Raw genomic sequence first — 60,948 nt, 5'->3', positions numbered from 1 at the left:
ACGTTTTCTCACATTTATCCTAAAATGTGTGGCTGTAATATGAAATGTTCATGCTTTGTTTTTGGGATATAAAAGCAGTTTTACAGAAGAGTCTTGTCTTAGCCTATTTTCTGAGAAATGTTGGTGCATTTCCTTTTTTTTAGTGTAGATGGTGTAAATATTGATTAAAAATGATGATCATCATTGATTTGATGATAAAAAAAAATAAAAAATCGGTAAATAAAAAGCCTCATTTACCCCTAAGGCAAAGATTGCATTTATGGGGAGATGGGGTTCAATATATTAATATTTGATATAGGCCGATCGGCCAACCTGTTAAATATATATGTGTATATATATATATATATATATATATATCAAGTATAAGGGTGACATCTGCTCATGTCCACTCAATCATTTGAGCAGTCATGATATGTGAGGAAAGTACAGGTTCGTGGATTGCATTGCTTTTCAAATGAGTCTCAGACTCACTTTTCAAGCCAATCATCAACCTGCACATGAATAACTAATAATTTCAGTTGTCTGGTATTGTCATGATTCCAGATGAACTGATAACAAGCAAGTGTGGACATTTAACGGGCTGGGGCTATCTGTGAGAGGGGTGGTGCCTTCAAAACTTGGCTAGGCATGTTTTCTTTAAAAATCGCCATAATTACACCATTTCTCATTGGCAGAAAGTGTAAAAACAGGAAATTTTAATTTATAATTATGTTTTATGAAAAAATGTACACACTTCTTTTTCTTATTTCAGGTAAGTTTCTCGTAACTTCTCTGTATTTCTTGCGAAATTTTGGCCCATGTCTCATTAAGTTGCTCATTGCCGATTCTCCATGCTTTAGAGAGAAATCAAATCAGTTTGCTCAGGTTTCAAAGGGTTAAACCATAGATGTATTATTTGACTCGCTACTACGCATGCCTGACGCCTCTAAACGAATTAAGTCTCACAATATGTCTCAATTAAGTTAAATATTAGAGCTTCCCAATGTCATTAGGAATAAAACAATAGAAAGCCGTACGGTATCTCTGAGCGGCCCAGGGAGTGCAAGCGAAGAAGGAAGTAGCCCCAGGTTACTCTCTGATGGTTTTTCATCTTTGTTTTGTAGTTGGCAAACGGCCGAGCCGGCAGACAGCACGTCACTTCCTCAAGTTATTTCCATTTGTTTGTGGCAAGCGCCAGCAGTTACCTAGTACCTTATACACCAAAGAAAACGTTACTATTTTTTTTACTTACAGTATGCCTCGGTGGAAACCTTTACTTTCTGTAAACAGCTGTGAAATTATACAAGAAGTATAGCACGTTAGCTATCAAACGTGTTAGCGCAAGCAAAGACAGGAAAACGTGCGAGCAGAAGTAGTTGGTCAGCTAACGTTAGCTAGCTGGTGTAGGTTAATTGGCTAACTATTGTTATCTGCTGTGTTCCTGGGACCGTGCGGTGTTTTGCCTAACATTAGCTGACTTAGTAGCAAATTGTGAACTGATGGAGTGCCCCCATCTGAACTCAAGCGTGAGCTGTCCGACTGATACCTCCAGGTTCCCTAACGGTACCCCGTCCTCCTGGTGCTGCAACGGTAAGAGAAGTGACTGTCACCCTTTCATTTACCGACACTACACTCGACGTTAATGGGTACATACATTTCTGGTAGATCCAAGTCTTTTCTGGCACTGATAATGCTACATTTATGTCAGCTAACATCAGAAAGATAATGTAGCCACAAGTCAACAGATCAGCTATCATAAGGGCAGATCACACAGGAACACATGAAGGAATGGCCCATTCAAAAGAAAATCACAGCAATACATCGTGTCATCAAATTGTGCACCTTTAAATGAAGGCTTCATCTTTTATCTCCAGTTTGCAGGTCCAATAAAAGTCCATGGATTTGCCTTACCTGTCTGATGGTGCATTGTGGAAGGTGAGTTGGTTTTTTGGCAGCTAAAGCTTTGCTCAAAGCAGCAAACACAAGTAACTTGGTAATACTCCTATTCGTTTTGCTTTTGGTGATCAATTTGACTCTGGAACAGATACACCTACATAAAGGCTGCACTACTGTAATTTAAGATTTTAAGTCAGTCAGTGGTCACTGAGATGTATTTAGATGTGACCTTTAAGACCTGAGATTAACAAAATATATGTTCAGTATTTGGCTCAAGCATTCTCTCAGAGCTGTTTTTGTATTAGGACAGCTCTGACTAGCCCCAATTTCTGCCTTTTGTGTACCTTATTTTCATCCAAGGCACAGAGCTACGCATCTATTTTGTCTTAAAAAATCTTATTTTTTTTATGATCAAATTTTTATGTAATTTTGTGCAGAGTATAATATTAAGTCATATATACATAGCCACATTTCACATATGAGCTAGGGGTCGACCAATATTGTTTTTTAGGGCCGACACCAGTACCGATTATTAGTAGTTGATTACACTGATAACCAATATCTGGAACCAGTATGCATTTACAATAAAAACTAAAATCTTTCTGTTAATATTTAGGATTTAGAATATAACTCCAACACAAAACTTTGTTTCTATGCCTTTCACAAAAGTTTAAACAAAACTTAAACTTTCAACATCATATACAGCACGTTTTCAGCAACTTTTTTTTATATAGTCAAGTGAACATTTTAATGAAAAATTAATAAATAATAATAGCTCCCTGAGGTTTTACAAAGCAAAAGTTCTTCCCATGCTGACACTTTCTTTGCACTTGTTAATAAATTAATTTGATCAGCAGTCATTAAAATAAAATTATTAATTATCTGATACAGATAAAAGAAAAATGACAAATATAGGCCCCGATAATTGGCCAGGCCGATAATCTGTTGACCCCTAATATGTGCCCATATGTTTTACAAATTTTGTGGGTATGGATTCTCCAGAAGGAAAGTTAACCTTTTGTCTAACTCTCCCCTCCTTTCCCCATCTCAGCTGGCTTAGACTGACCTGTGATGTCTAAGTTGTAAAAAAAAAAACAAAAACAAAACAAAACAGAAATAAGTGGGACAATAAGATGAATTAATACAAAAAAATCCTACTCATCTTACCCAGATAATAATAGTCATAGGATTATCACTGTATATATGTATACACATGCCTACACATATTCATATAAAGCAGAAACAGATACATCAACACATATGTTGAAACACTGTATAGAAAACACTGTATCCAGTATAATTGTCTATTATTGGTTTGTATGTTATGAAATGCTCCTTGTATAATTTATATGTTGTTCTGTGGATGTATTAGAAGGAGCTACGCGACTATCTTTGTATCCTTTTTGTATTGCTATCGTCAGTGTATTATAAGCCCATGTGGGCTGGGCACGATTAAGCACATGACACTTACATAAGCTAATCAATCAATCAAAAATGCACATATCCCCCATATATAAAAAAACAAAACACAGAAATAATCTACTGAATCAAAGAATAATGAAAAACCTGATTCATCACGCCAAATTTCACCTGACCTTCATCATTTCCTTAGCCAAAGCTTTAGTGTTATTTACTATGGCCTTAATTTACTGGGCAATAGAGATTTCCAGAGATATTATGTTGTACAGTAGAGTAACCCATAGAGTGATGTGTATTTGGGGGGTTTCCACATCTGTGTTAGCATTTTCTTTACAGCAGTTAAACTTAAAAAACACAGTCTTCTCTTAGAAATATTAAGACATAAGGTGGAGTCATCATTTAGAAGTAAAATTGTCTTTAACAAACTTTTCACAACACTAAGCACTATTTTGGCAGTATATTGAGATTCCTCAAAGACTCTAATCTAATTGAACAGCAAAATATGTCATTTTCAGCTACCATCTTTGTTTTCTGGACTAGTGGATGTAGTTCAACCCTGGCAAATGGCTAAAAATAGTTTTTTATTGTGCAGTAAAGAGACAATTTTTTTGTTGAGAACAATCCTTAAGGATTCTAGGAATATTGTCAAAACATTGACATGTGGTGTATAACAACTCTCAGGGGGTGTCTTTAAGAAAAAATAGATGCTCTCGTCGATAAGGAGTCGTCATTTTATAGATCAAAATTGCAATATATTTATTTTGGCAGATTCTTTGATATGATTTCTGAGCGTAATAATAATCGTTTCTATTTATACTTGATTATTTTCTGGTAGATCCAGATGTTTTATGTTATAAAGTAACGTCTCCTTGTACAGATATGTCAATGGACATGCAAAGAAACACTTTGAAGACAGCCAAGTGGTTGGCGTGAGTCAAAAGAAGGGAGAGAAACAGGAGAAAGAGAAATCCCATCATTCTGTCTGCATGGACTGCAGCAACTACAGCGTATTTTGGTGAGTGTCCTTCATGACCAACATATCTGTGTCCACAATCTGTGACTCACTGTGGGGCCTTGCTAAAGTACAGTCATAGTCATAAAACAGTCACAGGATTGTTATGGTGTTGTAATATGGACCAACTGGTTCTTAATATCATCATCATTCATTTATTGAAGTTAATCAGTAACCTTGTAAGTGATCCAACATTCTTCCTGTTACAAATGATCACCTGTTAACACAAGCACACCAAAGTGATATAAATTGTATGAACTAACTTCGTAAGTATTCAATGAAAATCACCTTTGTCACATGTTGCATGCTACCACAGTGAAACAGAGTGCTGTATATTTACCGTACCGTGTTTGTTATGCAAAGTTTTAATGGTTCCAAATTTCAGTGCGCTTATTGTGTTTTCTCATATGTATGCGCTTTGACTAATGTGGTTTTTATAGTTACAGATGTGATGACTTTGTTGTCAATGACACCAAACTTGGGCAGGTACAGAAGGTGAGGGAACATCTGCAGAGTTTAGAAAAGTAAGTACAAATCTCAATAATTAGTCTTTAAACTAATTGTTTTGTATCATTTTTTAAAATTCTGTCAAAACTATATCTGTTAAATTATGTAAATATCTAATTAAAATGTAATGCTAGTTTTTTACTCATAGAAAATGTTTCATAGCATGCTCAATACAACAAATGTTTTTCTTTGTTGCAGCTCAGCACTGATAGGTGACAGACAGAGAAAGAGAAAACTTCAGGACAGCCCGGCCCCAGACAGCAAGTTGTTGAAAGACAATGTAAGTGGTTAAAATTCTTCGAATTTATTCATTTATTTTAAGAAGAAGCTGTAAGTTGCAGCCATTCCCACAGTTGTGTGCCTGCACAAAAGATTGAACTAATGCTCAAACGTAGCTCAAATGATTTTACAGGTCTGTATTCACACTGTGGAGAGTGCTCCAATTAAATTAGTCACGGCAGCTTTTATAGAGCTGCACACCAGCCATTCTGAGAGTGCCAGTTGGCCACAGAGGTACAGCCAAATGGTTAGATTAAATACTTAAATACTTTTTTTCAATTTGCAAAGCTAGATATTTGTAAAACCGAATGTGTTCAATAATTTAAATAAATTAAAAATGTCAATGTATAATTTCAAAGATAAGTTCCGTTTGAATATCACACACGAGTCAGGTAGAGACAAACGTGTTTTGCCACCGAGCTGGTTGATGTTCCCTCAAATGCAGTGACACCAAAATGGATCTTTTTTAAAACTAAAAAATAATTTAAAAAAGAGACAACTCTGCACCAGTAAAAGCACCAAATCTTCAGATCCTTTTGTCATTTATTGCTGACCCTATTGTATATTGCTTGCATCACAGTATTGTAATTTATAGTATTACCTTGAGTGAGGTGTTTCAATAAGCCCATTTGGGTTTCTAATCTCTGGCACTTGTTTTTCTGTATTTTTTTTACCTGTTTTCTGTTACTGTTTTTAATGGTGCAAAATAAAATAAATAATGCAAAATAAATAAATGCAAAAAAACAATAACAACTAAAAAATAATGTGGGAGACAACTCTGCACCAGTAAAAGCTCCAAAAAGTGTGGTGAGGAAATATGAATCCTAAATACATTAAATTTTGATCGATAATGGCAGGCAGTGATGCCGAGCCAAAAGCAAAGTGTGTCCAAAGTGGTAAAATCCTGTCAAATGAGGTGCTAATACCATCGAAGCTCCAGAGGCACTTAAACACAAAGCACCCGGGAAATGTTGGGAAGCCAAAAGAGTATTTCCTAAGGAAAATAGACAGATGACAATAAGCCATCACAACATTGACAGCTGATAGCGGCACAGCACATATTTACAAACCAGTTTATTGTTTTCTCCTTTTTTTCATGTTTTTTTTTCTCATTGATTTGGAAAGGATTTTTTGTTTCTCAAGAAAAAGTGTCCCTTAAAAGGACACACTATTTTTGAACCGGAGGCCGTATGTTCCCATGTTTTTATGTCTAATTGACTAATGGAGTCACGGATTTTTGAAATTGGTGCAGAAACTGGCTCCTTACAGGCAATTGTGCACTGTGAATTCACGTCCATTAAGAGTGCTTGTTTTTGCCTCTGACAACATAACAGATAAGACTCTTCAGAGAAATTAAATGTTCTGTTTTTTTCATCTCTTGTTCTTTCGTCTCTTTGTTAGTGTTTTTACCAACTCTCTCTCAAGAAGAAGTCTAATTCTGAAATCTGGCTGGCTTTTTCACATTGTCAAAATCATCTAAATATTCAGATTTCTCCTTCAGCAAGATCTGGTCACAACAAACAGAGCAGTAAAATGCAAGAAAAAACTGTTTCATTCCTCTTTGGGACATAATGTTTTCAGACACAACAATCTGAGCCTGTCAGTGGGAGGGTTTCCATCACAGATTTACGCAAAACTTAAGCGATATTTTCAAAATTTCGACAAAACACAATTGTGAGATGATTGTGTTTCCACTGAGTGATGTTATGTGACTTATTTGACAGAAGAGTGGCAAAGGATGTTCAAAACATTAGCAGGTCTATTTCTATTACAGCCACCACGGTAACGGTCATTATTTTCAATCAAAGATGACGTAGGCGTGATATGTGATAGAAAGGCAAGCCCCTTATATCTGGGAGCGACCATGTATGAGGGGATTCTGGGAGGTGATAGTCCACGATTTCACAGAGGAATTGTGGATTCAAAACTTCCAGATGATCCTCTCAACTTCTGAAGAGTTATGAGATGCAAAAAAACCTCTTGTAACTTATGTAAAAAAAAAAATTCTCCATTTGTCATTTGGACACAAAACACGGGAAAATACTGGCCATACTGGAAAAATACTAAATCCTCATTTTTTTTAAGTCACAAAAGGTTGGAAATTCCTGCTTTACATTATGTGACTATCACAATATCTTTTAGATGTAAACCAAAACCTGATTGTTAATCATAATTTTTTAAGGCTTTTTTTGAAAAACACACATACACACACACATAGTCGCACACACACACTGTATATTCACACATCTTTGTGCATTTCATTTATCTTTGTCAGGATGGGGCGGCTTCAGGTGCTACAGGCCTTCGGAATTTAGGCAACACGTGCTTCATGAATGCCATCCTGCAGTCCCTCAGGTAAGGCTCTGCACTGAAGACGAGGTATGTGGGTGGTAAAATGGGTCTGCAGCACGGTTCAGTAGCTCTGCCCCTGCAGACCCAGGGCCCCACGACCAGTCATCCTTTATTAATACAGTCTGGGGCACAGACGGGGGAATTACACAGGCTGCTTGGAAACGAGACACAGTCAACGAACAGATTTCCCAGCGAACATTCATTTCTCCCGATTCCTAAAGGACTGCTGTGTTTTGACATTTACTTAATATGTAGTATATTTCATACCGCACACCTATTTCTTACCACTGACCATTTAAGCACGCATGCCATAGATTTTTTAAATAAACATAATCTGTTTTCCTTCTTTCCAGGCAGCCATGGGTTTCCACTCAATTCAATTCAAAACTTTCAGATCATAGGGAGGTCCATAGACAATAAAACAATATGATATTAATAATAACAATAATGATAAAACAGGGACATAGAAAACTCCAAAATTCCAGACTTAAACCTCATTGAGCTCAGTTCAGGAATGGCAAGAGCCAAAGTAACACCATTTTCATATTTTACCACCCTACATATTTACCTATAAATCATTTCAGTATGGTGTTAAAATCAATTTGCAGAAACTTGAAATGTGCCTCATGAGGCTTATTTATCACTGTGAAGTTGTACTTGTATATCATATATAATATATGCAGTGCAGTAGCTAGTGTATTTATATCATCTTTGCACATCAACCTTCGCACTTTAAGTAAAAATATTTTAATTATCAGTAAAAACGTGGCATGATTTGGGTCAGCAGTGATGTCACAGACTTGACTTATCTGCAGTCAAATGCAAAATGTGCGTCTTTAATATCATTCAACTCCTTTCTAACACTGTGCTTAAACCACTTACATAGTTATGAGTGGTTTTTTTTTTTGCAAGTCTCAGGTGTCAAACATGTTATCACAAATTCTGTTTCTTTGGCAGCAACATCGAGCAGTTCAGCTGTTATTTCAAGGAGTTGCCTGCAGTGGCTCTACGCAGCGGTAAGACAGCAGGAAGAAGGATGTACCACACCCGAAGCCAAGGGGACACCAGTGTGTAAGGTCCTCTTCTGTAGGAGGGAGGATATATGGGCTGAGTGCATTTATCTTAATTTTTTTTGCAGCAAGTACACATTTGATAAAATTGTTACTTTTGGAAGACAACCTTCTTTAAAAAATCTATTTTCTTATGAGACTCCTAATTGCAGTGTTTGCTTTAATTCTGAATGACACAAATTAAGTAATACAGAAATAGTGTTGTGCAATAAATGACCAGAAAAATAAAAGACAGTGTACATTGTAATTCAATCTGACACAAGTTTCCTGCAAACTTTTTTTAGTCAGAGAGGGTAGAAAAGGCTTTAGATGTGGATTGTCCCAGATAATGCTACAGGGTAACAGGGCTGCTTTATGTTCAACAGGTCTTTGGTGGAGGAGTTCAGGAAAACCCTTTGCTCCCTGTGGCAAGGAAGCCAGACAGCCTTCAGTCCAGACTCCTTATTTTATGCTATATGGAAAATCATGCCAAGTTTCAGGTATGCCAACACTGCACAGGGAATTTGCCAGAATTAGCCTCCTTGTGCTGAACAATAAACAGTTCTGTTTTTTTTCCAGGGTTCCCACAGATCCTTAAAAAGTCTTAAACACAGACATTCAATTCATTAATCTAAAATTAAGGCCTTTACTGGTATTAAAATGTCTTAAATCATTCTTTCAGAAATGTAAACAAAATAGGAGGAATATGCTATGAATATTTTTTTCTTAGACTTTGCATCATGAAATCTTAAAAAAATGATGTATATATTTTTTCATAATTTAACAAATTTACCAAATTTAACGTCATGCAGATCAGCCAACAACACTTGACAAATAAACAAGCTTTCATTAAGGTAAACCAGAGGGATACTTTAATAACAAAATTTTTTCAGCATTTGAAGGTGATCATCTAACTTTTTAAGTTAACCAAAAATCTAATGTTTAATGTTGAAGTAAATGTCTTGGCAAAATTGTCCCTAAAAAGTAAATGGTGTCGGTTCAGGTTTTTCTTCTTAAAACTTATTTATTGTAAAATTGGTCTTAAAGTTAACTCCGAGTGGCAATAAATAGTATTAAAGTCTTAAATCTAACCTTCCATAACCTGTAGGAACCCTGCTTTCAGATTGCTGAAGTGTAGCATTTTATTGTTAAGATATTATCACAGTTGCAGTATGAATCACAGACTGGAACACTCTATTGTGAGTTATTACAGTAATGTCATTTAAAACTTTTTTTTGTGTTTGTCCAGGGGCTATCAGCAGCAGGACGCACATGAGTTCATGCGTTACCTGCTGGACCACCTGCACAGGGAGCTCCAGCACAGTCGCAACGGAGCGTCTCACCCGGTCTCAGCTCAGGATGGGGTCAGACTCTCCACCGGAGAGGGCAAATGCTGCATGTAAGCCCTTTGTATGTAAATTGTAAATTTAGCATTGTAGGCATGCTGCCATCCATGGCATGGCCCCCAAAAAGTTTGTTTTCTTTTTGCTCTTCTAATATCCCATTTTACAAGTGCTTGTGTTATACTGTGTTTAATTATTTCCACTTATTTTCTCTTTGAAAGCAGTCTAGTTTTAAGTATTTTGTGTTGGTCTTAAAGGGATAGTTCACCCAAAAATGAAAATCCAGTCACTGTCTATTCACCTTCACCTTCACAGAAAGTCGGATGAAGTTTTATCATCCACAAAACAGTGCCGAAGTTTCACAGAGAATAGGCATTGCACTCATCTCCAAGGCATTTGAAGCAAATGGTGACCAGGATTCAGACATTTAAAAAATACATAATAAAACCACAAAATGTCTCCATACTGCTCGTCTGAAGTAATTCAAGCTTCCTAAAGCCCTGGCATGCCAAGTTGTTTTGAAAAATGTCACTGGCGCCATGTTTTTAGCCTTGTTGTAGCCTATAGCTCCTAGTATGGGAGTCACCAACAAGAGCTTGCTCTATCTGCATGCCAGTATTTACATGCCCACTCACAGAAAGACTTCTGGAGTTAGCAGCAATCAACAAGTTGCTTTGTTGGACTGAAAACTATTGTGTGTAGAGGAGGCTTTCAGGTAGCATGTAAACAGTGTTTTGTGGATTATGAACCGCACCCCCTTTCCATCAGCATGAGGATGAGAGATAATGACTGAATTTTCATTTTTTGGGTGAACTATCTCTTTAAGAAATTGTAATGATCAAATAATCATACCACATAAAATACTACATGTAGCATTTACTGACAATAACATACAGTACACTAGTCCACATGTAGAATGTGATGTTGGCATATTTTTGTGCCTATGAACACAGAAAGATTTTAAGATGCATTTACTAATTGAAACTGCTTTATGTTGCTTTTTGATGCTTTACAGAAACGGGACTGCCAGTGTTGTCACATCCAATTTTGGTGGCATACTTCAGAATGAAGTCAACTGCTTGATATGTGGAACAGAATCTCGAAAGTTTGATCCATTTCTTGGTAAGACAGCCACTTGTGTTAGTAAACAGCCACATTCAGCAAGTTTAAACGCTCAGCATTTTTCTCTTTTTTGCAGTGGAAAAGAAAAAAGAAAACACAATTACTTGGGGGTATATAATGAAAGCACTATGATGTATGATTTCAGATCATTTATTTCCATTCCTTTTCACTCAGATCTGTCTTTGGACATTCCCAGCCAGTTCAGACAAAAGAGAACTAAGGACCAGGAGCCAGGGCCGACCTGCACCTTACGTGGTAAGTTTCCCACTGTCAGAGGTAATGACTCATTCGACAGGTTTTGTGGCAGTACTAGTTTCTAATTGTGTGCTGCTGAGACTAATGCCAACATTTTCTTTTCATTTCTTTTGTTTCAGACTGCTTGCGTAGCTTCACTGACCTGGAAGAACTTGATGAAACGGAGCTGTACTATTGCCATAAGTGTAAAAAGCGACAGAAATCCACCAAGAAGTTCTGGATCCAGATGCTGCCAAAGGTAGAGACAGAAATACGAAATTATTATATTACAATTCAATATGATTTAAATGTTTATTCTGTGAAAATAAAGTAGTTGGGAAAATAATTGTGCTTGGATGTAATGGGAGGTTTTATTTCCTGTATTGTTAGGTTTTGTGTCTGCATCTAAAAAGGTTCCACTGGACAGCCTTTTTGAGAAACAAGGTGGATACTTACGTGGAGTTTCCACTGAAACGCCTGGACATGAGGGGTTACTTACTTGAGGTGAGATCAAAACAGAAGAAATGTTGATCATCAAATTTCACAATATAGTTTTCAAATTGTTTTATTAATAATACAGTTAATTTCAAGGAGGCTTTATTGGCATGATCACAATTGAACAGTATTGCCAAAGCACATTTTAACGGTTGTTTTTAACATAAAACATACAGACAAAACAACAACTATGTCAACAAGATTATCCAATGCTAGCTGAACATACAGATGGACAACAGCAACAACATTAAGAATAAACATGAATAATGATAATAATACTATAGGCCTAACAAAATAACAATAGTAATAATAATAACAACGGTAATAATGGTAAACTCTGTTTGTGTGTGTGAGTGTGTGTCACTCACTGTTCCTCAGAGTGTGGCAGGTAAAAACATCTATAGTACCAATACATTTAAAATCAGTCTAAAAATGATGAATAAACAAGGAATAATACATTAATTAGTTGCACTAATAGTGCCACAGTAATGGTGCGTGCCCGCTATACACGACAACACGCAACCAGAAATCAGCTCTCAATTATCTTGTATTGGAAGCGTCTTATATACCCAGTACAAAGCATGCTGGGATAACCCCGATGTGGACCAAGCTGGCGGTGTGAGGAGAGGGAGTGACAGTTTCAGAAATTCAAACAGTGCTTACATCAACACAGCCACTCATGCTGCAGCCTCAGTGACTTTCTGAGCAGCTCTGTATAAATCCAGGAAATGCTAAAGTAAAACTTTTCTCTGGTATTGGAGGTGGCAGTGGATTGTGGATGGATAAAAGTGACCAGTCGGGCAGGACAGGTGGGAATTCAGGCAAATTGGTCGCATATGGTAGGCATGCACCATTAGAACTTTAATAGTTCAGAGGCCAGGTGTGACTATTAGTTCAGACCTCTGTAAAAAGAAAATAGCTGTAGTTTTACAAAATAAAGAAAGATCCTCACACGCACTTGTATCAATAAACCCCCTCTCCTTTACTGTGACTGCTATTCTGAAAGATTCCAAGAGTAATAAAAGTTAGGCGAAGTGATCATAGTGGAATTTTTACTGGTATTACTCCAGTCATCATGTAGAAAACATCAAAATACCACAAGAACTTAGAGTACTTGTGCCTAATTAAAACCTTGGTAATGAAGGGGTTTGGTTTAGTAACTTAAAAAAGGAGTCAAGACACTAGTCACATCACGGAAAGATCCCAAGCGAAACACTAGACAGATGACTTGGTAATGCATGTGAAATATGACATCATACTAAACTGGCTGCATTGTTAGTCAGGCACGAACAGAGGAGCCGCAGACATCATAAAAATCTGCAATTTGAATAGATATAGATATAAAAAGATCTTTTTATACGCAAAAATGACAATATCTCCTTTGCCAAACTGGTGATTAAGTTGCACTGAATTTTTCCTCTTAGTCAGCTGGTGGAATTACAGCCACAGAGGAAAAACAAAGTGTGTTTCCAGCTGGCAATCAGAGAGATCAATGTTGGCCTCTGCTGGCAGACCAGAGATACACTACATCTGGAAAATTATGGCAATTTCCTTAAAATTGCATTATGCATACATTAATAGACTGAAAAAAACAATTATTTTATAACCATCAAATTAATTGGCAACTATTTTGATAGCTGATCTAATGTTTCAGTCATTTTTTAGCAAAAATACTTTAAATTAAGGCTCTCAAATGTAAAGATTTATTAGTTTTCTATTATCATCTTTGGTTTAATGATGAATCATCAAACAATACAAGACATTTTAAGAAGTTTGGCTTTAGGAAATGATGTTGGACATATTTTACTGTTTTCTAACATTTAATTGACCAAACGATCAATAAATAAAATAGTTGACAGATTAATCAATATTAAAATATATCATTTGACTTTAATGATTGTGAGAAATAAAGAAATATAAATGTTAAATTATAAATGAACTGAAATGGGCAATGAACTGTGTTACAGCACCACCATCTGTCATGCATTGATTATTTATTAGTGGGATCACTGGCTGATACCTGCATTGGTGACAGATCTGCAGCCAGCCATGCACCACGCCTGCACATGTTCCCATAGATTCATATGTGTATATAATGTAAATGGCCATTTGTGTAAATCATTAACCAAGTGTCCACCCTTTAAAGTGTTTAAACTGATGTTTCCAGGGGGCACTGAGCAGCACTGTAATCTGACAAACTCGGAGCGAGTCACTTGTGTAAAGTGGAGTTTCCCTTTAAAGTCAGGATGAAGCAAAATCAGTGTTGTTTTTTTTTTAAAAACACTTACGTGCTAGACAATAATTGTTGAACAAAAGCGGAAAGACTGGGAACTGTGTAGTACTACGTTGTGAACTTAGACTGCTAAACTATTTTTCAGCCTTTCTGTGTCCAGGATTTTTTGGATGCGTTATGTATGTTAACACTCTGTCACTGCACGGCGACTCGCCATTCGGCTCAGGGTGGTGTGTGTTGTGGGCTGCTTGGTTATCTAACAAGAGCCTGTTGAGTCTGTTCAGTGGGCTGTGTCTTGGAGCACAGAATACTGCTTATTTTTTACTATTTTGTAACCTGTTTAATATACTCAGCATTTTTCATAATCATTTAAAAAATGGCTGAGTGGTTGATAACACATTTTTCTGTGGTGTGACATAATTGTGACACATATATTTTTGCTTTACTCAAACTTAAAATTATTCTTTTTTGTTATTTATTTATTTATTTTTCAGCTCATGTTTTCAGTTCCATTTTTTTTTCATCTGTTTATTTGTCTCTGTAAACAGGATGACATAAAAATTACTTGTTCAATTTTCATGAAACTTGATGGTAGAGTGCAGCATGGGCAAAAGAAGATCCCATTACATTTTTGAGTGGGTCTCTGGGGCTTTAAAATACAATTATTTTTCACTTTTGTTAACATTTTGATATATGGCGTGTGGCCCTGGCCGAGGTCTGTGCTCTCTGAACGCTTTTCTATTTGTTATTATTCTGCAATGCTTGCGCCAGTGGAGCCTCTCATCCTTGTCTAAAGAACCTGTCAAACTCTGTCATGCTGCCGTTACCACCAAGGTTTCCATAATTTTCATGTGCAACCTTTCTGACTTATGTATGAGACCAGGATGATGGATGTCAGGAAGTGTCTCCATTCTGTTTTATTTATTTATTTTTTTGCAATTGAGATTTTCATGTATTTGAATGTAAACAGACAGACAATCTTATTACCTTTACTTATTTAAAATCCAAATGCCTGTGGAAAATGCACATATACGTACATATCAACCAAAATAAACCTTTAGCAATTATAGCCACACAATTACATCTTCAGTGTCCCAACAACGATGTGAGCAAGGCTCTCGCCTTTGTCTTTCAGATTCCGAAAACTTTGTCTGCTGTGACAGAAAATCATCTTAGACGTGGCTCAACATACAACATAGAGTGTAAAACAAACTCTGACAATAAACACACACCATATGTTCCTAAAAACAGAATACCTCATACAAATAATTTACACAATAAAAATGACCACATACTACTGTGTGCAAAGTGGCATAGTGTTCACAGAGATGTGTGGATCAATACCATTTATTTAAGATGTTTTTGGCAGTGGGATGAAGGCGTTTTTATAAGTGTTTTTCTTGGCCAAGGAGACTTTATTGCAGCAGCCTGATGGTAGTAGCTGGAAAAACTTATGCAGAGGACGAGTGGGATCTTTTGTAATGTGATTGGCTCTACTTTCAGCTGCTTGGGTATGAAGTCATAACAATGGAGTTTGGGTTTTGCCAGTTCATTTACTTGCTTGGTTAATGATCTGGGAAAGCTTTGATTTTTTTTTTACAGGGTTGAAGTTGACCCAGAGTGAGATGTTAAAGTGAGTGCTTGAGTGATGTGTACCCAGCTGTTAAAATGTCCTTTCTGATATCAGATCCAATGAGTTTCCTCAGCAGGAACAGGCATTGTTATGCCTTCTCGTGCACTGAATCAGTGTTGGGAGACAGACAGACGGCAGTCAGTCTCCGTGCCTATAGGTACTTGAAGGCCTCCACCTGTTCCACATCCTGACATTTCATTTTATTTCTCCCAGAGAGGTAGAGGTTAAGCCCAAAATAAAATGAAATAAAGTAAAATAAATTAAAATGCTTGTAGCAGTCTGATAAGATCAGTAAAAAAAAGTTAAGAATGTTCCTTCAAGTTACCACCCAAACAAAACCAGGTCTCAGAGGCCTGACATATCATACCCATTTCTCTCATAGCCGAATAAAAATGCCCATCCTTTCAGATTTAAATCTTTTTTATTTTTTTTATTGGGAACCAGTATTGTGCAAGTATCAAACACAAAGCACACATTTATGTTCCACTGTTTTTTTTCCCCTCCACACCCTCTTTGTGGTGTGGTAGAACAGAAAAACAAAACACCACCTTAACCTAACACCCCACCCACACACCTCAAGCCCCAGAAAGTAATTAAAACAAAACTAACAACAAAAAAACTTTGAAAAATAAATAAATAAATGCACAGGGAGAAGAGCACCATTGGAAAGACAGTCAAGATGCTTATTCCAAGAAATTAGATGCACTGAGAATTGGATAGGGTCCTTAGAAGTAGGAGTATTTACATAGGAAATGAAGTTGTTGTCTTTTGTAGAATCTGGCAGATGAGCTTCTCTCGGAAGATTTCACCTTTTCTAATGATAAAAAGGACACTGAGTTTGACAGCCAGGATTTGGCAGAAGGAGGATTAGGGCTTTTCCAATATAACAAAACTCGTCTACAGGAAATAAGTGAAGCAAAAGCAGCAACAGCTGAGTGTTCCTTAGAGAGACTGACCGGAGCAAGGGGTACCCCAAAGACAGCTATCAAGGGGCTGGGTTCAAGAGTTATATTAATGACTGTACTTAATGTATTAAAGGAAGGAGACCAAAACTCTGCTAATTTTGGAAAAAAGAAAATAGAAGACATGAGTTTGATTGGCTGATGATGAGCCACACCTCATTTTAAAATCTTTTAGACATGATGTTTTGGTCCATAAAGGAAGTATCTTGTTTCTTTTTTATGTTTGCAGCCAGAGAACTCGTTACCAGGAAGCTGCCTGTATGACCTCGTTGCTGTCGTGGTGCATCATGGATCTGGGTGAGTCGATGAAGTATGCCTGTTTAAACACACAAAATTTGAAATGAATATTTGTTCAAGCTTCATCTGTTTAATTGTAGTTTGCTTTTTCAAAGAGAACAAACTGCAGCGTCTTGCATATATATGAGACTTATATGGGATCGATAGTTTTTTTTCTCGTCCAGCAGACAGATGATCAAGTGTTCAGACACATGCAAGATGTGCTTTTGTCACCATGGTAGCATGATTAACAGCTGGAGTTGAGAAAAAAAGGCAACACTCAGCTACAAATCTAAACATCATCTGCCGGCCAGCTCTGCCTACCGCAGTCAGCAGTCTGTCTCCCACTTGCTGTATAAACAATTCAGATGTAATTTTGCTGAAAAGCTTTGTGGACAGCTGGTGTTTAAAATTTCATGTAGCCACTAAACGCTGAAAGGCATTAGGCTGAGAGTCCTTGAAAATGTGTTAAGATATTCCGAGTGCTGTTCATCAGAGTGCTGCTGTTTCACCTTTGGCCACTAGGTGGTGCTGTCGCGCTGCTGAGCTCAGTCTCACTCCAGCAACAATCAATGCATCCTTGTAAAAAGCCAGACAGCAGAACGTGATCTATGTGTCTGTGTTCACAGGGTTGGATCTGGACATTATACAGCATATGGCAACCACGAGGGCCGCTGGTACCACTTTAACGACAGCACAGTGACTCTGACCAGTGAGGACACAGTGAGGAAGGCCAAGGCCTACATCCTCTTCTACGTGGAGAGGACTGAACAGGTGGCCTCAGACAAGACTGCCACAAACAAACCGGCTGGAGACACAGCAGCCGTGGTCAGCGGTCCTTCAGAGGCAGTCGCTAAGGACAAGGTCGCAGCAGACGCGGCTCCCGCAGGCACGGCTTTGACGGATGTGCCAGCCTCACACATGAATACCCATGATGTGGCAGCCTCGGATAATGCTGCATTGGAAAATGTGGTTGAAAACATGGCTGAACTGCACGAAGCTGAAACAGCTTCAACGGAGGCCGAGACAGATGGAGATACCTCAGACAAGGCTGCAACAGAAGAAGCCAGCCAAGCTATTCAGGCCTTTGCACAATGATGTCTCAGTCCAGCCCCTCACTCCATTTTGGCTTCACCTCAGTCACATTTCTCACAGTGCTTGATTTTAAATAATTCATTTTTACATTCAATATATGTGCAACTTTTTTTATGACCTGCACGACAGCATTGTGTATAATTTACTGCTTGGATTTTGTTTAGTATGACTTTTTGTGTATATTTTCGTGTTTTATTACTCAGTTGAGGTAGATTTTTCCGTATAGATTCCAAAGGTGATTGTCTAAAAAAACATTGAAGTAAAGCTGTAGCCTTGGAAAACCTCAGATGGTCCAATGTTTAGCCTAGACTGAAGATACTGATTGTGTCAAGACACTGTCATTGTAACAATAATCTGAGTTTCTATAGGTTTAAAACATTTTAATTTTGTAATTTGCACCTCTTGAGAACCTCATAGTTCTGTATTTTAGGGGAGATTTTAGGATATACAGTAGAATGCAATGCATTCATTGACTGACAAGTCCTCAGTTGGGCTTCAGAAAGTTGTTTTAACTCCTTGACCAGAACCAATGTGAAAGAAATGATTTTTGTCAAATTGTTTTGTTTATCTGTATTGACGCTGAAGCATAATTTAACATTTTATTGATTTGAAATGGTCTAAGAAACAGGCCCTGATGAAACATGTGTCAGACAAAGTGAACATGACAGAATACAATGGCGAATCTTTTTCAAGGTTTTTTTTTTCTTTGGGGAAAAAAAAGTTAAGGTGCAGCCTTTTCTGAACACCACTCCTTTTAGAAGCGACCCAGTAAATGTATTACGACAGCCAGACAACGTGTAGAGAAGAAGACAAAGTTGTTTATTTCTGCAATTACTTTTTCAAGCAGTTAATCTTTTTATCCACTCAGTGCCAAAGTCTTATTTAGTAATCTTTTAAATAGCACAAGCTCCTACTGAAGTCATAATAATTAAGCTACCACGCTTAGTCTTACACGTCTTATCAGGGAAAATTTCCTGAGATTTACAGTCTAATTGGAGAGTTTGTGAATCACTGACATTTGAATTTCGCCATAGTTTATCATAGTTACAGCTGAGAAATGTTCTGGTCCATTCTGAGGACATGTCCCAGCCATTGGAGATGGTGCTGTTTGATCTCCACATTGCGACAGTTTGTTTGTTGAAATCCTTTCCGGCCAGAAGATTCAACATATCCTACAGAGCAGGGGTTGGCCGATAATGTTTTTTTTAGAGCTAATACTGATTATTTGTAGTTAATGAGATTGATAACCGATATTTTTTTTTACAATAAAATTGAAAATCTTTCTGTCAATATTTAGAATTTAGAACATAAAAACCTCCAACTTTCTTTTTAATGCCTTTAGCAAATGTTTAATCAAAACTGAAACGTTCAACATCATATACAGCAAGTTCCCAGTAACTCTTTCTATAAAGTCAAATGAAAATTTAAATAAAAAATAAACAAAAAATAGATCCCTGAGGTATTACAAAATAAAAGTTCCTCCCATGCTAACACTTTCTTTGCACTTTTTTATTAGTTTTATCAGCGATCATTAAAATAAAACGCCGACCCCTACTTCAGAGACATCTATTGTTGGGATTATTACATTGATTATATTGGGATTATTAGCATCTCAGCCTATGTTTTGAAACATTGATCTTCTGCATGTCGCTCTCGACGGCTCGACGGCCTTCTGAGTCAAACAGAATCCTGACTCAACATTGCTGTTACACAATTGGATCTTAATTTTATGTAAACTCTTTGACATAATGAGAGAGTTGCCGTCCGCGGTGAGCGGTGCATGTGATGTTGAATTTATGCACAATTTGGGTTTTTTGAGGGGTTAATGTTCAAACCCATCTGTTTGGCGAATCTGTTGGTCCTATCTGTTTTCTCTTGCAGGAGAGTTTGGTTTGTGCAGAGAACGGCTGTGTCATCAGCATGGTGGAGATCTTCCAGCTGGGTGAGTCCACTGCATGCCTCTAAGTTTGTCTGAAGTGTTTTTTCACATAGAGAATGGGAGAGATGAGATGAGAGACTGAGAACCAGAATGACCTTGAGAAGTAGCCTTTAGATGGACCCCACCTGGAAAAAGGAAACAGGGGCGGCCTAAAACAACCTGGCGGAGAACTGTGACCTCGGAGCTGAAAATGGTGAGCCAGACTTGGGATGCTGCAAAGGACAGGACCAGATGGAGCCAGAGAGTGGCAGCCTCATGTTCCCCAAGGGACAAAGAGGATTGCATAAGAAAGTAAGTGAAAATATTGGCACTGCTACATAACTGAAGGATAGTTCCTGTCGAGCTTACATGGTTAGTGGGTCAACCGGAAGCTAATAGTGTGAGCATTTACTTTTTGTCCGTGTACATGACTGTCATTCTCACAATGTTATCATATGAATGCAGATGCAGAATATTTTTTTTTAAAACACAAAGACTTTTTTTGTTTTTTGTAGGGCTGTACTCATCCAAATGTGGCCTAACTCAGTTTCATAAATATTAGGTCTTAAAAGGCATTAAATATTCTTGCATTTGAATGTGGGAGGTCTTACTTGCCACAGACATTTTATCTAATTTCACTTATACATCTTTTAATTTCTTTTTGTCAAAATAAGTTGAGCTCTTCAGCGTGAAAGTTGGAAGTCTTTAAACCTCCCACTGAACCCAATATTGTATTCTCACTTTATACTGTTTATTTATACTATAATAAATTAACCTCAGCATCGAGACCATGTGCATACAGCTTAATTAAATACATACCTGCAATGGTTAAATCAGAATATTTTGTCTAAAATTTTAAATTAAAAAAAAAAAAAAAAATTAAAAATGTCTTAAAAATCATTAAATTGAAGTGGCTGATACATGTAGACACTGTGAGTGAGATGACTATTTTATGGTCTTAGCTTAATTCTTAAAAATCTACAAAAAACCCCCCGACAACAACAACAAAACTTTAGACTTTATTAAGACTTTATTTTCGCTCTAGGAAATTGTGAAGCACTATTTTCACTTTTTTGCCATATAAACAAAAAATGAATCAATTGAGAAAATTATTGGCAGGTGATGATGAAAAATTATTAGCTGTGACTCTTAAAGGCAAAAAAAGCTTGAGCAAAAAATATTTTTTTATGCTTATAATATAATTCCTTCACCTAAGCTTTAGGCTTTTCTTCAGTGTTTAATGTCCTTTGAGAAACTTTAAAAAATTCTTTTGAAATATTAACTATTTTCACCATATGTGCACAATTTGATGTAGATGTTATGAACTGGTTCCTGCACATGTCAGGCTGGACACATGCACACCAGAAGGTTCATTGTATTTCTCCGTCTGTTAATGGAAAACAGCCTTTGATATGATCAAGTAGAACCTTAAAGGACGGAGCAAAATTTCTAGTGAGCCTTCCTAGTGTTGTTTTCCTCTTCTTTCTAGCGAACATATCCGCCCACACACACACACACACACACACACACACACTCACTCACATAAGCGCTCCCCTCGGGACACGTGCCAGCCAGTCAGCCTCCTCGCTCAGGCAGGAACAAGCACTCCTGTATGATGACCAACAGCTGCTCTTCCTCGCCTGCTCACAGGTGGCCGTGGACTCGCTACCCTGTCCCCATTAATGACACACACAAGTGGCCTCCCCCCCCCCACCCCCTCTCTTCTTCCTCCCCCCTCCCTTTCTCGTCATACCGCCTACAGCTGCTAATAATAAGCTCACATTGCATTATGTTTGTGGGATCAGAGGTCTGGTTAGAACATCATGACACACTGAGTCACTGCACAGGCTGTAATCAGCCTCCCAACAGTGGCATTTCTCAACGCTTTTTGAAGGGATCCGTGATAACAAGTAGAACAGGACGAAACTGGTGATGCAGTTTGCAGTGATGACGTGTATTTAACAGTATTTTGTCTTTTTGCCATCTCACTGTGTCCTACCTGCTCCAGTTGAGCAATTTCAAAACACACTGAGTCATAGTTCACTGTGTTCTTTTAAGCAAAGTCCTACGTAACACTTGTGCATGTGACTTTCACACATACACGAGAGCATTGCCAGGTTTAGGTTGTTGAGCAATTTGGCTCTGTAATTACCTTGAAGGGTCCTAAAAGTGGATAATTGAAGTTGTTCAACCATCATTTAATCCAGTACAACTGGTGCTACTGTAAATACTACTGTTTGTTAATTGTTGATGCTGTGCAGAGAGGCGATTTCACCTCGTGGTAGTTTTTGTTGTCGTGGATATTTTAATTTGATGCTTATATTTTTAATCCTCCTGATATGAGGCTGATAAAATATTAGTAGGGGAAACCAGGTACGGTTGTAACACTTTTTGTCTCAGCACCTCTAAGGAGTTGTTTACACTGCAACAGTTCTTGCATGAAACGTTAATCTTTTGTTGTGGTTTGGTTTGTCATTCACATAACAACAGCGTTTTAGGGGCCTGAAAATGCAAACTTTTGACACAAGGTTCTAATCTTTTGAAAACGCATCCCTTTCTGTCACCGCAGATCCTGTGAGAACAGTGATGTCACAGTTGCGCTTGGCGTATACGCGTAGTGCCCTTCCATGGTGTGTCATTACAGTGCCAGCCACTGGCCTGGCATGCATACAACAGCGTTTTCTTTTGTTTTTATGCAGATTCTTTTTAAAAAACACAAAGAAAAGACCCTTCTGTTTCAAGTATTGTCATTCTCGTCTAAATGTGGCCTAACTCGCTTAATTTTAATGTCAGCTTTCAGATTTTGTGGCAAAGTCCCCAAATCTGTCTACTCCAAATAGCAACATTTCCAACCTCTCCAACTATATGACAGTATTCATTAATTAAAGGAGTCCCTAGGTGAGGCCTACTTTAACTTTTTGCTGTCCTCCACACTAAAATTTACAACCTCATGTCACGTAGCTTCCTGACACAAGAAAAAAATATGGGCAATCAGGACAATACTAGAATAATTACTTAAAATAATAAACATTGAATAAGTTAATAGGTTTCATTCCATTCTTTGAAAACAATACAACATCACAATTGCAACATATCTTCATCCATGTTTCCTATTATCCTCCTGTCATCCTGTTTGTTATTCTCATGCCATCCAAAAGCTATTTTCCGTCTGACGTCTACTGTCTGCCTGATTCCATGTGAATGCAGCAAAACTCGCTAACCTGTACTGGTCAGATGCTCAATACCTCACCTGGAGCAAGTCTAATATACAATTCTGCTGCCTCATTCTAGTAACCAGTGAAGATCACAATCGTGCTGCGCATTGAACTCTTTTTGACCACTGCGATTGCCCACACATCCTCTTTCTCTGAGGTTTTGTAATTTCTTGCAGTATCACCGTCACATGGCAGATAGAGTATTATTTGGTGACAGAATTTACTGTCTTTCCCTGCTTCACCTCATCTGATGCACATTTTAGTGCGTGTGCAAGCAAACCCCTATCACTTTTTCTCACCAACTCTCCTCGAACAGATAGAGAATAGATAGAATGTGTTTAGCCTTCAGTGTGTTCACACTTTTTTTTTTTTTTTAAAAAAAAGGTGTGAAACTATCCCCACCCCTGTCAGCCATTGTTTAGCTAGCTGAAGCAGCATGCTGGTTTGAAATGATTAAAGATACTTTACAGAAAAGACAACTCTCCAGTCTAATACAAGTTACATAATTAGAATTTCTACATTTAAGGTACTAATCAAAACATACACCTGGTCCATATATTACTTTCATACGTGAAAATCTGTGTTTTGACTTTACAGTCTATGCACTTCTTCAAACAGCTTTGAAATTCAGCATGCAAGGTGGGGAAGGAAGTGCTCATACAACAAATAGGTTATCTTCTTTCTTGGTGAAAATGGTACTGTTGTGACTATCCCATTACCTTTTTTTTTTTTGATTAAAAAAAGTATTTATTTTCTTTTTTATTAACAACTCCAACATATACAAAGCAAAAGGTAAAAGGCACAGGCAAAAATACATAAATAAATAAATAATATGACTGAAAGATTAAGTATAAATGTGGAGTGCAAGTGGTAAAAATGATACAGACAAATAAGCAGACGAGAAAATAAATAGGTTTTTTTTTTTTTAAAGAAAGAAACTAAACCAAACATAATGAGAGAGATAAACGGGGGCACAAACATGCAAATATAAAGGTACATTCAGTCAGAATCTTTGGGGAGAAAGTAGCAGTATTTTCCAAATGCTTGACACTTTTTTTGTTATTAATTAAGCTGAGTGACTTAGAGAGCTTTCAATTTCAGGAGGAAAGATACAAAGTTATGAGTTGACTTAGAGAATTTCAGTCTGTTCTTTGAATTAAAAATTTAGCGTTTAGAAGTAAAAAGTTACAAGAAAATTACCTGGAAGTAAGCAAAAAAAAAAAGTAAAAAGTGAAAAATTTAAAAAACAAACAAACAATATAATTACCTGACGACTTAAAATTCAGGCCTAGAATAGGGACAATAAAACATATAATTTTCTATACATTTTCCACTTGTTTTCTGACAATATCTAAAAATTATCTCCCCATTTCCTTGTCACCTTTTACTAATTTTTTTGCAGTTCAGGGACAATTCTTGCCAAGTTGCTCAATGCATTTGTGGAAAAATATTTTAAAAAATCCCTCAGGTTTCAGAGATTTTAAAAGCTAATAAAAGGTATTTAGATGCAGCACAAGTAAACTGATGCCGATCCAGGTGTTAAAGGGTTTAAATGTATCCTTGACTTGAAATGGCAAAGACAACAATTTAAGAAAAGATCCCCCAGGTCTGCACTAGGGTTGACCGGTATTGGTTTTCAGGGCCGATACAAATACAGATTATTAGTTGTTAATGAGACCAATAACCAATAGTGTAACCAATATGCATTTAAAATAAAAATGAAAATCTTTCGGTCAATATTTAGAATTCGGAATATAACAAACTCCAACACAAAACTTTGTTTAAATGCCTTAAGCAAATGTTTCATCAAACTGAAACGTTCAACATCATATACAGCAAGTTACCATAAACTTTTTTTAAATAAAGGCAAGTGAAAATTTAAATAAAAAATGAATAAATAAAAATAGCTCCCTGAGGTTTTGCAATGGAAGAGTTCCTCCCATGCTGACAATTAATTTGCACTTTTTAATAAATTATATCGGCGATCATTAAAGTAAAACACCCATACGGATAAGCTGCAAATCGCCAAATATCGGCTCCTATAATCGGCCAGGCTGATAATCTCTCAACCTCTAGTCTGCACACATTTTTAGATGGAAAAATAACTAATGCCTTCTAGTGTCAAGCTGCACATGCATCATTCTGCACAGTGACGGTCAGAGTATTTTTGCAGCTCTGTGATACTGCACAGCATTCAGACGGTGTTTTTGTGCCTCATTCAGTGTATCTGTATGTGAGAAGTAGGCCGGGGCAGTGTAAACATCTGCTTCAGCCCTGCGCCTGCCGCCTGTTGAGAGCCATGACAGATGGAAAGGGAGCGTATGGCTCAAACACTTCCATCTTTGACCGTGCCGCCAGTTGTCTTCCCAAAATAGCCCGCGCTCCACGGCCATATATGTGCAGGCCTGCAGCGCGTGCCTGAGGAGGCATCATGTATCTGGGCCACACAATACTCGCTGCAGGCGCATTGTTGCTGCGCACCGGCAGGCCTGTGTGCGCCACAGGCACGAGGCCTGTCTTTCTGTCCCGGGACGGCTCACCATGCACCTCGCCCAGCTCAACCGCGAGTGTCTCCTCCACCTTTTCTCCTTCTTGGACAAGGACAGCCGGAGGAGTTTGTCCCTTACCTGTCAGCAGCTGCGGGAGGTCTTCCTGGACCCCCGCCTCTGGACTCTGCTGCACTTCAGCTCCCCGAGTCAGCTGACCAGGGACAACTTCGTGCTGGGCCACTCTCTGCGCTACCTGGCGGTGCGCTGGTACTCCAGCAGGGTCCTGCAGGTGTGCAACATCGAGGACTGGTTGAAGAGCTCCTTTCAGAGGGACATCTGCAGTAAACATGAGGGCCTGGTCAGCACCTTCCTGGCTCATGTCTGCCATATGTGAGTGTTTGTGTGTGTGGATCTGCCCTCCTGCTTTGTCGTGTGTGTAGTGATGAAGTAGACCAACAAAGGGTGCACAAAACAACACTTGTAGCTTACTTTACAGCATATTTTAGCATGATCTAAAGCAGTTAATTTTTTTTTCTTGTGACTCCATAACCCTGTGAAACCTGGATAGACATTAGTTTTCTTGTGGTGCATTCAAACACCTTTCACTTGCATCTAAAGCCCTGAAACCTGAGAAAACTTGTTTCTTTTTCATTTGGAAAACACAGCTAAAAAGGTAAAGAGCAACTTGGCAAGAGATGTCCCACAAATTGCAAGAAATGAGGAAAAGAAAACGACCTGAAAATTAATTTTAAAAAGGAGTGAGAGAGATTGAGTGATGGAAAAAAAATTACAAGATAGTAATAAAATAAATAAAGAAAAATGTCCAGAAACTTAAATTTAAAATTATTATAATTAAACATTAACTATTTTAATTTCTTGTAATTTTCTTGTGACTCGTCAATTAAAACTTCTTCTCATGTTTTTGAAAGGAATCAAGCCAATTTGCTGTGCTATCAAAAGATTAAACAAAACAATATCTGCTTATAATCAGTTCACACGAATAGGGATTTCCCTTGCTGTATTTAAGCAACTTTTAAAGTGCTCAAGAAGTAAAAGTATTCTGTAATTCACAAAAAAGTTCTTTAAAAAAGTCTGAAAAATAGGCACTTTAGTCACATTTCTCAAACAGGTGAAGTTCTTTTTCAGATTACTGATTAGTTTTTCATGCCCTTCTTGACCTGTGCAAAACATATCTCCAAATTTGGTGACAATGAATCTTTCTGATAAACAGAGGGACTCAGTGTTCCTTCATGTGTTGAGAAATTCCTCCTACTTCTTAAGATAAATAAGTCATTGAAAAAAATCCCCATTGGACTAGTTGTTAGTTACCACACAGCTGAACGGGGCTGTTTTTTTCTGAGCTCATGAAAAGTTTACTTTCCTCACAAGATTTATTTTTCACAATGAGTACTTTTTCATACTTTAACAGGAACTACGTCCATTTTCAAAATTCATACATATTATTCCTATGGTCTAAGACAGAAAAAATAAAAACAAGTAGACATGAACAACTCTGCCAAATGCAAAAACTAAGTGCTGAAGCTCAAATTTGTGATATCACACAGAATTAAGTCTAGAGCTGCTCCACAGACAATGGATACAAACAATGTTTTAGATAACACAGAGAGCAGCCAGGGGAATTATTTGAGTGTATGTACATTTTCTGTGTCACAACTGAGAATATTACAGTAGAATAAAAGTCATTTGGGTATAAGAAAAAAAAATCACAAACCACAAAATTGGGCTCCCATTCATTGTTTATGGAGTCGCTCCAGACTTTATACTTGATGACATCATAAGTTTGAGACTTCCCTCTCTGGTTTTTGGCTTTGATAGAGAGGAGCTCATGTCTTTCCTTGGCCATGGAAATAACGTATTGGAATTCTTAATGCAGGTGTTGATCCCCTTTAAGTGTATTTGGCTGATAATATTTTTATGTGAGTAAAGTTATAAATGCAGGACTTTTTCTTGTGTATTTTCACAGTGAGGCATTTCACTGATGGGCAGGTTACTTTCGAAATGTAATAGGTTACATGTAAGTGTAATTTAAGTATTTCATTCACTTCATCAAAGTGACATAACTAATATTATTTGATTACTTTTCTAACAAATGTTTTAAACATTGACTATATAAGGGGGGAAAAAAACACTCACTCTATTCTACACAAGTTTATTGAGGGCAATGTTTCAATCTGACTCCGCCTTCGTCAGATAAAAAAAAAAAAGAAGCCCTTTTTTTTGACAGAATTAACTCATCCCAACTTGTCAAAACTCGCTGCTTGGTCAGCGGATTTCCATGTCTACATATGACACGTAAGTTATCCTCCTGTGACGGTTGTTGATGTTTCGTGACAGCTCATCAATATAATTATGTGCATCGTGCCTTTTTTAAAATACACTTACCTTTTCACAGGAAATGTACAATTTCCAGATGTTAGTTACACAGTTTTTTTTCTTTAAATAAACTTAGAATGTCAGTTAAACACTTTGCAGGTTTAGAAAAGAACATCAAGGTTTGGCTAAACATTAATATGCGAAGCAAACAGTGAACTCCCAGGTGAAAGTCCGGGATTTGTTGGACCCATCCACCTCAACTCCCGCCCCCGCCCTATAGAGACTTTCCAGCTGCTTATATTTTTTACCAGCGGTGTTTCAAACTGATGCAGTATGCAGTATCATATTGCCACAAAAATTTCCTTTTTGTGTCAATCTGATGAAATCACTGACCAAGCAGCCGTATTTGATAGGTGGGAATGAAAATGAGCTGGCAGAATGAATTTTACGTTCTCCATATAAACTTCATTTAATTTCATTTTTTTTCTTTTTAACTATAACTGATTACAGTTATTTTTATTTTGTAACTTTACTTATTTACATGTAAGTAGTTGTTTATACTTTTACTCGGGTGAACAATCTGAATATCCATTATTTGACAATAGCACAAACTACAACCTCAAATATGACCATACTCTAAATAACTAAAAAATACAACCAAATTCTAATAGAAATGTACCACTTTTACAAACTACAGTAAAGCACCATAAATCTTGACTGCTATATGATTTTACAGCATTATGCGGTAATTTCTTTTTGTTTTACCAAAAGGCCTAATGGAGGAACAGAAGTCACATGCAGGTTAGCTAAAGTATTGCACTGTAAACCTCACATTCTGCTGTAGAACACTAATAAATCTATGGTAAGATACTGCTGAACTAAATCTAGAAGTGACTCTGACAAATAACAGTATTATCTTGGCAACTAAAGCTGCCAGTAGTTTACCGTAATTTTAGGAACAAATTTGTTACAGCATAGGGCTGAATTAATAACACATTCTTATCAGTTCAGACTGATGATGAGTATCTTACAGCATAAGAGTTTTGTGTTGCACATTGACATTTTTATCTCCACAATTGTTTTTGTTTTTTGTTTGTTAGTCAGATGCATTTCGAGGTTGATGACATCATTTCTGGGTTTTTCAGCATCATTCACACCCACCATGGGGAACAAAAGTGTTTTGATTTAGAGGCACATGTCTTCCCGAAACTGCCATGTTTAGCTGTAGGCAGCAGGGAGGAAAATCATTAGAAACAGATGGCGCATCCAGAGCTGGCAACAGAGACAGAAAAGTGACACATCTGTGGGACGTAAGACTGATTCTATTAACTGAGATAACTGTGGTCAGATATCAAATTATGTTTATTGAATGATGTGACAGTTGGATTTGATAGGTCACTGAAACGTAGCTATGCTGGCTCTCGGCCTTGTGTGCGTGGCTGGCTGCATGCAGGAGAGGCGTAATGAGGTCTCTGGATGATTTCTTCAAGGCGGCCAGTAATAACCGTTGATGTGAGGGAGCCTGGCCACCGCAGCTGGCTGGGACGAGAGGAGGAGAGAGGGGGGCGGCTCACTGGCTCGGCGTATGACCCTGTGAGGATTTCCTGTATTGTGAAATTTGAGACGCAAGAGCTGAGACCAGTCAAAACTAGAACCACCTACTTTGTCTGGGTGCTGTATCTCAACGCCCTTAAGGCACACTCATTGCATACTGATAAACCCTCCCAAATTGTCTAAGGGAGTAGAGAGCAAGTGCACGTGACAAAGTGGGAGGAGGGGACACGGAGGAGCTGTGGGGGTTGATAAAGAGTGATTTAGCTGCAGACCCTCCCAGTCAGCTGCAGGCTGGAGGTTTACGCAGGCAGGTGGAGCCTACAATTGGCTCTTTGTTGCTGTCAGAGGAATGAACATGTGCGTCTGTCTCTGCCTGCCTCTTCCTGGATAAGACTCCACGCAAACTCTGACGCCAAGCTTTCTTTCTTTTTTTTCCTTTTCTTTTTTATCTTCATGGAAAAAAACTGTAAAACATAACATATCCCCGAGCCTCTTTATAATGTAGTTTGCTGCTCCTCTGATGCCAGATGCCATTAAATTTACGATCAAGAACTCAACTTATTTGATTTTGATCATCTCAATGTCATAGTTATGCAACGGGAATTAACATGCACAACATGCCATGGAGTGTGGGTGGCACAAAAAAGCTTTGGCATGAGGCTTTTTCATGGTTAAACATATGTCGTTTTACTCCCAAATTTCATAACTTGATGCTTTTTCACATCAAAACAGGTGCCCGTTGCTATTAAAGTTATGACTGCTGCCTACAGACTTCAGTTTCAGCTGCTTATGAAAATATTTATGACCAATTTTAGATTGTGAAGGATGTCCAAAATCAGTTTAGCATGTTTGAAACAAACCATTTAACTCTAGAGAGAGACCAAAAGCAGCTGATTGTTAAATGTATGTTCCTTTCAGAGTCCACTGGATAATTTGACCAGACAAAATAACCGTTAGGGAACCAAACGGGTCATTAGAAAGATGATTACACGTTAGCAGTGCGGTGTTCTGCTTGTGCTCAGCTCAGCCCAGACTGCCCGCCACGCTTTTTGTTTTAATGTGAACAACATCATGGAAAGAAGGAGACATTTTTGGCAAACAGTTTAGATAGATAGATAGATAGATAGATAGATAGATAGACAGTATAGATTATGTCACCTGCTTTCCTCGTGATGTATCAGTAAACAGTACCCTGGAAAATTGTTGTTTTAAATGTCACATTGTGATTTTTTCATCTCACATTCCAAAGAGCTGCAGCAGACACAGAAACCATCAGTGGAATAAACCTGCTGCGGGGCAAAACCATTAATATCTCGCAAAACAATAAACACTCCTGATATGAAATTCCTTCTTCATACTGTGGCACTGTTCTTCTAAATGGATGAAGTCAGTAGTGGAATGTAACTAAGTACATTTACTCAAGTACTGTAGTGTGAATTGGAGATACTTGTACTTTATTTCATGATTTGTTCTTGTCATGCCACTTTATACTAACCAGTTTTTTTCCACCATTTCCTAACTGTTGCTCATTGACTTATATATCTGAAAAAAATCAAACTTATTAGCTCAGGGTTCAAAATACATGTGAAAGGCATCTGAATGTAGAAGAAAACTTATGTTGATCCAGTTTTCATAGGGTTAATGTACGGGCTCTGTGCCAAAACCATGAGCCAGTAATGTGATAAAGGATTAGTTGATCAATCAGTTAGTTGACTGACAGAAAATAAAATGGAAACTATCTTTAAAAACATTTATTTTCTAATTTATTTTGAAAAATTTCAAGGTGTTTTTTAAAAATGTCCACATTGGTTACTTTTACTTTTAATACTTTGAGTACACATTCTCGATTATATTCACTTACTTGTGCTCAAGTTCAATTTTAAATGCAGGACTTAAACTTGTAATGGAATATTTTCACAGTGTGTTATTAGTATTTTAAGTAAAGGATCTGGACATTTTCTGGATTTGTTTGTGTTCTCCGTTTACCAGGTTGCACTAATTGAATTTGATCAGAAATCTTTTTTTTAATTTGAAATGAAAAGTAAAGTTCCAAATTTAAATTTCAGTTGTTCAATCAGCATTCTTGTAGTGCCTGAAAGTTCAGAAATTGTAATAGAAAGGAATTTTACAAGATGAAAAAAAGGTGTGTTTACTAATACAAGAGGTGCTATGAACCAGTTCTTTAGTATGCCTAAAACATGACTAAATCTGCACAGAGGGATTGTTTGCATTGTGAGTGAGGAATTTGATGAGGACAGATTAAGTCAAGGTGGCATGCAGATAGATGTAGGCTTTGATATTAAAATTAACAGCACAAAAATATCTGCACCGAGCGAGGGGAGGTGCCATGAGAGGGTGGATTATGTAACAAAGGTTGATGAAGTTTTTATTCCTGTCATGTTTACCTCCGATTACTAACACACCAACTGTAGTCATGAGAGACGGCTGAATCTGTAAATAGTCCCGGCTTTGAGCTGTTGTCGCCCCACCTCCTCTTTTTTTCTTTTTTAATGTCAATACAGTCACATCAGCTGATAAAGCCCCACATTGGTGCCATGCAGCAATTCAACAGGGCACGTGGATTGACTGTGCTACCCCATGTTCAGAGGTTACTGGGGCAGCACCCTCAACACTTGCAGGCAACTGGAATATGTTTGGCTCACATGTGTTAAAGTGGTAAGATTATGTAAGTCTTTATGTAATCTGCATCAGTGAACGTGAATGACATCCTCGCTCCGCTGCCATCAGAGCGTCTGTCTGCCAGCTCTGTGCTGCCGGCCTGCCAGTAGGCTGCAGTGCACTCCTGAAACATGCAGTAAACACATGCATTCAACAGCAATCATGTCACAATGACTTTTTTCTTTAAATAAATTGCTTTAGGGAAAAAATGCATTTTTGTCATGCTATAATTCATTAAACATCCTGTAATTGTTCCTCGTACTCCATTTATTTAAAGCTTTTTAGAGGACGGAAACACTTGGCCACATGGGACAGTGTGTGAAGAGAAGATAGCTCAGTCTAAGTATTAAAGCGCTCTATCGTTAAACAGATCATATTGCTGCCTCACAGTGGTGTTGTTTACATCTCATTCACACGTGGCTCATATCAGCCCCCCTGACTCTATGTCCTCCTTTGTTATCTGACTCTATTTAAGAGACCTGGACAGTATTCATCTGAAAATAAGCACACACGCCAAACAGCACAGCTTACTTAAGAGCGGTCCATGTCTAAACAAACTAATCCCTCCCTACTGTACAACATGCCCTAAAGGGTGATGAGTGAAAATGACACAGAACAGGTCTTGCACAGGTTGTTCTCATGTCTCATGTTGTGATGTAACTTGACTGCTGTCTGTCCTGCAGGTGTCCCAACCTGCTCTGGCTGGCCCTGTCTGGCTGCGGACACATCACTGACCAGGATGTGATCTCTGTGCTGCAGAGCTGCAGGAAGCTGCGCCGCCTCCACCTGGAAAACTGCGTTCGCATCACAGACCGCAGCCTGGAGGGTGTGGCGGCTCATGGAGGCAGACTGGAGGAGGTGACGGTAGACTTCTGCAGGAACATCACTCAGGCAGGGCTGCAGGCTGTCAGGGAGAGGAGGCCGGGCATCCGGCTGAGCGCAGAGAGGAGCGCTGATATGATCCCAGACAGCAAGCCAGAGGATAGGGGGCCAATCAGGAGGACACTGCAGAAACTCCTGCAGGTCGCCTGAAGGAAATGATGGACCAAAGATGACAATTTCTGTAACTTTTGGGCTTATTTAAAGACTTGACTGAGATGGTTTTGTTCTGATTTATACCCATATTTAAGGTTTGGGGTTTTTTTTTTACCCTTTTTTTTATACTTTTTATACAACTCATGCTGAATATGAGTCTTACAGTGACAGTGCTTTTTAATGTCTCTGTTCCATGAATTCCTGACAATCAAGTCTTATACTGCATAGACAGGTGGCCTAATCAATCATTGTCAGTTGAAATGGTGCAATTTTATGATTCCATTCTTAAAGGAAAAGTTTTTTTCATTTTCGTAAATATTCTTCTTCACCTTCTTGCTGAGCGTTAGATCAGACTGTAATTACTAAAATCACATCTATATGGTTGATGTAAGACTGGATGTTTCCCCTTGAAAAAAGGCCATGAGCAACTGTCATAGGTGACAAGAAAAAGGTTTTGTTTTTTTCTTTAAAGAGGACAATTTAAATAATTAATTTAAATAATTTAATTTTAACTCATTTCCTGCTTATTTTGGGTCTGTGTCTTCTTAGGTTGCTCATTGCTTTCTATCCATATTTTTTGAAAGAAGTCACACCGGTTTGCTCAGGTTTTAAAGGTTTAAGATACCTGGATCCAGCATTAGAGGTGTGACCCTTTTCATTCCTATGAGAGTTGCTCAGTGGTGCATGAAGCCAAAAAGAAAAATCTCTATTTCCATTGTTTTTGTAGGAGTTGTAATGTTCAAAAAAATGAATCCAGTGATTTACAAACATTTTTTTTCCCCATTGTAAGCGTTTGGGAAAATGCCTTTTTGGCTGGCTGCATAAACCCCACCTAGTCAACGTTAATAGTGCACGTCAGACACATTTTTCCCAAGATGGTTTCTGATATTTTAGGTACTTCCTACAAGCTGATGAATGTTGGAGTGTTTTCAGATAAGTTTGGATTTAATAAGTGATTTGTTGCTATACAAAGGGGGTGTGACGTCATGATTGACAGCTTTGTTATTTTGCTCATAATTAAGTAGGTCACTGTATACTAGAACTTGATACTGTGGTTCCATTTTCTGATCACTACTGCGCAGACTCTGACTCCAAATGATGTAACTAGTGCAAGATTGCAGCACCTGCATCTGGCATATTTTCATTTTGGCTGCAATTTTGTACAAGAGAGGAAGTAGAGATGCACTGTCCATGTTTTTCTCTCTGTGTCTATGGTTTAGATGAGAGAGTGCAATAACAGAAGGCAAAGAAGCATATTTCCCAAAATGTCAAACTATTCCTTTAATAGCATTAAGTTTTAATTAACACATTGCACTCCTCCCCTAGAGGAGCTATACACACCTGTACAGTACAATAAGCAAAAGGCGCGTGGTTGCTGTGTTTGCTGTGTCTCTGTCATGATAAGACATGTCAGAGCTGGAAGAATGGGTTTCTCTGAGGGCAACATGGCCCTGTGCCTGTGATTGGAAACATGTTATATAAGACTGTCAGACATATGAAACTGGGTTGATTAGGGGAGTGTGTTGGTCTGTAAAGGCAATGTGACAAAATGTATTACAGGCTGTTGCTGCAGGGGGCTCCTGGTCCTCTGAGCGCATCTCTGAAGAATGACCACAGATTTTCACACAAGGTGGATTTAATGAAAAACAAGCTTTTCTCAATCCCACCAGGATGTGTGCTCAGATATTGTTGTTAAGCTGGATGTAGCAAATTTTCAGTTTCCGTTTGAAACATCATAATACTGTGTTTTTTTCTGTTGACTGTGTTTTTTGCTCAGCATTTGGGGATTTTCCATCGCTCTGTGATGGACAATAAAGTTTCCAAATGTAATCTGAATCTTTATAATCATGACTATTAATATTAAGGCTTATAAATTATTGCATTTAGAAGTGCATAAAAACAGTTATTAAGAATTTTTTTTTATTTGGTGCTGTAATTCAAAAACATATAGATCAGGATTGTATGTATGAGCACTGAGGCAACAGTGAGCCATTAGCAGGTGTGTATTGATCCATCATTGTAGAATTATAGCACTTATGATTGTTTTGTGTTTTTTTTTTTAAGAACAGGCCGTTTTCTCAGCAATGTCACACAAAATGACCTCAAAGAGACACAAAATGACAACAAAGAGACACAAATTAACCACAAAGAGACAGAAAACAACCATGAAAAATACACAAAATGACCACAAGGTGACACATAATGACCCAAAAATACATAAATTTACCATAAAGAGACCATAAACAACCACAAACTCCTCTGCTTGACACGGAAATGACAAAGAAACACAAAAATGACCTGAAAGACAAACTAAACAATCAAAAATACACACAATGCCCTCAAACTGACACAATACGACTACAAAGAGATGTCAAGCAACATCAACTAAAAGAGGCAAAACCAAGTTTATGTGTCTCACTCTTCTGTTGGAGAGGTGGTGGGGCCTTTTGCATGTCTGTGCCCAGGGGCCCTTTGTGTCATTTTTAGCCCATGAGTAAAATGTGTCCTATTGATCTCATTTGTGATACGTAATAAAAACAAAATTCTCTTTGTCGGCCCTCCCGACCCCGTCAACAGGTTGGGTTCTTGGTAACATGAGACAGAATGAGCTGAGAAATGTGGTCAGAGCGGTTTCAGCAACAAGATTATTTAAAAAAAAAAAATATATATATATATATATATATATTTGGCTTTTAAGTCATTAGACGAGCATGAGAAGTAGTAAGAGTAATGCCATCTTTTTGTTGAAACTGAAAATTTGCATTTTGAGTTGATATCAGTGAGAGCACATTTAAGTTAGAAGCAGAACATGTATGTGGTTTTCTCCTCATGATCTGCAGACACATGATATCCCTTTAATGCAACACACAATGGTGACAAAAGGAGGCCCCTAAAGGTTGGAAAGGATAGTATAGCATGTGCAGAATATACAAAGAAAGCCTTAAAAACAACTAGATAAATATAACTGCTGTTGCACAGAGAGACAGAGGATCACTGTTTAGAGGCCTGACAATAACAGCTATATTTTTTAACTGTGAAGAATACACCTTAATAGCAAAGCGATCGCCAGGAAACAGGACTCAACTCCAGGCATGTAACAACACTGTTATCAAAGTGTGACTCCTGCTTGATTCCACTAGTTTTTTTGTTCATGACAATCTTAAAAGACCTGTTTCCCAGATGCATGTCCTCAAAAGCACTGCCTTTTGCTGTGCAAGCTGTTCAGACCAAGGCAGCTGCAGCCAATAAGTCACACTGTATGACTCCTCATTTGTGTGGCTTCCTCGGTTTATCTGAATTGTGAATAACGTATCTAAAGTCCGGCCTTCGCTCTAATGGAATCGAGGAGAAAGTCATAAACAAAAGGGCAGTTTGTGTCTGAAAAGAGTGGCTACTATGTCGAACATCATCCTATTATCCTGTGAGGGGAAATCTCACTCTAAGCTAAACAACCGATCTCTCTGTGTGGGATTAAATTGTTGTACACTGTATCTGCTATTGAGATCTCAAACATTTCATGACATGCAAATGTTTTTTGTTTTTTTTCCCAGTGTCTTTTTGCACATTCAGATAAATTGCATCTCGTGTCGCTCAGTTTTATTTTACTATTCTCAGCCAGGATACTTCATGAGAAAACTTGTGTAATATGAATCCTCTAAGATCAAATACGGACACCCACATGCGTCTGTCTCCACCGTGGACTGCAAACGGGCTTGACATGTTTTTTTTAAGCAACCCTGCCTGAGGTGAAACAGACCGGGGTCGGGGGGGCCTAACTATGTCTTCAAACAGACCACACTTTACAATTATATCCGTCCTTTATGAGAACAGTCTGCTAGATGGCTCATGTTTTAAAAAGTGCTTAAGTGGAATATTCAGCCAACAGATTTCTGGTTGAAGCCAGATGAAACATTTTATCTTTATGACCCGCTTCATAAGAGTTTAAAAAAAAAAGACAGATTTGTTTGGATTGCCTGAGGAGTGTTTGTAGGATGCCACATTGCTGGTTTTCCCCTTTTAGTCCTCTATTATATAACTCCACCACAGAGAGATGTTCAAATTTTGCATCCACTTGTTTGCTGATGTGCTTTCTATGTAAAACTTAGGCTAAATAAGCGACCTAACAGGTTCAAGTCTCAAAAAGAGGTACCTCATCAGTGGTGGAAGAAATATTCAGGTATTTCAAAGGAACAAAAAAAAATAAATTAGAAATACTCCAATTACAAGTAAGAACCATGCAAAAGCATCATCAGAAATGTATGTATACTTAAAATGTATTTGTATGTATCTAAACTTTACGTTTTCAGAAAGGCCTCGGCCACTGTTGTGTGTTATATTAGTGGCTGTTATAAAATGCTCAAGATCAAGAGCAGATTATGAGATAATGGGCGCCTGGGCAGAGATATGCAAAGGGCCCCACCACCTCACCTACAGTGGAATAAGACAGACTTTATTGTGGTTTTGCGACTTTTTGTTGTTGTTTTGCGACTTTTTGTTGTTGTTTTGCCACTATATGTAATCAATATGAATCTTTTTGTGGTTGTCATGTGTCTCTTTGCAGCCATTTTGTGTCTGTTTGAGGTCATATTATGTCTTTTTTGTGTCTACTTGAGGCAATTTTGTGTGGGTTTTTTGTTATTTTTCTCTTTTTGCAGTCTTTGTGTAGTTATTTTGTGTTTCTCTGCAGTTCCTTTGCATCCATTTGAAATCTTTTTGTGTCTCTTTGTGTTCTTTTGAATGCCCTCATGGTCGGTACCTGTTAATCTTATTTTTACCTGTCATCTTGCAGGTGAAGGCCAGCGGGGGCCCTGACACTTTTGGCCCCTGGACCTGGACCTGCTAAGCCTGTGTAGTTGCTAATCCATTCATGCTTAAGTTCCTTGACCACTTAGTCTACAGTGTATTCCTGTTTTAACTTGTGTTCCAGTTCAACTGTTGAGTGAAGACCCAATGTACTCAAATGAGGCAGAGAACATGACAGGTGAAACTATATCAAGCACAGTCCACTACTGATTTTGATGTCCTATTCCTCCTCACATGACCTTTCACATGTTCTCAAACACATTATGACATGCTCAAAAACATATTCTGATCAAATTTACAGAGATTTATCATCATCATCCACTTTACAACACAATACCCTAAGTAAATAACAAACTATACCTGTATTCTGCCACAGAAATAATGTAACTGTTGCATAGTCCTCTACTATACAGTAGCCAATATACATAAACCAATGTATTTATTGAAATTATAATACAATTTGTATGTGTTACTAACACAAACATTTTTACTAAAAAAGAAAAAGAAAGAAATTTTTTTTTTTATAACTGAAAAGGCCAGTTTTGTGGCTTTTCAGTAGTATTATCACAGTATTATCTTTAAAAATCTAAATTTGCAAATAAATATAGTGGAGTAAAAAGTACAACAGTTGTGTGTTAATTGTAGTGAAGCAGTAGTAAAAAGTATATAGTAAAATAAAACTTAGGAGCTCAGATAAAGTTGGCTAGAAGCCCCTAAAAGAAATACATGATATTACAGTACTTAATATTTAGCTTCTGACCAAATGCAAGTCCTCAGGACTGGAGAAGGAGCTCTGCGGATCCCAGGGCCCTCTCTGGCACGTGGCAGGACACATCTGACCTAAAGGAGCAGCGAGATTTAAATGAGCTTCTCCTGACAGAAAATTGAGTAAAAAGCTAATTCTAAGGGATTGATTAAATTTGTTACCCTTGCACCATTAGAATAACAAATTTCATTACAAAACTTCAGCCGAGGGAAAGTCTCTAATCATTTTAATGAGCCGCTCTGCTCTCCACAAGTGGCTTCATGTGGAGAGACAAGAGCCTGTGATGTTAATGATTTTGCAATTAGTTTGCAAGACTAATGCCTATTACATTTTCAAGTGGATCAAACAAGAAACAAAAAGTTAACCTATATTTTAATAATTTATTCATTTCTACTTCTAAAACGTGTTTCTGGCAAGTGATAGTAGGGCGTCATTTTTTAAATTTCCCACAATGCAACTCGACCGCCGACACATCCATGCTGTTTTGCCGAGGTGTGTTATGCTAGCAGCGGTTAATGTCGTTAGCCTCGAGCTGCTAGCCTCAAGCAGAGATGAACTGAAGTCTGGTAAGCTAACTTCTTTCTATCTCCACACAGCGTTTTTGTTTTCATGTCGTCGCATTTAGACCCAAAATGAAAGGGTATATACAACTTTCTCCACATATGCAGTTTTATTCCCCCACTTGTTACAACTTTAGGCCTAAACACACTTTGATAATTAGCCTACATTTATGAATTTATTCAGATGCGGCCGCCGTAGTTTAGAATGGAGCATTGAGCAAAAATAATTAGCTCTGCTAACATTCTGCTGCTTCCTCTCAATGACTCACTTATTAAAGTGTTCAAAAACCACACTTAAAAACACCTGCTTTTTAAAAACAGGAAATTCCCAGTGCAGCCTGACATACCTGTGTATACACAAGTCATGCTGAATATCTATGGGTGGGCTATTAGACAAAATGTCCTCCAAATGTCCCCTGGCACACATATGCAAAGGTCCTAGCACCTTTCCTACACTGAAAGAAAACACACAGACTTTGTGGTTCTTTCGTTCGTCATGAGATAATTGTGTGTCTTATTGAGGTTATTTTGCATCACAGGTATTTTTTTCTTCTTTTCTGGATGTTTTGTGTGGCTTTGAAGTCTTTTTGTGTCTCTGTGTGGATGTTTTGCCACTTGCAGTTATTTTGTCTCTTTGAGGATTGTGTGTAATATTAGGGCGATTTGGTGTCTCTTTGATGGATTTTTGTGTCTTTTTGTAGTTGCTTTGTGTGGCTTTGTAGTCATTTTGTGTCTCCTTGTGGTTGTTTTGCCTATTTATGAAGTTATTTTGTGTCTCTTTGAGGCAGTTGTGTTACTCTTTGTTGTTATTGTATGTCTTCTTATGGCTATTTAGCCCATGAATGCAGTTATTTTGTGTCTTATTGGGGCAACTTTGTGTCTCTTTGAGGTATCCTTTTTGTTGTTGTTACTGTTTTGTATCGGTCTGTGGTGTCTCATTCTGGTTGTGTTATTGTTTATGTAGTTATTATTATTATTATGTAGTCTCTGATGATATTGTGGTTCTAATGGAGGTAATTTTGTGTCTCTGAGTTGTTTTTTTTTTGTCTTTTTCTGGTCATTTTGTGTCTTGTGGTTGTTTTGCACATTTTGTAGTTATTTTGTGTCTCTTTTCAGTTCTTTTCCATCTCTTCTGTGGTCTTTTTCTGTCCCTTTATGGTTATTTAAATGTCTCGTGGTCAGCACAGTTTAAGTGGCAGTTTGTAGGTGGAGGCCTGTGTGTATATCAGATTTTATCACCTTATTTTAAACGTTTTGGAGCAGCATCTGGAGTGGATATAGTAGAAATAAACAAAACTAGAACCTGATGGAAAATGAAAAGCAGATCAGACGTTTTCTAAATAATCTAAACAATAGCCTTAAAGCCATCTTTTAGGATAATTAAGTCGCTGCACTGTTTAGCTGGTTTAACTTTAATTGATGTAACCCTTTTTTTAATTGGCTGGATTGAAAAGTTGTGTATCCTCTAATAAAATGTCAACAGAAAGTTCATGTTATATAGTCTGCATCCTACCATTATAAACAGCACAGATTCCTCATATAATACATAGATGCTCAGGATGACAGCAGGCAAAGCATCCAGCGTGTTATCTCTGGGATCCATGCTGCGAGAAGGCCTTTGTGGAGCCAGAAGTGCAGGCCTCTCCCCTGTGTGAAATATGAGCTGATAGAGACAGGATGCTGGCAGTAATAGGGGGAGGAGGACTGAGGCAATGGAGGTAAAAAAGGAAGAGGGTAGCCATTTGAGCCCTGAAACCTGAAATCAGCAGTTTCCTGACAGCCTTATAAGGTCAGCCATGGGAGGCATTTCCAGTATCTAACCACTGATTACTCACCCATTGCAGGGAGGAGGGGGTGTCAAGGCTTCAGCAGGAGGGAGGAAGTATACGAGGGAGGTGTTTGTGTTTTATGGTTTTTGGAGTACTTTGTTTGTGAGTCTTTGACCGAGCTCTCGTCCAGGGCCAAACTCAGAGAGACGCTCTGCTGATTTCCAACGCTTTGACTACAGAGCCTCGCCGTCATATTAGATCAGTAACCATGCTGCTGTAAACAATGCGGAACTTAATGTCGTAATAGTCTGGAGAATAGGTTGTGACCTAAAACGTTATACTGTGGATGAGTAATGCAGTCTGGACAATGGAAGCATGTGTTATCTTCTCTCAAGAAACAGGGTGTAAATAGTTTGTAAATTCTTCAGCTCCTTCCTCTTTATGATATGATAATATCCACGGCCAGATTTGAGCAGTTCTCTGCTCCTCTTTATCTCTGGCAAAGTCTCTGTCAAGTGAAAATGCAAAAAGACATGCTGGATTTAAATTGGACTTTGGAAAACCCCTTTTATTTAAAAAAAAGAAAAAAAAAATATTATCCCCTTTTGCTGCTGCTTTGTTATTGTGTTAATAGGTTATTCCTGAGTTGAGGTCAAGTTAAAGTTCTAGTATTCAAGTCAACAAATGCACAAGATTAAATTATACCTTCCTTGAGCATTTCCACTTTATGCTACATTGTACTTCTACTTTTCGACATTTCTGTGGGAAATATTGTTCTTATAACTCCACCACCTTTATTTGATAGCCATAGTTGCATTGCAGATAGATTCTGTACAAACTTATAAAAGTTATAGTTTAAACTACCATAGAATATTTAAGGTAGCACGAATTAGATTAGATTAGAACTTCACCCCTCAATCAGACATTAATGAAAGGGCTAAGATTTTGTTTCAGCATTGATGGAGACTCATATAAAAGCATTGGTGGATAAAGTACATGAAAGCTGTACTTGAGTAAAATATATATTCCCAGAAAATGACTTTAGTAGAAGGTGAGTCACCTATTAGAATTTTACTTGAGCAAAAGTCTTTAAGTATCTGATATTCGCTGTACTTAAGTATAGAAAGTAATTTTATGATAATAAATGTACATTAGTATTGAAAGTAAATGTACTAGTAAATGTTGCTAGTAAAAAAGCAAGCAGACAGAATTCTGAAAATAATTCTCAAAACGGGGCCTATATTAAAACAAGGTCTTTTTTTTTAAACTTAAAGGATTTAAAAAGTAAATCCCCCCCCCCCCCCCCCCCTTTCCCATTCCTTCTTTGGTCAATCTGTCCCCTCCTACCATCTTTCTGTATTTTTTAGTAAGTGACTGAAATACTTTGGGGGAATGTAGTGTAGTAAAAGTGCATATTTTTTTTAGGAAATGTAAAGTAAAAGTTGACAGAAATATAAAAACTAAAGTGAAGTACAGCTACTTCAAAAAAAAGTATTGTAACAGTATTATTACATTATTATCATTATTATTATTACCGTGTTACAAAGTCTGGACGTGAGAAGGAGGCTCTGTTTGAGCATTGGTATCTCCCTAAAAGTGTCAAAAATTTCAGTGAACTGCGTGACCTCCTCCTCGAGGAATTCAAAAACAGTTTGCCTTACAAAATTACCTCAACTTACCTTGACTTGTAATTAAGTATTTTCATATAGTGTTAATAATACTTTAACTTGAGTAAATATTAGGGCTTGGTGTGATGCGTCAATGTAATCGACAAAATCAATTACGTATATAAGCCGATTCACATAATGTGCGTCGACGCGTAGCACCGTTTAACGCAGCACGCCTCATGAGAGCGTGAGCAGCGCCGAGCATGTTGCTCATGTTATCAAGTTAGAGCGTGCACACTGCTCACCCGAGCACCGCTTGCCAGGTGCGTCTGAGCTGCGCCTCAGCTGCAGCACATCTAGAGAAACGGTGGCTCGCCATGTTTTTTTACGTGTGACGCTCGCGTTTGTTGACTCTATACCACTTTATACTGCAGTTTAAAGTCTCTCTCTGTCACAGAGATGAGCAAATACAAACATATATGTTTTACCTCAAATTCCTTGCTTCCCTTTCAAAACAAAAGCTATTTGACTATGTCTCTAGGCAGAATGCCATTAACTGCTGATGCAATGCATTTTATTTTGAAACATTTACAGGAGGGGGTTGTCAGCTGTGCAGGAGCTTGTATAACTTCATAAATGAGTTGAATATGTGCTTTTGAATATGAAAATACAGCACTCATATCAGCAAGCAGCAATATGCCTTAAGGCCCGGTTAAGGCTGGACTATTTTGATGCAGAAAGAATGTACTAGTTATAATTATTTCTGTTAGAGAAAAGTTAGAGTGTCATTCAAATTGCACAAATTTTACTATAAGATGTTTTGCTGGACTGCTAGATTTGAGGTTTGTTACTGTAACAAACAGTAACTGTATTGTTACTCCTCCTAAAAGTGACTTGTGTTTTACATTGTTTGATTTATTCTGCTGTTGGACTGCTAAATGTAGATTGCACTACATTCCTTTTACTTGAATGGAACAAGCTCTTGCATTCATTTTATTTTGGAGAGACTTTATATCAGACTGTAAAACACAGATTACCAGTTAAGACTGGTCTATTTTTTGTTGGGGAATAATGCCCTGCAGCGTTTTAAAATGTTATTTTCAGTAAATTTGTTGTTATATTAATTGAATAATTAAAAAAAATAATAGTTAGATCAATTAAAAAAATAATCGATAGATTAATCGATTAATCGAAAAATAATCGATAAAGAAATAATCGTTAGGTGCAGCCCTAGTAAATATCTAAATACATCCTCCAACCGACTCCAATTTTACAACTTTTTTTTTTTTTTTACAGAATATCACAGTGTAGATATCACTGGATTTCTATCTGAAAGACATTTGAACGTGCCCACATGAACATAGAATGTAGATAAATACAGACGCATGAAGTGACAAATGTAAACGTCTCTGAACCTGAGACGTCTGTTCAGAACTACCTGTCAGAGTTCAGCGCTTGTATGTGCTTTCTTGGCAGGTGTGAGTGTGTCCTCGGGGGTCAGTCTGCAGATGGACAAATCATTTTGATAATGTAGCAGAGCTTTGGATCCCTTCTCTTGTCCTGGGATACTTTATTCTTCATATTTCCTGCCGGAGTAACTCATATGCTTTTTGCTTGAGGCTTTAGTTGTGAATTATTGAGAGAGCTATGGTCTTTCTAAGCTACACGTAGACACAATTCAAATCCAACATGCACACACAGGGTCATATTTCTATTTTGAGAGTAGCAATAAGAAAAAGTTAAATCACTTTATTATCGCAGCACAGCACGTTCAAGGCTTTTAGGGCTGGTTTCACAACCTGAGAGTTGAGATTTTTTCTACTGATATTGTGCAAGGTGCTGAAATAAGATGGGTCATGCAGCAGACAAGTAGATGCAGTAAAGAGAGATGATGCAGAGAAGCATCCTTGCAGGAGGGGGTGCGGAGGGCTGGCTCAAGGACACTCATGTCCAGAGAAGAGACAGTGTTTATGTCTGTCACAACATGACAGCCAAAAAAAAGACAAGAAACAAAGGCACATGAGCTGCATCACAGACGGAGGTTTGACTCAGTCGTTAACAGTCTCTCACCTCTTCCTTTCCCACGCTGTGAAACCATATCAAGATTGTGAGCATCGCTGAATGTACACTCTGTCCTGTAGTTAAATTTGAATCATTTGCTGGTGAAAAAATGAAATGAGGATTAAAAAAACAACGCAGATTTAGTTTTCTTTCACGTTTTGCTTGTCACGCATAATTTTAGTGCTGCTTCCTTCCTGTTACCCAAAAAGGATCACATAACCTGTGTGACTGAAAAAGGGAGGCTGTAAGTAATCTGATCGCCACATTAATGGCATCTTGAGATAAATGGCTGCGTTCATTTTATGGTTGTCTGCATTCAGAGCTAGCCTCTCTCTTAATTTATTATACTTAAGATTGAAACTGACCCACAGGTTATTGGAAATTTGTTGCAAAGTAGGTGTACTTTCTCTGTTTGTCAAATGAAACTGGCCCAGTTTGTTATTGACAGACAGCAGAAAGCTCCAGAAATCAACCTATTTTCATCACAATATGTATTTATGCACACATTTCTCTCTCTCCCTGGATACTTTTCGGTATGATCTAATAATTCCAAATTTGATTTCCCTGTGGTTCTTAGCTAACTTGTTTTGGCCCGAGGCACACGCGAAATAGGAGGCAAGAGCACACAGAAGTGGGGCTACTGCTCCCCTGTGAGCCAGAGGATGGGTCTATTTGTGGAGCTATTTCTGTTTCTGTCTGTCAGAGCATCCACAAAGGCTGCAGAGCGCCGGCCAGAGCGCATGTGAGGGTGTAACAGGAGCACTAAAGGGGGAGACAGTGAAGACAGTGATGATGCTCTCTGGCTGGGCTTCAGGCAAGGACAGAATCAAACGCAGCAAAGAAGCACACTGAGCCGCTATCGTACACCGTGTGCTGTTTTGCTCGTCCCTCATGTGGCCTGGTAATTAGACAGGCAGTGCGAGGGCCCTCCGTGTCTGCTGTCGATCACAGCCTCTACAGAGAGGTTGCATACTTGGATCAGGCTTCCTCTCCAACTGGTCGCACTCTGCAGGGAATGTAGGAGGACAGCCAGCCTCCTCTGACGTTAGCATGGATGAAGGACAGAGCAGCAGATGACATGTGCAGATAGGAGTGGGAGGCTGAATGAAGCACACCCGTGAGTCACAGCATGGGCACATGAGCGCGCTTCTTATAATGACAGGCTTTCAACTTGAGTTCATAATGCATTCACTCTTTTGTTGTCGGCGCTCAGATTGCAGAGGGAACATGGATGGACAGCATTAGAAACACAGAGAGCAGTAATGGGTTTCTAACCGTAGTGAATGCAGCAGCATCAGGCTAATTTGCCACTCAAGTTCACTGTTTATAATATGTCCTATTAAAGGTCAGCGTTCAACATGTGTGCTCACTGTTCTGTGGCAAAGGGCAATTACCTCCACTTGCTTCAATACAAGACAGACTGAAAAAACAATCTAAATGCATACACACTGTTTGACTTAAAGCAGTAGTTTAGATTGTAGTGCCGTTGTGTGAAGTACTTATCCATAGTCGGTGTATAGTGCACAGTAGATGGCAGTCGGTGCACCCCCTGTTTGGAGAAGCAGGCACAGAATCGCTGTGGACAGGAGCAGCAAATCCTATTTTAGCCACCTAAAACTGTATAAGTGTATGTTATATTTAGAATAATTTCACTTTCTTTGCCTTTATTATATCACCCTCTTCAAAGCTACCAGACTTCTTTAACAAAATTAGAAATTTTACCTCACAGAACACGGGAGTTGCTGGTCTACTGCTGCTATCAGTTAGTTATTTTGTGCCATTTTGCGACTTTTGTGTTTTATTAAGATAAGTTTGGATCCACCAAAATCACACCATATCACTAACTAACTGATTGAAGTAGCTGTAGACCAGCAGCTCCTTTGTTCAGCAAGCTAAAATGACTGTTTTTGTCAAAGATGGGGAACTGAAGCTATTAACGGCCTCCCGGTCAGAATGGGCTGTCTGACAGAAAGGTAAAGCACTAAATACTTAGTATAGCATAAACTTAAACTGATATTGATGCTTCAATTAGTTAGTTTGTGCTATTGTGTGGCTTTTGTGTTTTACAAAGATAAGTTTGGATTTACCAAAGTCACACAATATTCCAGTCCCAGGGGTGTTCAAACTGTTTTGAATGTGGACCAGATAATATAATGTTCAGCCTGGGGTTCAGCTGCTTCTCTGTCAAATAGGTCATTTTAAAAAAAATCACAAACAAGACAAATGCAACTATTTTTTTTTTCAGTGAAAATATGGTCAACTTTCCACCGCTCCTGAAAGCAGTGGTCCTCACTGTCCACTGGACAAGTCTTTGCTGTGGACATGTCTGGTACAAAACAGGAAATGTCTGCTGTTAGGTAACCATTTAGTTTGTTCGTTGACTGTCATTAGTTTGATGAACGTCTGTGAGCTATATTAAAGTCTGTCTATTGTGAGGTGAAGGGAAAAATGCAAAGTGATTATGTTTGATTCATCAATATTGAGTGGCGGGCCACACACCATCAAAGTCAAGCTGAGGTCCGTTTAAAATTGGTCCAAGGGCCACAACTGGCCCCCAGGCTGGACTTTTGACGGACATGCTTGCAATACCCAAAGAAACTGATCTAGGCTGTGGAAGACCAGCAATTCCTGTGTTCTGCGAGGTAAAATTACTGTATTGGCAAATGGAGAGAGAGCATAGATAACGGCTTCAGTTCCCCGTCAGAAAGGGATGTCTTACAGTAATGTAAGGCAGTGGAAATATTCTAACAATTTGCTGCTGTCCCGGTCCGAAGCAGTTCATCGCTTATCTTCCATGGTGGTGCTTCTGCCTGCTTCTCAAACTTGGGGTGTGCCGACCGCCATCAATATACTGTGTGTATGGATAAAAACCTCATACAACCGCATTTCTAAAAATCTGAACTATCCCTTTAAATAAGATGTCTTAAAGTAGAAGTAGTTGTGGCACCGTCTTAACCAAAACTATAGAATGTGACTGGAGTCTCAATGTGACATTAACCTGCCTGCCTGACCTGATTAATGTCCACACCTCTAAACCTGGACGTGAACTGATGGAAACTCTGTTGGTCTAACAAGCTTTGGTTCAGCCCTGCTCAGCCACATCATCACTTATTATCATCATTATCATTGTTCTAGTTGCTTTAGGGATGAAGGAAGTATTCAGGTCCTTTACTTAGAAAAAGTAATAATATAAGAATGTAAAAACAGAAGTCAAAATGATACTTCAAGTAACAAATGTGATAATACTCATGCCAAATGGCTACCTTTGTGGTGTTATGTAGTATTATTGGATTATTATCAGGAATGCATAAATATGAGAGAGACATTTTTATTGTTGTTATTCGAGGTAGAGCTCATATCAACCACAATATAAAGTCTTAAGAAGTTAAAATTCTAAACAGTTCAATTTTATACAGCCATCACTGTCTGTAATTGAGTCGTGGAACTTTGTTTTGCAGAGCAGTAAGATTGTATCAAACTGATTTTAGTTTAAATCAACCTTTTGTAAATATATTCTCAGAGTAATTGTCAGTTTTGCAAAATGTAAAAGAATAAAGCAGGTTGCAACACTACTTTATTCTAATTTAAAAAGTTTATTTTAGAAAATTCTTGAAACAAGTTGACCGATATTGAAAACAGGCTGAAATATTCCTACTACATTGGCATTTTTTTAAATCTTTTTGTAGGAAAAAACAACTTATTTCCTCAATGCCACACTAAAAAAATGACTTGATAAGCAGGAGATTTTTTTTATCAGAGAACAATGTTTTATGATATTCAAGTTCATCACACATTTTATATGACAATAATATGCAAAAAATCAGAAAAAAGTCAGATTCATTTGTAGAGAACATCAAAAAACAGATGTTGGCTAAAGTGCAGCAGATGTTGATCAAAGAAAACACATGATTTAAAAAAGTCAGACAAAAGAGAATATAAATAAAATAATAAAATCATGCAAAATCTTCACAAGATATTGCTGTCAGGTAAATGTCGTGGAGTAAAAATTGAAATTTTCCCCTCTGAAATGCAGTGGAGAAGAAGTAAAAAGTGGCATTAGATGAAAATAAGTAAAGCACAAGTACCTCTTGTTGCACTGAAGCAAAGTACTTAGTTACTTTCCGTGAACCTTGGGACCTCTGACCTCATTCTCATGATTTCCTGCATGATTTGTGGCTCGGCTGTGACATTCTAGCTGTCTCTGTGTGAATGTTCCCCGGCAGGTCAGGCTCAGGCCTCACATTTCACAATGTGTCTTGTTACATTCTACTGAAAAGGTGAAGCCAAAGGTCAGGTCAGGTCAGGCGCTGCAAGAATAACTAGGAGCCTTTTTTTTTGCAAAGCTCTATGAAATGAATGACTTACTGTTGCTCCAAATTCAGTAGCACCCTATTGTATTTCATGATGACATGGTGGAAAAAGAGGCAACATGCTTCAAAAATGACTGAATTTAGGGCACTTAAACTTTCCTGGTGGTTTGACTGAAAGTGTACAGACGTTTAGTGTCAACATTCATGAGTTTTTTCGAGTGTAGTCTTACTCACTGAGTAAATTTAAGACACCAAGTTCAATAAACAAATGTCAGTCATGCTGACAGTTTGTGTGTAAGTCGAGTCCACAGATAATTAATGGCGTGCCACTGTGTATTTACTCTTTCACTAATGGGAATGTTGTAGTCTTTAATGATGCAGAGTAGCTGGATCCTTAGAACTGTATGTAAATACAGACAGACTTTTCTTTATTTGGATTAGTTTGGGGGCATTTTGCCTTTATCCCTGAAATTGTAAGAAAATGGACAAAAGCTGTGGGGTAGGGAAGAGTGAGAGAGATGAGAAGACTGAAGCCACTTTCATGTTTCTGCAGTTCATTCAATGAAGGCTACAGCCCCCGCTGCTTAGCTTAGGTTAGCACTAATACTGGAAACAGTGACTCTGTATGTTTCTGTCCAGAGGCAACAGAAGCAGCTCTAAAGCTCACTAATTAATACATTACATCATGTTTGTTTACTCCATACAAAAATGGTGTAAAAATGTCATTTTGTCATTTTGCAGACCATTCTGTGCTGGACTATTGCTTGGCCCAGAGCAGCAACTCTTTGGCAGCTGCTCCAGGACAAGAAAAAGGCTGATGCATAGCAAGGCAGTCTTCTTTGGACTGATGTTTATGATACTTACACGTTTTGTTCAGCAAGACAATCTTCATAATTAAACACAACTTTGAGGATTTTCGAGGCCTTAATGCATTCGCCAGAAGTAAAAAGCTATTGTTAGTCTATAAATGAACTACATTACAGTCATCACTACGAGGCTGTAAAGCCGTTTTCAGCGCAGTTTGGCTTGATGACGTTCTGAAGTCTCCTTTTAGCCACTTGTTTTTCAAGACATAAACGCGTCAAGCTTAATGAGTGGTGTATTTACTGATGTATTTTATATTGTAAAACAAAACATGAAAGTCTCTAAAGTTGTGTAAACAACTTATTTCAGGTTTCTAACCAAAAACTCATTCAAAAAAGCCATTGATTTTTTAACGAGAGAACTGGAGGTGCTGAAATGCTAACTGATTTCCAGGCATTAAGACTCATTCCTGGGGTTCTCTATATCTTTAAACGTTACAGTTATGGCCGAAAATGACAAGGAAAATAAACAAGTTTGCTGATTTCACACACCTTTGCAAAACAGCTGCCAGCTGTCGACTCACAAGTGATTGTTGTAAATTGCTCAATGTTATACTGATTTAGTTCATATGGAGACTGTAAATTCTATATGATGATTCAAACAGGTGTTTACTGATCTTCTAATGATCTTCATTCATCATATAATCTTAATCACATTACATGGATTTACTCTTTACATTTAATCTAGTAAATTAACCCTTTGAAACCTGGGGAAAAAGCTTGATTTCTTTTGAAAACAGCAAGATTTCAGTAAGCAACTTAAGAGGTAATAAACCATAAATTAGCAAGAAATTTTTACAAAGTACAAGAAAAATAACAAAAAAACAAACCCAAATAAGTCAAGTCAAGTCAATTTTATTTATAGAGCCCATTATCACAAAACATGGTTTGCCTCAGAGGGCTTTACAGCATACGACAGGGTAAGCAGAAAAAAAGAAATGACCTGAAAAAACGGTGCTTAAAAGTTATAATATTTCAGTAAAATGATTTTAAATATTTAATTATGATAATTCTAAGTCTAGTTCTATGGACATTTTCCCACAGCTTAAAAAAAATTCTAAGTTAACTAATGCCTTGCAATTTAGAAATTGCCTGTTGCCTTTTGCCAGTTTGCAGCACAAGAAAGGTGATGTCAGTCCAGGTTTCAAAGGGTTAAAACTGACAAATGACTACATTGAATCAGCGTGAGTATTTCACATGAACGTGGAGTAAAAGTTGAGTCACAGCAGAGGGAGGAAATGTCACTCATTCCATTGGCAGCTCGGACCAGAGTTTATGTTTTCATAACACAACAGAAGAACATAAAGGCTCTGCTGAGGCCAAGGACAATGAGAGGTCAGTGTGTGTTAAGCACCAGCGGGTGCTCAGTCACTTTACCTCTCAAGTGTTTCCGTATCAGGTGCAGGAGAGAAGTCCTTAAGATACCCGGCATCGTTTGTTTTTTCTGGCCAGGCTTCTTGCAGCCTTCTTCAAGATGTTAAAGCTCCTTACGCCTAACTGAGTCAAACCTTCACTATGACATAAATCTGTAAATGAGATTACGTCATTTCTGCTTCAGATACTGTTGGGAACACAAATTTCCATTCAGTAGAACACTATTGACCACTTTCAAAAAAAATTTAAAAATTGGAACGCCAATACAAACACGCAAATGCACGTGACTCTGCACAGACATTTTGCACGAACACACACAAAAACCCATTGACCTGCTGAGAGAGCGCCCCCCACCCCCCCCCCCGCCTTCTGTTTCTCTTAGCTTAGAAATACCAGCTCCTTAGGCTCAGCCATCTGTGACACTCTGAACCTATTGACCTTGCGGAACAGCGGACCTGCAAATTAGCCTAAAATATTTGGCTGTAACCTGTCCTCCTGAGGATCAGATGTCAGACTCAATGTGCTTAGCTGTGCTTTGAGGCTATTTCCCCTTAGTTCACACCTCCTTACCACCATGCACATGTTTCTGAAAGGTGCCTTCCCTTGCTTAAAGATAAAAAAAAATGTATGTTAGTTTCCATTGTATCTTACATAACTCTAAGCTTACATGCTCCTAATATGTTTGAGCACAAGTTTTTCTTCTTGTGTTTGAAATTGCTCATTTGTTGTGTTGTTATTCAAAGGGGAAATAAAATCTTGATCACAGCTACAGATTTTATCTTAGAGGAAGTGGAGAAGCTGTATCTGGAAAAATAACCCACAGTCTCGCTACATGGTCACATTTTATTGACAAAATGAAAATACCACAGAGAGGATGGGCTTAACTTGGGTGTACTCCATCCACAGTATGAAATCATGCAGCAAGAGCCAGAGTCACATGCATGAAAACATACATGAGGAAAATTTAGAGCTTTATGGGACAGAGAAACGTATTATTCAAACGTCCCAGGGCGTCCAGCAAAGGAAGATTTAGTGCTGGATAAATCGTTGTAATGTAGAGTGTCCTTGACTGGTTTCGTTTGCGGCTGTACATAATTAGCTGTGTGACCATTAAACTGTTTAACCAGGATCCTGCTGAGCTGAGCTCCAACCAGTGCTTGCGTGAATGCAGACCTCCTTGGAAAGTTAATGGGCCATGAGGGAGGCTTGTGCTAAAATTAGGTAACTGAGTTTCATCCTGACTATGAGATTTGTGCCCAAAGTCCACAGAATCCCCCCCGCTCCACCCCCTCCCTCCTCCCCCTCTGTCACCACTACTCTTTAGGCTGTTGGCAGATTCATTTGCGCTTGACCTAGTTAATGTCTCTGGAGAGATGGAGGAGTAAACACACGCAACTGCTCCTTTCCAGAAAACCTGGAATTTTCCACACTTTACACACCCAGTTCACAGGCCAGACTGCTGTCCACAAAAAAGGAGGATAAGGGAACATTTTTGGTTTGTAATGTGCTATAGTGGAAAATTACCAGCCTTTACTGACTGATAACACTTTGACATTATGCAGCCCATAATGAGGTCACCATCTTTATCTAATTAAATGCCTCTCAACCTTCAAAATATTCTCTCCAATGAGTTTTATGTGATTCAGCCAAATGCTACAGGTCTCTACTTTGTGGTTTCCTGTACAAAGTTCAGGGCCTCAATATTCTGTGCCAGAATCTGATATGGAGTAAAATTCAGTTGAAGCTTACAAGTAATCCTGTCTCTCCTTTTGGTTCTGCTTTTAGGGCACATTTGCACATGTACTATACTGTAAGCCAGTCAGAACAGAACAAGGAGGGCAGATGAATTTGCAAATAATTTTTAAATTAATATGGCCAATGTACTGCATTTTTTTGTATATTTGAAACCGAGAGCAACATCACTTTTCTTGTGCTGCTTTCAGAAGCCTTTTACATTTTTTTGAATCTTTGAATAATGAGCAAATTGGTTTGGTTTCTTTTAAAAACATGAGGGAAAAGGTAATGAGCAACTTGGTAAAAATGTTTCACAAACTGCAAGAAATTAGTGGGTGTATAACTTATTCTTATCCTTGCATTTGAAAAACTCAACAGCATCGTCTCTTTCCAGAAATCATGACCTGGCTACTCAAGATTATCTACTGACTTTGTTGTGAGCAGCTTCATGTAGGAACTATAGTATTTTCCACCAGCTGTATCACTGCTCAGTGGTACTATGGTTAACTAGCAGTATGCACGCTTCTTTCCGTGCAGTGATTGGGTTGGAAGGTGAATTTTGGTAGAAAGAAAATAGTTCCTACATGAAACTGCTCACAACAAGGTCTGTGGGTTATCTTGAGTAACTGGGTCATGATTTCTGGAATGAGACATTGCTGCTGAGTTTTTCAAATGTATGCTTTTGGTGCTTTGAGCACTACAGGCTGAGTGCCATCTAGTTTTATTATACTGGAGAGAAGGCAGACATTTCTACAGCCAGTTTTAGTGTGAATCGCCAACACTTGGCAACTCACACTAAAACAATCTCGACTAATAAATGTCACTACAGGTAAGAAAAAAAGCAAGACAAACGTGTTTTTGATTGTGGTGGGAACTGTCCCTTTAAAACCTTTTTTTCCTTCTTTATAAATAAAAAAGGTGTCCAACAAGCATGTGCTCGGTGCAGGCTGAAAACAATATAATATAGAACATCTGCCCTAATATTTGCGTTAGCATTAAAGCCATTATGACAGGATTATGGTCATTCTTATGTTTAAGTAAACACTGTTTAGTTGTTCCATCTTTGCTTCCATATCCTCTATATTCTGTTCTTTGTATTTGTTCTGCTGTTTCAGGTAAGCGTCCTACACGGTTTTGTATTTTTTATTTTGTATTTCTTTTCTTCTTGCATTTCATGTATAGCGTCTTTGAATACATAGAGAAGTCCTATTAATTGTTATTATTTGATAAGCAGATGGGGTCATGGAAGGTTGACATATTGATGTTTTTATAGATTTTTAAAAAAGTAAACAGAAGAAACGATGTGTTGCAATTAGTCCTCCTTAGATCTCCCTCCCCGTGATTCTAAAAAGATTCAAGAGATCAGCAGACGCTTTGACGTATCAGAACAGGAAAAGTACAGGCATGATTATAACATTATTAAGCATGGCTACAGTTCATTAAGGTGTGTCTTTTTCAGGGTGCTGGTGCTTTGCATGCTGTTACACTGTCATGTCTTACAAGGACACTTAATAGAGCCATTGTTAATGTGGTAGTAGGAAACATCACGACATGTGTAATCACAGGTGTGGCCTCATTGATGAAGCAATAACAATCATGGCTGCAGTCCATTAAGGTGTGCCTGTTTCAGGATCCTGAGCTGTGCCTAATTATTTCATTTACTACTTCATATTCAGTGCAATACACACTCTTAGTGAGTTGTAAATTAATATGATTTGGATCCCTATAAATCATTATCAATTTGCGTCATCACTGACTGAAGATTGACTCTAGGCTTCTATTAAATGTCACGTGTTGCACTGTGGGACTTGTTAGCAGGAAGTATTTCCATTCCGTGGACTACTTCTTTTTTTTCTTGTTCTGTTATGGGAATTTTTGAAGTCGACTCGAATAAAATAACAGACAGTGAATAATGCACTATAGGGCTGTAATTAATCCAGACACAGTCCTACTGTTGTGCATACTGGCTCACTGTCATGACTTACAGGGACACTTGAATGGAACAAAGCCACCATTAATGTTATTAATCACACTCTTTGTTTAGCTGCTGTGAGAAGCCAAACTGTCCATGTGAAAAACGTCTAACTGTGTTTAAAGGAAGACCTGTGGTGTTTGAAATGTCACTAATAAAAGGAGGTGTGATTCTAGTGTGCTGGTTCTCCTGGTATTGCAGTGTTATTGATCTTTTAAGATCTACATGCAACTGAGGTTTTGTGGGTGTGCACATTTAGTCTGGTCTCTTAACTCTTTGAAACCTGGACAAACATATTATATATAATTCTTGTGCTGCCTTTCATGAATATATTAAAGCCTTTGGACCCTGAACCACATTGGTTTGATTTCTTTTGAAAACATGGAGAAAATGGCAATCAGTAACTTGGCAACAATTGTTCCGGCAAATGGCAAGAAATTAGTAGGTAGTAGTAGCAGAAAATTAGTTTTAAAAAGCCAGGGAAAAAATGTCCACAGAATAGTATTCATAATTATTATTATTATTTATTTTAAATAATTAAACAGAATTAAGAAACAAGTTTGTTTTTTTCTGCTAAATTTAAGGTATTTCTCTTGTACTTTTTACTAATTTCTTGCTAATTTCAGGGTAATTTCTGAAATTGCTTTTTGCCTTTTTCGCATGTTTTGAAAAAACAAAACAAAAACAAAAATCAATCCAAATTGCCCAGGTATAAAAGAGTTAAAATGCCTGATATCTCAGGTCACCAGAACTTTACAACCATGATATTAGGTTCCAGGTCTGATGGTATTCTAAAGATGACAGGAAAAATGCCTTCTTATTATTCTATTAATGCCAGTGGCAGCAGATATTGCTCTCTGAATCACCCTGCCCTTTCCTTCTCTTGTATGTGACTGCTTCCTAAAGCATATGCTGTATTGACAGGAGTAAAAAAAAAAAAAAATGTGGCCCACTCCTGCTCATGTCATATTCTTTCTCTTCGTCACCTTCATGGTTTCTTATTTAACAGCAGAACATTCACACATTCACGGCATTTCGTTTTTTAAAGTTAAAGTGAACAAAATGTGCCCTTAACATGCCTGTAGCAAGAAAGGCTGTGTATCATGCATTCCTGTGTATGCTGGATTTTCAAATATGTATGAAATGAGCAGAGGCTATGAAGTCATCATGATGCGGATGTTTGCACATGTGTGAACTTGTGGGCGTGACGGGATGACACCAGAAATAGATAGGGAGCTAAAAAAAAAAAAAAAAAAGGCAGAGGTGACTGACCAGATGACCACTGGAGGTATTAGGAAAGGCAGTGTAAAAATGTGAGAAAGGGCAGTGAGGGGGCAGGAACAGATCAGCTCTGTATGGAGATAGAGGGTGTGTGTGTGAGACAAAGTTGGGGGCAGGGGAGTGAGAGAGAGAGAGAGAGAGAGTGTCACGTGTATGCCAGAATAAGCACAGAGCTGCACAGGGGCGATCTCTGGACACAGCAGCAGCAGCAGCAGCAGCAGAAGCAGCAGCGAGTCAGGCCCTCAGTCCCTCAGGTCCTTAATGCTCCCTCCACATGTACTTTCTGTAGCAACCACACTTTGACACCTGTCCTCCCCCTCGCCTTATCTAACCTCACCCTCAGGCTTTTCTCTGGCTCCGTAGAGGATCTTGAATGACTTCATATACTCAGTGCGCATGCTCGTATACAGTACAGCTTTACTGTAAATGCACATTGTTGACATTTGAAAGCCATTACACATGTGCTGCCTCATTTCAGCCTCATGCATCAGAGCAGGACTAGGTGTTCTATGGCTAAGTATATGGTACAGCCATCACTTAAAGTTCCATCTTGGTGTGCTTATTTCAGAGGATGTGATGCAGGAGGAGCAAACCCCTCTCAGTGGCCCTTGTTGAATCTCAGCGCTGCTCTTCTGAAGAAGGCTGGAGAGGAGCCAGGTACTTTTTTTCACTTGAAAAGGTTGGGATGACATCCAAACCAAAGAGCTTTAGTCCTAATGTGGGCCTCACAATGTTATGCAAGTGTATGACTGCAGCCGCAGCAGCAGCATAATAATAAAAAAAAATGCATCAAGCCCACGTTGAAGCTTTTCTGTTCCTATTGGAGAGGAAAGCAGAAACCTCACACCTGGGGCAGGGCCAAGGACACGTGTTAGCCACAAACAGCCCCCGCTATAAAAGATCTGCTCTGGATGGAAATTTCTGACGTCTGACTTTTAACCAAACTAAAAAGTAACTCTGAATGGGTGACTAATGCATGTCTGCTGCTCTGCTACAGCGGAGAGGTGAGACCATGAGGCATCTCAAGGTGAAGCTGCACTCTGACATTCAGCCTCCCGGATAAACACGCCGCCGCGCTCTTCATCAGCCCTGACAAACATCATTAGTGACAGTCAACATAACTCCCAACATTACTGGCTTCACTGGTGATTAAGAATATAATGATGAAATATTTATTTTGAATGACATGAGCACATGCTTTTTATTCAGCAGGAATACCCGTTGTTTAGTTGAAAATAACAACTGTGAAATTCACTTTCACAGCTCCATATTTTGAATGTAAATATATGGTTTAATGAGAGAACGCTTTGCCTGATGAGAAGTGTAAATACACAGCAAGCTCATTTAAACATTCTTCATTTTGCCCATCTACAGAAGTATCCTGCAGTTCAAGAAGAACCAAGATGATTAGTCCATTAACTGATTACTTAATTGACAGAAAATTAATATTTCTTTAAGAAAAAACAACACACATTTGCTTCTGATGGCCATTTTCTACTATTTTCCGCTGTTTGATAGACTAAATAATTAATCAGTAAATCAAGAAAATAATCAGCAGATTAATTGACTGTGAAAAGAAACGGTGTGGCCCTGATTGCAGATAGATTTATATTGCAAATCTCCTGATTGTTTGTTTGCCATGCTTATTGCTTTAAACTGTAACAGACTCTCTCTTAAGCAGACCAGTCAAGCTACAAATGATCATGTAATGAATGTTGAAAGAAAAACACTATTTTTTGTCAGATGTTTCCAATCTGTTAAGCTAAAACTGCATGAAAAGTGGAAAATTTGGTATTAAATTAAACAAAGTTCACAACCAAGCTCAAGCAGGCAATTGTTTTCATTCTCAAGTCGTCAAATATAGACGTATTGAAACATATAAGAATAAGTGGTTAGTGTAGTGAAACTTTTGTGGTGAGGTTTAGAAAAAACCTCATGTTTTGGGTTTAAATAAGTACAGTAGCAATTAACTGATAATAATTTGGTCATTAAGAATTTTATCAAGCGTGTAAAATTGAATCAATCGATAAGACTATGCAGTGCTGTATATGCAAAATGTTGCTGTGACCTTTCATTGAGGAAAATATGCATTTGGTACTGTTTGAAATAAGTAAAGTTTTTATGTTTTTTCACATAATGATGAATTGATCTTTATTTTTTTAACAATAATCGATTTAGAAAAGTGCTTGTGATTTGCAACATTAGCTGTTACGTAACATGATGTAAATACATCCTGGGAGTGACGTCATTGTGTGAGGACTGTACATAAATTGCGTAACATTGCAGTAAAACATTAACTTTTGTTTTCACACAGGACATCAGTGATGTAACATTACATTAAAACATGACTTTTGGTTTTACATGTAACACTACCTGTGGTCTCTTAGATCAAATTCCTGTTTTGTTTGACCCATTCACCTTAACTCCGTCCAATCCACAAAATGCAGACTTTCTCACTCTTTATACCACGTCAGTTACTTCACTGTCAACTACTGCGGAAGATGGGTTTACATTTCAGTTAGTCGAAAGCCAGGTGCATCCCATAACGACGCTAAGGGATGACTGTTATCCATTTCCCAACAAAATTATTTTTGATTTTATTTTTTAATGAAGGTTTTTCAAACATGGTTAAACCCGCTTAATATAGGCGATGGACTGCATTCCCACTGCCAGTGAACATGCCGCTGTACCACACGAGTCTGCCTTTCTGTCCGCTTTTTTGTGTGGGGGCGTTGTTTTGTTGGTGTGTCTGCACAATGGACAGACAGGCGAACAGCTTAACTGCAGACAGCAGGAGGGGCAGAAGTCTTTGAAAACTTTGAAGTGGTTTCTTCTCTTTATATGTCTCTTACGTATTGAGTCTCTCTTTCAGACTTAGTGCAGATTTATTTTGATTGGTGTTTTAGCGTTGTTTGAAACCCGGGTCTACTGCAGAGTCATTTGACCCGGGTGTGAATGCCGATGGCACGCATTCTCATTGAATTAAAAAGCCAGATGTTAGCAGATTTTTTTTGCAGGGGGAATGAGGCTTTTGGTGTTGATATCGCACATTGAGAACTGTGGTAAAGCAGCAGTATTTGACCCCCTGGCATGTGAATATGCTGTTTTGGGGTATAGTAATTCACAAGGTATACGGAATCGTTAAACCCAAATTTGACTTTGTTCATGACACTGAACAAGTGAAGTTTCACAACCAGAATAAAAAGATAGGTATTCTGGGTTGCCCTGTGCATTTGAGGTTTACAAAAATCCCAATATAACAGCTTTTATCATGAAATCTCTCTTCAGACCTCTGAAAGCACACATCTGTGCTGCTGTCTGAGCAGGCCTGCGATTAGGTTTTGGGTCAACACTCTGCTATCAAAGCACTATGATCATCAGCTCCTCTCTAAGTGAGGTTGGACAGCTGCCTACTAAGAAATTATCAGCCCATATCGCATCACTTCTAGATAGGATCTCACACTAAAACGCCCACATAATGATCCCATAAAAGTGCTAGCAGAGGGAGCGTGGGCAGTTCTACATTGGACATAGATTTGGCGGCTAGCCTGTCGTCAGCACTCTCATCAACTCTCCACAGGGAGCCTCAAGTAAAGTCTTGATCAACCTATCGAGAAGTGTCTGCCTCATGTAATAACTACCTAATTATCTGCTTATGTCATGCCACGTGATCACACAACCCTCAGATGAATCTAACAATGCCATAAAAGTGTGAGTGGACTTTTTTTTTTTTTTATAACTCAGAAATCCTCATTACATAACCTTCACATTAAGATTATATGATACTGCTACTAACTCAAAATGTTACACCATCTGAAATCAATATGAGCACATTTGCTGATGGCAAAGATGAGCTGTAATAACTATGAATCAGAAGAGAGCGTTGTCTATTTTTTAAGGCCTTTTTTTAGCGAATGCGCTGAAAATACTGAAAAGCCAGTGTCTGTGAAATGGCCCCGAGATGTGGCCGTGTGAAGGAATTATTCAATGTGCGAAGGTAATGCTTGTGGTGAGCTCACAGTCCTCTGCATCATGTGTAGCCCTCCTCATCTGTGCGTGGAGAGCGCAGGCTGGAGCACTTACATAACCCAGTTAAAATATACCCCAGTCACATGTAACGTTCAGTCCTGCAGATAGATATCCCACTGTCGCTTGAGCTGCTCTGGCAGCCGTTCAGACATTAGAGAGCGTATGAACACACACACACACACACACACACACACACACACAAGATTTGACAGTGATTCGCTGCCAGACATTCTCAACTGCCTGCATGTGAACTGTGTGTGGAAAATAGTCAGAAGGCTTTCTCTCTGAGTGAAGCGCATGTGACTGAGTGGAGTTGGACCGGGAAGAAGCCACAAAGGGAGAGGGAGGGTACATGACGGGGTGCCGGAAGTCCAGCCCTTTAAAGTCACAAAAATGTGCCCAGTATCACTTCTCCTCTGACTACATAACCTCTAACACCAACACTAAATGCTATTGGCTACGATTTGCCACACACAACTGGCACCCAACCCCCCCTCCCTCTCACACTGCTGCAGCGTGCCCACACTACGTGCAGTCACATTTTTGGTGTGTGGGTGGGGTTAACTGGGCTGAACTAGCATTTACTGTAACAGGATGACATATCTGGAGGAGTAAGCTACACTAGTGAGAAGTGGAAGACACGTTTTCGCACCAAGATCAACAGGAGTTAGAGTCCACACTCTTGCCCAAATTATGCAAGAGCCACACT

General features: G+C 38.3%; 2 protein-coding genes across 2 annotated transcripts; both read left to right on the top strand.

Annotated features, from left to right (window-relative positions):
* The first annotated feature begins 1,172 nt into the window (after positions 1–1,172).
* On the top strand, positions 1,173–19,289 carry usp3 (ubiquitin specific peptidase 3). The gene is made up of 15 exons (XM_042495692.1): positions 1,173–1,569; positions 1,854–1,914; positions 4,172–4,309; positions 4,747–4,830; positions 5,012–5,093; positions 7,368–7,447; positions 8,402–8,515; positions 8,880–8,993; positions 9,743–9,892; positions 10,852–10,958; positions 11,133–11,213; positions 11,333–11,451; positions 11,583–11,696; positions 16,745–16,812; positions 17,421–19,289. Exons 1-15 carry the CDS (start codon positions 1,479–1,481, stop codon positions 17,887–17,889), a joined length of 1,872 nt encoding a protein of 623 aa, XP_042351626.1. The 5' UTR covers positions 1,173–1,478; the 3' UTR covers positions 17,890–19,289.
* A 6,146-nt stretch (positions 19,290–25,435) lies between these two features.
* Positions 25,436–34,940, top strand: fbxl22 (F-box and leucine-rich repeat protein 22). Its single transcript, XM_042495693.1, is given in 3 exon segments — positions 25,436–25,544; positions 25,547–25,898; positions 32,759–34,940. Coding segments are annotated over 3 exon segments (795 nt in total). The 5' UTR covers positions 25,436–25,450; the 3' UTR covers positions 33,108–34,940.
* The last annotated feature ends 26,008 nt before the right edge of the window (positions 34,941–60,948 follow it).

The sequence above is a fragment of the Plectropomus leopardus genome, chromosome 11, assembly GCF_008729295.1.
Source record: "Plectropomus leopardus isolate mb chromosome 11, YSFRI_Pleo_2.0, whole genome shotgun sequence".
NCBI lineage: Eukaryota > Metazoa > Chordata > Actinopteri > Perciformes > Serranidae > Plectropomus > Plectropomus leopardus.
This window is presented reverse-complemented; position numbering and strand designations above follow the sequence as displayed.

Excerpts from the sequence above, each read along its gene's own strand:
- usp3 (XM_042495692.1), top strand. The coding sequence starts at position 1,479 with ATGGAGTGCCCCCATCTGAACTCAAGCGTGAGCTGTCCGACTGATACC. Across the intron at positions 9,893-10,851 it reads GGAGAGGGCAAATGCTGCAT|AAACGGGACTGCCAGTGTTG; the intron begins GTAAGCCCTTTG and ends GATGCTTTACAG. Across the intron at positions 11,452-11,582 it reads GGATCCAGATGCTGCCAAAG|GTTTTGTGTCTGCATCTAAA; the intron begins GTAGAGACAGAA and ends CTGTATTGTTAG.